We start from the raw sequence: 72,089 nt of genomic DNA, 5'->3' as shown, positions 1-72,089 counted from the left end.
TATGGGATACAAATGCTACCAATAATAATAATATTCAGCAGGGGATAAACACTATCCTCCACTGAATATCCGTGGTTAGCGGCTGGCGAATAACCAGCTATCCACCGATTTTTAAACCGGGTTTCATGGTCATATTTCGTTGCGTCAAACCCTGGTATATCTTTGGCCGGTTTAAAGATAACCAGCTATGTCTGAATATCAAAATTGATTTTGGGGGGGGGGATTTATTAACCGCCCTTTATGAAGACGCGTGTTTTGGGCATGTGCAGAATCATTTTTCAGTGCACCTGTAAAAACATTTTTGCTGAAAATGGGCGTGCGGAAAAATGAAAATTGCCATGCGTCTATTTTGGGTCTGAGACCTTACCGCCAACCATTGACCTAGCGGTAAAGTCTCAAGCGGTAACTGGGTGGGGCTTCACACCATATCCAGAATGCACTGGGTAGGGCTGGGCACCGCAATTTTGCAGGCAGCGCCGATGAAAGAGGGAGGCCACCTCCCTCCTCCAAATACAGGTAGGGGGGGAAGGGCCGCTAGGCTATCAGGTGGGGGGGATTTGCCAACTAGGCATCCAGGGACATCAGTGGGATGCTGGGGGGGGGGGGTTAGGAGAGCTGGAGACCCAATGGATCTCCAGCCCCCCTGAACCTGTGTCGGGGGGGGGGCTGAGGGGACCGGAGGTCCGCTGGACCTGCAGCCCCCTGTTGCTGAGGGGAGGGAGGTCAGGTCAGGTCGGAATCCTTACCTGTGGTCCACTGGGCCACTAGGGACATCGGAGGGATGCTGGGTCGGGGTTGGGGGGGCTGGATACCCACCGGCTCTCCAGCCCCCCTGAACCTGTGTCGAGGGGGGGGGGGGGGAATCGGTGGACCGGACCTCCAGCCCCCATTTCGCTTGACTTGGATGGGAGTAGTTGGGGTCAGGGGCGTATCTGCGTGGGGCCTCAGGGGCCTGGGCCCCCGCAGATTTCGCCCTGGACCCCCCTACCGCTGCCAACCCTCCCCCTCCGTTGCTCGCTTACCTTCGCTGGCGGGGGACCCCAACCCCCGCCAGCCGAGGTCCGCGTCCTCCTGCCGCTGCCGGCTGCCTTTGGTGCTTTCATTTGTCCATTGAAGCTGGCGCCGATGAAAGTTTCTTTTGAGTCTGACGTCGCTGCACGTTGTACGTGCAGGACGTCAGACTCAGAAACATTTTCTGAGTCTGACGTCCTGCACGTACAACATGCAGCGACGTCAGAGTCAAAAGAAACTTTAGTTGGCGCCAGCTTCAATGGACAAATGAAAGCACCAAAGGCAGCCGGCAGCGGCAGGAGGACGCGGACCTCGGCTGGCGGGGGTTGGGGTCCCCCGCCAGCGAAGGTAAGCGAGCAACGGAGGGGGAGGGTTGGCAATGGTAGCGGCTGGGGGGAGGGGGATCGGCAATGGCGGCGGCGGCGGCGGCGGCGGCGGGGGGGGGGGCTATAATGTGCCCCCTCACTCTGGCCCTGGCCCCCCCTACCGCCGCAGTTCAGATACGCCCCTGGTTGGGGTCTGGTGGACTCATGGACTTCCAGCCCCTATGTTTGACAGGTCTGGGCTATTGACAGCCCAGACCTGTCAAATAAGTACAGGAGGACTGCATGCAATTATCTCTGATAATAGGTCCGGTAAAGCCCAGCGCTGTCCCAGCATTATTTTTAGAGCGCTGTTGGAACAGCGCGGGGCTTTTGATCATCTGCCTACGAGTGCTCAGTTTGCAGTGATGTGTGTAAATGTTAGTAATTCTATAATTTTAGCATACAAATGGTGCTTACATTTAGGCATTTAAAAAATTATAAAATGAAGAGGTCTGGGTGTATAATTTTATTGATTCATTCATTTTTTACTCTCATTTTTTTTTAAACTTTACATTTTTATTGGTAATATTGGTGCTCTGAAACAAAACAGCTATTCGCCCTTTGACACAAATTGCCTTCAGCGGCCCGCAACGGAGTCATCGCTCACAACAGCTCGTTGCAGACCCTCATAACCCGATATTAATAACAACAGTAACAATACCCACAACCTGACCTCCCCCCATCAACACCTCCATGCTATTTCTAACATTCTTATCCCCTAATGCCAAACATCCCATTATCCCCCACCCACCTCCCCTCCACTCCCAAACCCCACACCAACCTCCAAACCCTCCCGCCCCCCCCCCCCTTCGCCCCCAAAAGTAGGTACCTATATTTTCTTTTTTTTTTTTTTTTTTTGATAATTATAACATTACATTTATGTATTAACATAAATCACACACATCAGGCAATAGTATTACAAAAGGAAGTCAGTATTTAAGGAAAAGAAATACAAATTTTAGTCCACAATTGTTGATCCAAGAACAGGAAATTTAAATGACCTCATACTTATCAGAGTAATTAACTTCTTACTTAAGCAGAAGGAACATGAAAATCGCTAACAGGTATAACGCTTACAATCCAAGATTAATGCAATATTATTCTTTTGTTGCAATAAATGCTTTTAACTTCTCTGGATCAAAATAAACATAATTTACTGAGTTCAAAGAAATATAACATTTACATGGGAACCTTAGCATAAAGGTCCCACCTATACGCAAAACTTTCTCTTTTAATAACAAAAATTGTTTCCTCTTCCTTTGAGTTTCTCGGGCAAAGTCTGGAAATACTTGAATTTTAGAGCCAAAGAATAATGAATTAGTGTGGCGGAAAAAGAGTTTAAAAATATTATTACGATCTAATTGCAGAGCAAAAGTAACCAATAATGTAGTTCTTTCTGTTATAGTCTCTAATGAGGATTCTAATAATTCTGTTATATTCAGATCATCTTGAGAGTTAACAGGTAATAATTTCCCTTGTGCTCCAGAAATATACATTACACGAGTAATCGGAGGGTACATCTCAGATGGTATACCTAATATTTCATTAAGGTATTTCTTTAGCATGTCAATTGCTGGAACCAATGGGCTTTTAGGAAAATTGAGGAAACGTAAGTTGTTAGCCCTCATTTGATTTTCTAAATATTCCGTTTTACGTTGTTGAAGATTACTATCCCTCATTAAAACATTTATAGAGGAATTAAACCTATATTTTCTTTAACCCTGCCTTTAAACAAACCCAGCCCCCTTTACATCTCAAAAACCCCACCCTTCTACACGCTGTTAAATATTCCATATGTATTAATTGTCCCAATTTATCCTCTCCTTTTACTCTCATTTATACGGTGTACATTACTTCTACTATTTAACATTTCTAAAGCGCTACCAGGGTTGCGCAGCGCTGTACAATTAACAAAGAAGGACAGTCCCTGCTCAAAGAAGTTTACAATCTAAAGGCCAAAAAGTGCAGTCAATCAAGATTGAGGCAGTCTAGATTTCTTGAATAGAGGTAGAGTGGTTAGGTGCCAAAGGCGACATTGAAGAGGTGGGCTTTGAGCAAGGATTTCAAGATGGGCAGGGAGGGGGCCTGGCGAATGGGCTCAGGGAGTTTATTCCAAGCATGGGGTGAGGCGAGGCAGAAAGGGCGGAGCCTGGAGTTGGCGGTGGTGGAGAAGGGTACTGAAAGGAGAGATTTGTCTTGAGAGCGGAGGCTACGGGTAGGAACGTAGGGGGAGATGAGGGTAGAGAGGTAGGGAGGGGCCGCAGATCGAGTGCGTTTGTAGGTTAGTAGGAGAAGCTTGAACTGTATGCAGTACTTGATCGGAAGCCAGTGAAGTGACTTGAGGAGAGGGGTGATATAGCATATCGGTCTAGGCGGAAGATAAGACGTGCAGCAGAGTTCTGAACAGATTGAAGGGGAGATAGATGGCTAAGTGGGAGGTCAATGAGGAGTAGGTTGCAGTAGTCAAGGCGAGAGGTAATGAGAGAGTGGACGAGAGTTCAGGTGGTGTGCTCAGAGAGGAAAGGGCGAATTTTGCTGATGTTATAGAGAAAGAAGCGACAGGTCTTGGCTGTCTGCTGGATATGGGCAGAGAAGGAGAGGGAGGAGTCCATACAGGACTGGCTCAAGGTACCTCCTAGACCACCGATTTACAGGTAAACAGTATACAATCATAACATAGCATTCCTCAAAACGACTTTTGCCTAAATATGTCATCAAAAACAGTTCCATTCTCGTAAGCTTCCATTCTTCCTCCCCCCCCACCCCCCCACACTTTCATTTAAAAGCTTTTGTAAACAGCCACACAGTTTCCTAAAAGGCAGGGAAGTCTAGGTGCTTTGCAGTTGTGCAATTTTGTAAAAAAAAGCCCTTTTCTGGGTGTAAAAAACCATTTTACAAGAAGAATTTTATAAAGATATCTCCCAGGTCTGTGTACATAGAGATTAGACTGACAACTCAGAAACTGGAATAGAGAAAAAAGACTTTTCACAAGTTTAAGGTTCCTTTAAGTATAGTTACAGATCTCAGCAGGGACAAGCCCCCAACAGACAAGGAAGGGTTTGAATGTGCCTTTCAAAAACAGCAGAAAAGACCCCGAGGCCACAGAACATTTGGGAAAACCGTTGTCTAGGACATGGCATTATTTGAAATGAGGCAACGTGGTGGGGAAGGCAACAATTTGGAAAGGTCCGGGTTTAATGAGTGCTCACCGCTTGCAGCCTAAAGTGAGCTTGAATACAGAATTCATAAGAAAAGACACCGAAGGGAAACGGGGAAAGTCTTAAAAGGACGTCGCAAAGTTGCCAAGAAATGAGAATATTAATGGGAAATGAACACACAATGGAGAGCCTAATCCCATGTGACTCAGCCAAGACTCCGAGGAAAAAAAAAAAAATCTCGATAACGCAACGCACTGAAAATAATGAAAGATGAAAAGAGTTTTGAGCTAGGCCTGAACAATACACAATGGGGGTTTCTGGCCCAAATGAGATATGTATAATCCAGGAGTGCGTAAAGAAAAGACTGGGCATATGTGAATGGCTAAGGTATTATGGATGGTGGATAGATTTTATTCTATTTTATTTATTGCATTTGTATCCCACATTATCCCACCTCTTTGAGAGCTCAATGTGGCTTACAATTCATCATGGATACTGGAAATAGAAGAGAATATACATTTGGTTTTACAAAGGGTTATTTGTTACATGGTAGTGAAATACATGATATTGATAAAGCAAAAGACATTATAAGACAGTTCTAGAAGTTTTAAAGATTATACAGTTACACATGTTGATCTTTGTGATATATCTAACATAGTAACATAGTAGATGACGGCAGAAAAAGACCTGCACGGTCCATTCAGTCCGCCCAACAAGACAACCCATATCTGCCACCCCCTGTGCACACCCCACCCTGACCTGCACCTGTGCTCCCCAGGGCACAGACCGCACAAGTCTGCCCAGCACCAGCCCCGCCCCCCAACCACCAGCCCCGCCTCCCAACCACCGGCTCTGGCACAGACCGTATAAATCTGCCCAGCACTATCCCTGCTTCCCAACCACCAGTCCCGCTTCCCACCACCAGCTCTGGCACAGACCGTATAAGTCTGCCCAGCACTATCCCCGCCTCCCAACCACCAGCCCCGCCTCCCGATCTTGACTAAGCTCCTGAGGATCCATTCCTTCTGCACAGGATTCCTTTATGCTTATCCCACGCATGTTTGAATTCCGTTACCGTTTTCATTTCCACCACCTCCCGTGGAAGGGCATTCCAAGCATCCACTACTCTCTCCATGAAAAAATACTTCCTGACATTTTTCTTGAGTCTGCCCCCCTTCAATCTCATTTCATGTCCTCTTGTTCTACCGCCTTCGTACCTCCGGAAAAGGTTTGTCTGCGGATTTATACTTTTCAAATATTTGAACGTCTGTATCATATCACCCCTGTTTCTCCTTTCTTCCAGAGTATACATGTTCAGGTCATCAAGTCTCTCCTCATACGTCTTGTAATGCAAATCCCATACCGTTCTCGTAGCTTTTCTTTGCACCGCTTCAATTCTTTTTACATCCTTAACAAGATACAGCCTCCATAACTGAACACAATACTCTAGGTGGGGCCTCACCAACGACTTATACAGGGGCATCAACACCCCCTTTCTTCTGCTGGTCACACCTCTCTCTATACAGCCTAACAACCTTCTAGCTATGGCCAACGCCTTGTCACACTGTTTCGTTGCCTTGTCGAAGAGATAGGTTTTCAGTTGTTTACGGAAATTGGTCAGTTCATAGACCGTTTTCAGGTTACGTGGCAACGCGTTCCAGAGTTGCGTGCTCGTGTAGGAAAAGGTAGATGCGTGCATTAATTTGTATTTCAGACCATTATACTTGGGAGGATGAAGATTAAGGAATGTGAGAGAAGATTGTTTTGCGTTCCTGGGAGGTAAATCTATTAGGTCTGACATGTAGGCTGGGGCGTTGCCATGGATGATTTTATGGACTAGGGTGCAAAGTTTGAACGTGATGCGTTCTTTTAGTGGGAGCCAGTGTAGTTTTTCTTGTAGGGGTTTCGCGCTTTCGTAAATGAAATTGAAATGAAATTTCGTAGATGAAATTCAAGTATCACCGTTTTTCAATTGAGTACTGGGGCTGCACTGCCATTACACTTAAAATTTCAGGAGTCAAATGAGGTAGAATGGAGACTTTTGGCGAGTGAAAGGTACGCCTAGGGAACGAAATAGGATAAAATGGGAATCTGAAACAGGCAAAGGCTAAACCCACAATTCACACAGCTTCACTCGTACCAATAAAGGAATAAACACAAACCCTTGCCAATATTCAAAATGGCGGAGAAAAAAAAAACTCAGCCCACTGCACTTGCTCCAGAACAAGCAGCGAGAGCTACAACACGGACCTGCTCGAGAAGACTACTACTACTATTTAACATTTCTAAAGCGCTACTAGGGTTACGCAGCGCTGTACAGTTTAACATAGAAGGACAGTCCCTGCTCAAACAGCTTACAATCTAAAGGACAAGTGTACAGTCAGTCAAATAGGGGCAGTCTAGATTTCCTGAAAGGTATAAAGATTAGGTGCCGAAGGCAACATTGAAGAGGTGGGCTTTGAGCAAGGATTTGAAGATGGGCAGGGAGGGGGCCTGGTGTAGGGGTTCAGGAAGTTTGTTCCAGGCATAGGGTGAGGCGAGGCAGAATGGGCGGAGCCTGGAGTTGGCGGTGGTGGAGAAGGGTACAGAGAGGAGAGATTTGTCCTGTGAGCGGAGGTTTCGGGTGGGAACGTAAGGGGAGATGAGGGTAGAGAGGTAGTGAGGGGCTGCAGACTGAGTGCATTTGTAGGTAAGAAGGAGAAGCTTGAATTGAATGCGGTATCTGATCGGAAGCCAGTGAAGTGACTTGAGGGGTGATATGAGTATATCGGTTCTGGTGGAATATGAGACGTGCAGCAGAGTTCTGAACAGATTGAAGGGGGGCTAGATGGTTAAGTGGGAGGCCAGTGAGGAGTAGGTTGCAGTAGTCAAGGCGAGAGGTAATGAGAGCATGGATGAGAGTACGGGTGGTGTGCTCAGAGAGGAAAGGGCGAATTTTGTTGATGTTAAAGACATATATTGAGCCACCATAAATGACCTAACATCAAAACTCTTTTAGAACCAGATAAAACCGTATTCTCTACACCTGATTGCATCAATTAATTTGTAACCAATGAACATTAACGCATTACCCCCTTATCTCTTATGCCTGTAATAAACTGTTTATCCAATCTACTTTGTAATTTGGTTTTGCGGGGGGAGCAATGAGGCGGTGAGGGGAAGCGGCAAGGAGGAGAGGGGGAGCGACTTGGAGGCGATGCTGTGGAGGGGCGAGGAGGCGAGGCATGGCGGTGGGGGGACGGCGGGGCAGCACTCAAAATGTGCCCCCAACCTTGGGCTCTGGCCCCCTCCCACTGCGAGGTCTGGCTACGCCCCTGGGATGGATCCCAGCCCCAGTTCAGCCTGTGTTGAAAATCCAAAGGAAAAGGAGGAAAAAGGAGTGGAGGAGTGGCCTAGTGGTTAGGGTGGTGGAATTTGGTCCTGAGGAACTGAGTTTGATTCCCACTTCAGGCACAGGCAGCTCCTTGTGACTCTGGGCAAGTCACTTAACCCTCCGTTGCCCATGTAAGCCGCATTGAGCCTGCCATGAGTGGGAAAGCGCAGGGTACAAATGTAACAAAAATAAAATAGATACTATTGGAGATTCTACATGGAATGTTGCTACTATTGGAGATTCTGTTGCTACTATTGGAGATTCTACATGGAATGTTGCTACTCTTTGAGATTCTACATGGAATGTTGCTATTCCACTAGCAACATTCCATGTAGAAGGCTGCGCAGGCTTCTGTTTCTGTGAGTCTGACGTCCTGCACGTACGTGCAGGACGTCAGACTCTCAGAAGCAGAAGCCTGCGCGGCCACATTGGTAATTGGTGAGGGCCTGCATGGGCTGACTTCTAGTGGAATAGCAACATTCCATGTAGAATTTCAAATAGTACAACAGTGGAGGAGTGGCCTAGTGGTTAGGGTGGTGGACTTTGGTCCTGGGGAACTGAGGAACTGAGTTTGATTCCCACTTCAGGCACAGGCAGCTCCTTGTGACTCTGGGCAAGTCACTTAACCCTCCGTTGCCCATGTAAGCCGCATTGAGCTTGCCATGAGTGGGAAAGTGCAGGGTACAAATGTAACAAAAATAAAATAGATACTATTGGAGATTCTACATGGAATGTTGCTACTCTTTGAGATTCTACATGGAATGTTGCTATTCCACTAGCAACATTCCATGTAGAAGCCTGCGCGGCCACATTGGTGATTGGTGAGGGCCTGCATGGGCCGACTTCTAGTGGAATAGCAACATTCCATGTAGAATCTCAAATAGTAGCAACAGTGGAGGAGTGGTCTAGTGGTTAGGGTGGTGGACTTTGGTCCTGGGGAACTGAGTTTGATTCCCACTTCAGGCACAGGCAGCTCCTTGTGACTCTGGGCAAGTCACTTAACCCTCCGTTGCCCATGTAAGCCGCATTGAGCTTGCCATGAGTGGGAAAGTGCAGGGTACAAATGTAACAAAAATAAAATAGATACTATTGGAGATTCTACATGGAATGTTGCTACTATTGGAGATTCTGTTGCTACTATTGGAGATTCTACATGGAATGTTGCTACTCTTTGAGATTCTACATGGAATGTTGCTATTCCACTAGCAACATTCCATGTAGAAGCCTGCGCGGCCACATTGGTGATTGGTGAGGGCCTGCATGGGCCGACTTCTAGTGGAATAGCAACATTCCATGTAGAATCTCAAATAGTACAACAGTGGAGGAGTGGCCTAGTGGTTAGGGTGGTGGACTTTGGTCCTGGGGAACTGAGGAACTGAGTTCTAATTCTCACTTCAGGCACAGGCAGCTCCTTGTGACTCTGGGCAAGTCACTTAACCCTCCATTGCCCCATGTAAGCCGCATTGAGCCTGCCATGAGTGGGAAAGCGCAGGGTACAAATGTAACAAATATAAAATAGATACTATTGGAGATTCTACATGGAATGTTGCTACTATTGGAGATTCTACATGGAATGTTGCTACTACTGGAGATTCTACATGGAATGTTGCTACTATTGGAGATTCTATATGGAATGTTGCTATTACACTAGCAACATTCCATGTAGAAGGCTGCGCAGGCTTCTGTTTCTGTGAGTCTGACGTCCTGCACGTACGTCAGACTCACAGAAGCAGAAGCCTGCACGGCCACATTGGTGATCTGCAAGGGCCGACTTCTACATGGAATAGCAACATTCCATGTAGAATCTCAAATAGTAGCAACAGTGGAGGAGTGGCCTAGTGGTTAGGGTGGTGGACTCTGGTCCTGGGGAACTGAGGAACTGAGTTCAATTCCCACTACAAGCACAGGCAGCTCCTTGAGACTCTGGGCAAGTCACTTAACCCTACATTGCCCCATGTAAGCCACATTGAGCCTGCCATGAGTGGGAAAGCGCAGGGTACAAATGTAACAAATATAAAATAGATACTATTGGAGATTCTACATGGAATGTTGCTACTATTGGAGATTCTATATGGAATGTTGCTATTACACTAGCAACATTCCATGTAGAAGGCTGCGCAGGCTTCTGTTTCTGTGAGTCTGACGTCCTGCACGTACGTGCAGGACGTCAGACTCACAGAAGCAGAAGCCTGCACGGCCACATTGGTGATCTGCAAGGGCCGACTTCTACATGGAATGTTGCTAGTGGAATAGCAACATTCCATGTAGAATCTCAAATAGTAGCAACAGTGGAGGAGTGGCCTAGTGGTTAGGGTGGTGGACTTTGGTCCTGGGGAACTGAGTTGGATTCCCACTTCAGGCACAGGCAGCTCCTTGTGACTCTGGGCAAGTCACTTAACCCTCCATTGCCCCATGTAAGCCGCATTGAGCCTGCCATGAGTGGGAAAGCGCAGGGTACAAATGTAACAAAAAATAAATAAAAGAAGAAAAAATAAAGAACTGTAAACTTCAGGGAAGCTGATGTAACAAAGGATGTGGGTCAGCTAATGAGATCCTCAATTGTTTAAACAGAAGCATCATCAGAAAAAGGAGACAACATCGTCCTGTGATCTCACCTTGAGTGGTAGGAGTGTGCATACGTCAGTCTGCATTCAGGGGCCTTTTTACTAAGGTGCGCAGATGCCTATGCGCGTCCAACATGCATCAACTTGGAACCACCGCCCAGCTACGGCGTGCCCCTGGCGGTAATTCCATTTTTTACGCATGTCCAATACGCACGGCAGAAAATATTTTTTAATTTTCCACCGCGTGACGCTAACCGGGCGGTAATCAGCAGTGTGCATGCACTGACGATTACCGCCCGGTTAACGCGTGAGACCTTACCGCTAAGTCAACGGGTGGTGGTAAGGTCTCAGCCCCAAAATGGATATGTGCCCATTTTTAGTTTGCTGCATGTCCATTTTTGGCCCTCCCCCAAAAAAAGGCCTTTTCTGCTGGCGCTGAAAAATGGATTTGCGCGCGTCCAAAACATGCGCATACACCAGTGCAGGCCATTTTTTGGCGTGCCTTAGTAAAAGGGCCTCTCAATTTGTATGGGTGCCTAAAAATTTAAAACCAGTGCCTATGCCTGTGTGTGTGCATACCTAAGAATTTTTGTGCATACAACTGATTTCGGCATATAAAAAAGCTCGAGTACAATCCAGCTTATTTTCAAAAGAGATCGCCGGCCATCTTCAGACAATCAGTATTATCAAAAGCCAATTTTGGCCGGCGCCAACTGCTTTCCGTTGCGGAGCCGGCTAAACTTCAAGGCAGGGTAGAGAAGGTGAGACAGGGGCGGGGCGGGGTGGGACGAGGGCGTGGTTATCACAGATAGGCTGCAGAGAATACCTTCTCCTGCTTTAGACTTAGCCTGGCCTCAGAATGACATCCTATAGTATATCTCCTATCACCTTCTCCCACTACTCCAACCAGAGTTACACCTAATCACACTGACCACCCTTCAACATCTTCTGTCCTTCTGTGACTGTTCTCTTGTGCTTGACTGCTTAAATATTTTAAATTTAAATGCTTTACTTTTTGTCTATTAGATTGTAAGCTCTTTGAGCAGGGACTGTCTTTCTTCTGTGTTTGTACAGCGCTGCGTACACTTTGTAGCGCTCTAGAAATGTTAAATAGTAGTAGTAGTAGTAGTAGTTATGAGATGGCCGGCTTAGCCCGATAATGGAAAAAAGATGGCCGGCTCTGACGAGCATTTCGCCGGCTGCATTTGGTCCATTTATTTTTAGGACCAAGTCTCAAAAAAGTGCCCCAATTGACCAGATGGCCACTGGAGGGAAACGGGGATCACCTCCCCTTACTCCCCCAGTGGTCATCAATCCCCTCCCACCCAAAATCAAAAAGTAAAAAACAATTTTTGGCCAGCCTGTATGCCAGCCTGAAATGTCATACCCAGCTCCCTGACAGCAGTATGCAGGTCCCTGGAGCAGTATTTAGTGGGTGCAGTGCACTTCAGGCAGGTGGACCCAGGCCCATCCCCCCCTTACCTGTTATACTTGTGGTGGTAAAGGTTGAGCACTCCAACCCCCCCCCCGCAAACACCCACTGTACTCACATGTAGGTGCCCCCCCTTCACCCATAAGGGCTATGGTAGTGGTGTAGAGTTGTGGGGAATGGGTTTTGGGGGGATTTGGGGGGCTCAGCACACAAGGTAAGGGAGGTATGTACCTGGGAGTAATTTTTGAAGTCCACTGCAGTGCCCCCTAGGGTTCCCGGTTGGTGTCCTGGCATGTCAGGGGGGCCAGTGCACTACAAATGCTGGCTCCTCCCACGACCAAAAGGCTTGCATTTCGCCGGGTTTGAGATGGCCGGACCCGGTTTCCATTATGGCCAAAAACCGAAGCTGGCCGTGTCTAAACCCGGCGATCTCAACATTTGACCTAAATGTTGAGATTTAGCCGGCCCCAACCGTATTATCGAAAGAAAAGATGGCCGGTAATCTTTTTCGAAAATACTGTTGGCCCCGCCCCTTTGCGGAGCCAGCCCCCGAAGATGGCCAGCGCCGTTCGATTATGCCCCTCCACGTGTACAAAAAAAACATACACATAGAAAACCCCCAAAGAATCACTAAAACTTTGTTTAAAATGATAACTAGCTGTTACATCCTTATTGAGTAGAGTGCTTAGTTCTGGAGGTTTTATCTTCATAAGGACATTGGGACAATTAAAGTGGTTGAGGAAAGAGCTATTAAGATGATCCAAAGATTGAAGAAGTATTCTACAAAGAGAAGGGTTTCAGACAATCAAAATGTACTTGCTGGGGGGAAAGAGGAAGGGGGATGTTTTATAGACAGGATTACATTTTTAAAAAAGGGCAAGAGGTTATGATCTGAAGCTGGAGGACTTGGAAGAAATATGAGAAAATATTTCTTAACTGAGAAGGTGGATGTGCTACAAAATACTGAGCAGAATAGAACAGGTAAATGTAAATTGATTTTTTACTGTTTCAAAGGGCTAGGGGACACTCAAAGAAGTTATATGATGATACTTTTAAAGCAACATAAGAAGTGGCAATTGTTTATTGTCCTAAAAATATGGAACAATTAAACATATAACACTAACTAAACATTTGTTTACTTTCTAAAAATTACCTGGGAAGATCAGGACATATTATTGTTCACTGAGCCTCAGGAAAGAGATCCTGCTTTCTTTTCTTCCTGGCTAAGACTGGAAAAAAAGCAAATAAAGTCCAAATGAAAATGAGCTCCTGGGCCAATCAGAGAACAGAGCAACAAGTTTAAAAGTACTCTGCAGACTGCCTTTCCAAAAGAGTTAAACAAAGATAACAGCCAAAAAAATATATAAACCTGCACCACCTGCTGGTCAAACTAGAGAAATTCAAGAATTAATTAAGGCAGTTTTACAGGCTTAAAACACACTGTTCTGTCACACACTCATAATCAACTATTTAACTATAGGGATTATTTTCGAAACCAGAGTCAGTTTTAACACATGGCTACTTAAGACTCCAGAACATATGAAAAACCTTTTTTTTTATTGACAATAAATGTCAATCATCCATACATAACAACATACAATACAATTTTACCTCACTCAGACATTCGCATGCTCCAGCCATCCATCAATATTCGTAATAATAGTGCACAGCTATATACAACTCTCACAAGATGTTACAGCTCATTATCAATAAATACAATATAAATATAACAATTTAGAACTTGTCAGTTTGATCAAAAAGTTCACCATTGACGCTGGTTCTATAAACTGGAACCTGTGTATGTTCTATATCAATTGTCCTGTATTTGACTAGAACAAACTTAATACAATGTTGCACCATATACGCGTATTATAAGGATATTCTTCAGGCCACAATAGTGTTCCCAATCGATGACAAATATCACTGAGAATATCCAAACCCCAAAATTGGGTTGGCTGGGGACATGCATCCGTGCTTGGAAACTTCAAATCGCCGGTTCCCCGATGCTGATCGGCATTTCGTCTCCTTCCTCAGGAGGAACCAACGCTGTAACAATATTATTGCATATCACCCACTACATACTCATGTTAAATTTAAACTAATTTTATAAATCAACATTTTAAAGTGTACTTACTAATAATTCTATATCAGGCTGCACGCCTACGTGGTGATCGGCCAGGCTTCCGCCCAAGAATCGCACCACCGGAAACTGTTGTACGTCAGCCCCATGATCGCGTGAATTAAATACCCAGGAGCCCTTTGCGTAAAAGCACGCACCAATAGTTACGTCACACCCACTCAACCTCCAAATTGAGGCCGTGCGGTGTTACTGTGCCCCATGTGTAAATGTATCGCTGCTCAAGTAGGAGTAAACGAGCGCTGATGTCCCCACTTCTGTTGGTAGGTAAAATCTGGGACAATACAACACATTGGAGCTGATCAATAGTATGGTTGTATCGCTGCCAGTGGGACACCAGCGGATTCTCCCTTTTACCTAATCGTAAATTGCTAACATGCTCTGCCAGCCGATTCTTTAACTGTCTCTTTGTGTGGCCTATGTAGTATAGTGCACATGGGCACCAAATGCAATAAACAACACACTCACTAATACATGTAGTGTTCTGTCTTAAAAAGAATTGTCTGTCACTATGTGGGATGTCAATCGCGCTAGTGTCCACAGAATAGCGGCAATACACACATTTACCGCATGGGGAATGTCTACCCATACTATTATGTTGTTTAGGGCGTTTGAGCAGCTCCCCTATGTTGGCCTGCCGAGCATACGCCACCTTTGGTCGTTCCCTGAACTTTGAATGAACAGACAGAACGTGCCAGTATCTATGGATGATTGAAGAGATGCCCACTGCTCTATGTGAGAAGGGAATAACACATGCCACTGTGTTACTGGAGGAGACCTGACCTGAATGGAACAACCAAGGGCGATAGGCATATAACGCCCTCTTATATGCGCTCCGTATAACCTGCTTCGGATATCCACGCTCTACAAATCTATCCCTCATCTCCCGGGCCTGAGCCTTGAATTCAATAACTGAAGAACATAATACCAAACTTCCTGGTTTTCAGATATTCATCTGAAGCATTATAACACTGTGGTATCCTAGAAGCTTATTTATAACGTCATGAACAATAAATTCCATAAATAGTGCATTTGCAAAACCCTCCAGTTCATATCACAGCTATGTACGTGCAGATGAACCAGGACTTCTGCATCAGTATTCTTTCTTTCTCAGAATTAATTATGCTTTTCAGTATTTAATCAGCAATTAAACAAACCACTTCCATTGTGACCCTCTTCCTTCCCTTTCACCGAGCTGATAAGCTTCATTGGAATCCCGTAATTAACATGCAGCTTTGACACCCTCAGTGTTCACCTGTACTCTTCCAGTTATGAACTGAAATCATACTGCCTGGGAGCAAAGACAATATGAGTTAATCCGTTCACCATTTCAATCTCGGCTCCTGTGTTGCCACTTAATGAGATTTTGATTCATTTAAATGGCATTTTTCTTTTTTGTTCTCAACATCCGGTCTGTAAATGAACGCATTGGGCTTATGAGACCGGTTTTGCCAGACTATTTTTCCTCTTAATCAGCCGTCCGTACACCCTCTTTTCTTGCTGGTGTGATGCACGTCCCATGCTCGACTACTGGAAGCTTCCCTATTTGATAAAATTAGTGTACCGATGAAGGAAGTCACCAATTCTGGTTTTAATACAGGCATTTACTCATGAGTGTAATTTACTGGCTCATACTATTGTTTCGCTATAAAAGCTGTTTCAAGGCGTATATGACATCAGTAGTTTAAATGCAATCTGTCTTCGGTTCATAGGATCTCCCCTTGAAACAGCTTGTAGAGCGAAACTCTGGCCACCGTCGGTGTGACTAACTTCTCCTGCAAGATTGTCTTCACAAGCGGTTTAGAACTTTAAGCGAAGTCTTTTTCATAAGAAGTTAAAGTTTTTTTCATTCCAGTTCTTTTGGATCCGGTAGTCCTGTGAAGTTTTTAGCAAGATAAGAATCAAGTAAAGGGTTTTATTATGCCGATGAAGAAAGTTGACCCATGTTGTTTCCTCCATACCCTACTAAAAATACATATTGGGTGGAGGCTTGGGCACAGAGGCTTTTTCTCCTTTCTCGTTAATTATGGTCTTGCACCTCACAGGAATTTATTAGTACAGAAAGTACTTTGTAGTTCTTATCAAGAGAGATTAATTTTGTCATACTATTGTTATATACATTGCGTCTAAACCAGGGATCCATATCAGTAGTATGTAGACCTTTATCATAATCCCCCCCCCCCCCCCTCAGCCATATTTTCTCCAAGTTGAAGACCCCTAGGGGCGCTTTTACTAAGGCACGCCGAAAAATGGCCTGCACTGGTGTAGGCGCGTGTATTGGACGTACGCAGGTCCGTTTTTTCAGTATGCCTGCAAAAAAGGCCTATCTCTTTTTTTTGCCGAAAATAGAAATGCGGGCACAATAAAAATCAGCGCGCGTCCATTTGGGGCCGGAGACCTTACCGCCACCCATTGACCTAGCGGTAAGGTCTCAAGGATTAGCCGGGCAGTAATCGTCAGCGCACATACACTGCCGATTACCGCCCGGTTAGTGCCAACGTGGTAGAAAATAGACATTTTCTGCTGCATGTTTTGGACGCGCGTCAAATTTAGAATTACTGCCCGGGGCATGCGGAAGCCAGGCGGTAGTTCTCATTTCTTACACGTAGGCACCTACATATCTTAGTAAAAGAGTCCCCTAATATGTTAAGCTTTTCCTACTACAAGAGGAGTTCCATCCCCTGAGTATTTTGGTCACGTTATCATCCTCTTTTTATGTTCATTTTCGCAAAGTGAGAGCACCTTTTTTTTTTAAATTAAATTTTACAACTATACAAAACAAACAAAACACTTACATAAATGCATTATACCGCAACTAAAACTGAGTCCTGTATACAACCAACACCAGTGGCATAGCTATGTGGGGCCACGGGGGCCTGGGCCCCCGTAGATTTGGCCCTGGACCCCCCCCTGCCGACGACCCTCTCGACCCCACTCCCATCGCCTAACCTCCCTCGCTGCTGCCGCCGTCAGCTACCTTTGTGACGGGGGACCCCGACCCCCACCAGCCAAGGTCCTCTTCCGGCGTAAGGCTTCGTTCTGTTTCTGTGAGTCTGACGTCCTGCACGTACAATGTCCAGGACGTCAGACTCACAGAAACAGAGCGAAGCCTTGCGCCGGAAGACGGGGGTCCCCCACCAGCAAAGGTAGCCGACGGCGGGGGATCCTTGGCGGCGGGAGGGGGGGTTGAGAGGGTCATCAGCGGGGGGGGGGGGGTCAAAGTTGATGGTGGTGGTGGGGGTCAAAAATGGCAGGGGGGTCAGTGGCGCCGGGGGGGGGGGCTAAAATGTGCCCCCTTACATCGGGATCTGGACCCCCCTCCCGCCAAAGTCTGGCTATGCCCCTGACCAACACTATATAACTAAGCAGTACAAGATAAATAAAAAATCCAGAGTTTTCCACTTCTTAAGACCAGCAAAATGTCCCACTGAAGAATAAGAAACAGATTGTTCATATTTCTTGTACAATAAAATCCAGTACCACCAAAGATATACAGTCACTTGAGAGTTGTCTTTCCAAGGTGCCCTTGACCTGGATTGGCCGCTGTCGAGGACAGGATGCTGGGTTCGATGGACCTTTGGTCTTTTCCCAGTATGGCATTACTTATGTACGTAATTTGTTTTGTTTGTTTGTTTTTTGTTACATTTGTACCCCGCGCTTTCCCACTCATGGCAGGCTCAATGCGGCTTACATGGGGCAATGGAGGGTTAAGTGACTTGCCCCGAGTCACAAGGAGCTGCCTGTGCCTGAAGTGGGAATCAAACTCAGTTCCTCAGGACCAAAGTCCACCACCCTAACCACTAGGCCACTCCTCCACTGTTGCTACTATTTGAGATTCTACATGGAATATTGCTATTCCACTAGCAACATTCCATGTAGAAGTCGGCCCTTGCAGATCACCAATGTGGCCGCACAGGCTTCTGCTTCTGTGAGTCTGACGTCCTGCACATACGTGCAGGACGTCAGACTCACAGAAACAGAAGCCTGCGCAGCCTTCTACATGGAATGTTGCTAGTGGAATAGCAACATTCCATGTAGAATCTCCAATAGTATCTATTTTATTTTAATTACATTTGTACCCTGCGCTTTCCCACTCATGGCAGGCTCACCACTCCTCCACTGTTGCTACTATTTGAGATTCTACATGGAATGTTGCTATTCCTCTAGCAACATTCCATGTAGAAGTCGGCCCTTGCAGATCACCAATGTGGCCGCGCAGGCTTCTGCTTCTGTGAGTCTGATGTCCTGCACGTACGTACGTGCAGGACGTCAGACTCACAGAAACAGAAGACTGCGCAGCCTTCTACATGGAATGTTGCTAGTGGAATAGCAACATTCCATGTAGAATCTCCAATAGTAGCAACATTCCATGCAGAATCTCCAACAGTAGCAACATTCCATGTAGAATCTCCAATAGTATCTATTTTATTTTTGTTACATTTGTACCCTGCGCTTTCCCACTCATGGCAGGCTCAATGCGGCTTACATGGGGCAATGGAGGGTTAAGTGACTTGCCCAGAGTCACAAGGAGCTGCCTGTGCCTGAAGTGGGAATCCAACTCAGTTCCTCAGTTCCCCAGGACCAGAGTCCACCACCCTAACCACTAGGCCACTCCTTCACTCTCCTCCATTTCTTGTCCTTGCTTTTCTTTTACTTCCCTTTTCTTCTCCACTCCTTCTCCTTGCCCCTTTCTTGCCTTCCTTTCCTCGCCTCTTTTCTTCCCTTCCCTTCCCCATCCCCTTCCTTTACCTCCTCCCCTTTCCCCATTTCCCTTCTTTGTCCCCATTCCCCTTTCCTTTTTTCTTTCCTCCTCTATTCCCTTCCCTCCCTTCTGTTTTCCGTCTCACACCCCCTTTTTTTCTCACCTTCCATCTCTTTTCTGTTTCTGATGTGCCTTGTCTGCTTTATTCATTTTTATGAGTATCGGTCTTCGTTTTTTCAATCAACGTAGTCAAAAGTGGCTAGCTGACTGAGGATTTTAAACTACTGCTCACTCTCACAATAAGGGGCTCTTTTATCACAGCTTAGTAAAAGGATCCCATGAACTTAAAAAAAAAAAATGTCATGAGTAACTCTGTGTGGATGAAAAAGCTGAAAAGGTAGTACAGTGTTATACCTGCGGCTCTGTAAACCATCCACGGTTCCAAAGAGAAGCAACGCCAACACTAGAGATTACCTAAAAGAGCAAATGGTACCGAAACAGATGATGGATCACGTATGCAAGAATATTAAGTAGTTAAGTACGTAAGTATTGCTACACTGGGACAGACCAAAGGTTCATCAAGCCCAGCATCCTGTTTCCAACAGTGGCCAATCCAGGTCACAAGTACTACTACTACTACTACTACTATTTAGCATTTCTATAGCACTACAAGGCGTACGCAGCGCTGCACAAACATAGAAGAAAGACAGTCCCTGCTCAAAGAGCTATGTAATAAAAGTGAGCCAAGTATAGGACAATCAAGCCATTGTGACATCACTGATGAGGTTGGCTCTTATTGGTGGACTGAGGCATTATGACATCACAATATTAGCTCTGGTTACAAGAGACTACTACTACTACTACTTATCACTTCAATAGCGCTACAAGGCATACGCAGCGCTGCACAAACATAGAAGAAAGACAGTCCCTGCTCAAAGAGCTTACAATCTAATAGACAAAAAATAAATAAAGTAAGCAAATCAAATCAATTAATGTGAACGGGAAGGAAGAGAGGAGGGTAGGTGGAGGCGAGTGGTTACAAGTGGTTACGAGTCAAAAGCAATGTTAAAGAGGTGGGCTTTCAGTCTAGATTTAAAGGTGGCCAAGGATGGGGCAAGACGTAGGGGCTCAGGAAGTTTATTCCAGGCGTAGGGTGCAGCGAGACAGAAGGCGCGAAGTCTGGAGTTGGCAGTAGTGGAGAAGGGAACAGATAAGAAGGATTTATCTAGGGAACGGAGTGCACGGGAAGGGGTGTAGGGAAGGACGAGTGTGGAGAGATACTGGGGAGCAGCAGAGTGAGTACATTTATAGGTTACTACTACTATTTAGCATTTCTATAGCGCTACAAGGCTTTCGCAGCGCTGCACAAACATAGAAGAAAGACAGTCCCTGCTCAAAGAGCTTACAATCTAATAGACAAAAAATAAATAAAGTAAGCAAATCAAATCAATGTGAACGGGAAGGAGGAGAGGAGGGTAGGTGGAGGCGAGTGGTTACAAGTGGTTACGAGTCAAAAGCAATGTTAAAGAGGTGGGTTTTCAGTCTAGATTTAAAGGTGGCCAAGGATGGGGCAAGACGTAGGGGCTCAGGAAGTTTATTCCAGGCGTAGGGTGCAGCGAGACAGAAGGCGCGAAGTCTGGAGTTGGCAGTAGTGGAGAAGGGAACAGATAAGAAGGATTTATCTATGGAGCGGAGTGCACGGGAAGGGGTGTAGGGAAGGACGAGTGTGGAGAGATACTGGGGAGCAGCAGAGTGAGTACATTTATAGGTTAGTAGAAGAAGTTTGAACAGGATGCGAAAACGGATAGGGAGCCAGTGAAGGGTCTTGAGGAGAGAGGTAGTATGAGTAAAGCGACCCTGGCGGAAGATGAGACGGGCAGCAGAGTTTTGAACCGACTGGAGAGGGGAGAGGTGACTAAGTACCTGGCAAGATCCCAGAAAAGCTCAATACATTTTATGCTGCTTATCCCAGAAATAAGCAGTGGATTTTCCCAAGTCAATTTAATAATGGTCTATGGACTTTTCCTTTATGAAGCCGTCCAGACCCTTTTTAAACCCTGCTAAGCTAAGTGCCTTTTTCACGTTCTCTGGCAACATGTCCCTTAAGGTTATTCATAAGAAAATACCACTTCAAACACTACGTTTCTGCAAGCAAGAAAGCAGCACCGCAAGTGTTTATTCCTCTAAATGTAAACGAGTATCATTCGTTCCATTTACATCAAAGGTTTATAAAAAGCAAAACAGAAAATGCTGTTGGTGTCAAAGAAGCTTGACAGAATCAACAGAGTGAGATGAAGTTGTGAAAATTGCACAAACAATGGGGTGGGGGCGGGGTGGGGGGGTTGATGCCAATGCAAAATAATGGCCCCAAAACAAGATCCTTCTGGGCTAAAAAAAATAAAAAAGCTGCCAAAAGTATTAATGTAAAAAAATGAAAACTTACAAAAATAAAAAGAATCATCATAATTAGCAAGATAACACATTTACCTGCTTATAATCGAAATAGAAAAACGCCTATATTGTGACCCAAATCGGGAGATAGACGTTTATCTCACAAAAACGAATAAAGCGGTATAATCGAAAGCCGAATTTGGACGTTTTCAACTGCACTCCATCGCGGATGCAGACAAAGTTGATGGGGGCGTGCCGAAGGCGTGGTGAAGGCGGAACTGGGGCGTGGTTATCGGGCGATCAGAGATGGGCGCCTTTCGCCGATAATGGAAAAAAAATATGCGTTTGTAGCGAGAATTTAGGGCACTTTTCCTGGACCCTGTTTTTCCACGAATAAGGCCCCAATAAGTGCCCTAAATGACCAAATGACCACTGGAGGGAATCGGGGATGACCTCCCCTGACTCCCCCAGTGGTCACAAACCCCCTCCCACCACAAAATATGCCGTTTCACAACTTTTTATTTTCACCCTCAAATGTCATACCCACCTCCCTGGCAGCAGTATACAGGTCACTGGAGCAGTTATTAGGGGGTGCAGTGGACTTCAGGCAGGTGGACCCAAGCCTATCCCCCCCCCCCCCACCTGTTACACTTGTGCTGGTAAATGGGAGCCCTCCAAACCGCCCCCCCAAACCCACTGTACCCACATGTAGGTGCCCCCCTTCACCCCTTAGGGCTATAGTAATGGTGTAGACTTGTGGGCAGTGGGTTTTGAGGGGGATTTGGGGGGCTCAACACACAAGGGAAGGGTGCTATGCACCTGGGAGCTCTTTTACCTTTTTTTTTGTTTTTGTAGAAGTGCCCCCTAGGGTGCCCGGTTGGTGTCCTGGCATGTGAGGGGGACCAGTGCACTACGAATCCTGGCCCCTCCCACGAATAAATGTCTTGGAGTTATTCGTTTTTGAGCTGGTCGCTTTCATTTTCCGTTATCGCTGAAAAACAAAAACGCCCACCTCACAAATTGTCGAATAAAACATGGACGTCTATTTTTTTCGAAAATACAGTTCGGTCCGCCCCTTCACGGACCCGTTCTCGGAGATAAACGCCCATGGAGATAGACGTTTCCGTTCGATTATGCTCCTTTAAGTCTCACTGACAGGCAGATGGGGGAGAAGGGGGGAAGGAGGGAGGGGGAGTAGGGGAGGGGGAGGAAGAAAGAAAAAGAAAAATTAGAAAATGAAGAGGGGGAAGGAAGAAACGGAGGGAAGGAGGCGGATAGGGGGAAAAGGGAAAGGATGGTAAATGGGGGAAGGAGAAAAATGACGAGGAGGGGGAATAATGAAAACGAAATGGGAAAGGTGAAAGGAGGAAAAAAAACCTAAAATGTCGAAAGAAAAGAGAAGAAATTTAAAAGATACAAGACTAAAAAAAAAAAAAAAAGAAAAATGAGAAAGAACTGAAATGGAATAAGAGAAAAGAAGGTGATGAAGGAAGAAAGTGTGATGGCACTAGTCACTAAAAGCAAAAAATATATATAATTATTAAAATTATTAAACTAAATAAGAGGAATTATTTTTTCACTCAATGAATATTTAAGCTCTGGAACTCTTTGTCAGAGGATGTTGTAACAGTGGTTTAAAAAAGGTTTGGTCAAGTTCCAGGAGGAAAAGTCCATAGTCTGCTATTGAGACAGACATGGGATGCAACTGCTTGCCCTGGGATTTGTAATATGGAATGTTGTTACTCTTTGAGTTTTTGCATGGAATCTTGTCACTCTTTAGGATTCCTGAATCTTGCTATTTTTGGGGGTTCTGCGTAGAATCTTGTCACTCTTTAGGATTCCAGAATCTTGCTATTTTTGGGGGTTCTGCGTAGAATCTTGTCACTCTTTAGGATTCCAGAATCATGCTATTCTTTGGGGTTCTACGTGGAATCTTGTCACTCTTTAGGATTCCATAATCATGCTATTCTTTGGGGTTCTACGTAGAATCTTGTTACTTTTTAGGATTCCAGAATCATGCTATTCTTTGGGGTTCTACGTGGAATCTTGTCACTCTTTAGGATTCCATAATCATGCTATTCTTTGGGGTTCTACGTAGAATCTTGTTACTTTTTAGGATTCCAGAATCTTGCTATTCTTTGGGGTTCTACTTAGAATCTTGTCACTCTTTAGGATTCCAGAATCTTGCTATTCTTTAGGGTTCTACATGGAATGTTGCCACTATCTGGGTTTCTGCTAGGTACTTGTGACCTGGATTGGCCATTGTTGGAAGCCGGATACTGGGCTAGATGGACCATTGTTCTGACCCAGTATGGCTACTCTTATGTTCTTATGTTCCGATTTGTCAAAGGATGTAAGTAACCAATAAAAAGGAGAAGTCACATGAAATAGATATTCATTAAAAAAAAAACCACTGATATTCAATCTCAGAGTTAAGGCCAAAAGGCTGAATTGAATTAAATTAAAAAAAAATAAAACATTGTTTACTCTGCAGTAATATCTGGTTAATGTCTCTTCCTCTCCATCTTGCAGCGACATCCTTCAGAACAAAAAAAAACCTTAGATCCATCATTGCACCATTAGCGTTTATGCGGAGTTTTCGCCTGTATCATTCTTTTTCTCCTCTGGATGGTTTCAGAACAGTGTAAGCATATTTGCAGGACCCCCCCCCCCCCCCCCCACACTTTTCTGGTTTAGCCTGAAACTTAAATGTGAGCCACAAGGTCTTTATTCAATAAAGATTGTTATTCTCCATAGGCACGGAACGGGGAAAAGTCCTGGCCCAGGGTGTGCTGCTCAATATTACACTGCATCTCTGTGGGTCGAAATATGTTGAGGCATTCCAAAGAATGTTTTCATTTGACATCTGCATTTACATGTAAAATTCAATTGAAAAATGTTTATCAAAGCCTCCTCTATTTATATAAATGACACAACAGAGAGAGAGAACCCATTTCTGCATCCTTCTCGATTTACTAGAACTATTACTTAGGGGTATACAGAGAGCAGAGTTCATTCCAGTGGCGTTCCTGGGGGGGGGGGGGGGTGCGGTCCGTCCTGGGTGCACGCCGCTAGGGGGGTGCCACACGCCTGTCGGCTCCGCTCGTTCCGTGCTCCCTCTGCCCCGGAACAGGTTACTTCCTGTTCCGGGGCAGAGGGAGCATGGAACGAGCGAAGCCGACAGGCGCGTGGCACCCCCCCCCCCCCCCCCAGCAGGTAAAAATGCACCCGGGGGGGTGTCATTTCGCCAGGGGGAGGTGTTGTTTTGCTGGGGGGGAGGGCGCATCGGCGATCCGCCCCGGGTGTCAGCCACCCTAGGAACGCCACTGGTTCATTCTATCTAATGTTAGAACAATTGTGAGCTGTTAATTGCTAAATGGTTCACAATTGAAGGGGGGCAGACTCAAGAAGAATGTCAGGAAGTATTTTTTCACGGAGCGGGTGGTGGATGCTTGGAATGCCCTCCCGCGGGAGGTGGTGGAGATGAAAACGGTAATGGAATTCAAACATGCGTGGGATAAACATAAAGGAATCCTGTGCAGAAGGAATGGATCCTCAGGAGCTTAGCCTAGAATGGGTGGCAGAGCTGGTGGTTGGGAGGCGGGACTAGTGCTGGGCAGACTTATATGGTCTGTGCCGGGGCTGGTGGTTGGGCGGCGGGGATAGTGCTGGGCAGACTTATACGGTCTGTGCCAGAGCTGGTGGTGGGAGGCGGGGCTGGTGGTTGGGAGGCGGGGATAGTGCTGGGCAGACTTATACGGTCTGTGCCAGAGCCGGTGGTGGGAGGCAGGGATAGTGCTGGGCAGACTTATACGGTCTGTGCCACAGCTGGTGGTTGGGAGGCGGGGATGGGGCTGGCCAGACTTGTACGGTCTGTGCACTGAAGAGGACAGTACAAGTAAAAAAAAGTAGCACATATGAATTTATCTTGTTGGGCAGACTGGATGGACCGTGCAGGTCTTTTTCTGCCGTCATCTACTATGTTACTATGTTAATTTCTTTGATCATTCTTTATTTAAATCGTATGGCAGTGTGGCTAGTGGCTGGCTGCAGGGCCTCACACAAATGTGGCAGACTCACACACAGGTTGCAGGTAAAAGTCAAACGTTCTTTATTTAGGTACACAAAAGGGCTTGTAGTCAGCTCTGTTACTTCACAGGCCGAGTCTCTCTTTATCTCAGTAGAGTCCCAGCCAATACTCTTCATGGGGTTGACTCCTAGCTAGGCCCAAACACTCTGTCAACTGATGCCACCTCACTTCCCTTCTGAGCACACATCAAATTTACATACCTTAGGAATAATCTGCAAGGGGTCTCTTCCACCTTGGCAGACTTCTGTCCGTGTATCATTAACTCCTGGACAGGGTTGCCAAGGGGGGGGGGAGGGGTCAAGATTCGCACAGGCTTGGCCTTCAAGGGGGGCCCGGCCTCCAAAGGTGGCCCGGTGCCAGGGTCTGTCTCTCGCCTGCTTCTGACGGGACCCGGGTGATTGCGTCCTGACAGTGCCGCCCCCCCCCCCCCATAGAGGCTGGGGAGGAACAGACACAGGGCTTTGAGGCCTCTGGTTTGGCTGGTGGGGGTCCCCAAGCCCTGCCAACAGAAGGCTTCCCCCAGTACTGTTCTCCATCGCATTGCTTGCCATGCAGCTGCTTTTCCCATCACGTCTCTCATGCTTGGTTTTGATGAAATTGAGCGTTGCAGTGGAGGGCAGGGAGGTGGGGCAAAATGTACCCCCCCCCCACACACACACATTTTGGGCTGTGCCCCCCCCCCCCAATTTTTCAAGTCTGGCTATGCGGTTGTCCTGGGGGGTTGGCAGCAGTGGTCCTGGGTGGGGGGGGGGGGGGGGGCAGCCCTGCCCTGCCCTGCCCTGGGCCCAGATCAATATCTTGGGGGCTCTGCTCCTGGAGGCCAACTTGAGTGCTTACAGTTTCCCACCCCAGGGAAACACTTAGCTCTGACCAGTAGCGTACCTAGGTTGGCTACCACCCAGGGCTGGTCGCAGCTACGCCCCCTCCCCTCAGCGCATCAACCACTCTCCCTTCTCGGTGCATCGCCCCCCTTCCCCCAAAGTGCATCACTCACCTCCCCCTCCTCCGAAGTACATCATCCTCAGCACCTCCGAGTGCACACCACATGGAGCAGTTGTGCGGCTGTCGGCTCCGCTGGTCCCCTGCCTCAACCCCACCTCTTCAACTCAGGCCAATAGCGCCACCTACTGTAAGGTAGTTTCCTTGGTGAGGGAGTGATCCTATGGCCAACCAGACATGTACCACCCACTTCCTCACAATCGGCAATTCCCTACTTTAGATATCTGTACCAAGACCGAAGTGAATGTGGGTGTTCACTACAGAAATATATATCTAAAAGCTTTAAGAAGAATATACAGTTGAATCGTGTGGTCTATATAAAATCTCATCAGCTATGAGACCTGAATTTTCAAGAGTGGCTCTTACCAGCAAAGCCTTTGAAATGGTCCCCCACAGAAGACTCGTGAATAAGCTGAAAGGGCTGAACTTAGGACCGAAAATGTTGAACTGGATAGAAAACTGGTTGACCGACAGGTGACAGAGGGTGGTGATAAATGGAATCCGCTCGGAGGAAAGGATGGTGAGCAGAAGAAAGGATGTGTTGATGCCCCTCTACAAGTCGTTGGTGAGGCCCCACTTGGGAGTATTGTGTTCAGTTTTGGGGGCCGTATCTTGCTAAAGATGTAAAAAGACTGGAAGCGGTGCAAAGAAAAGCTACAAAATGGTATAGGATTTGCATTGCAAACCGTACGAGGAAAGACTTGCCGACCTGAACATGTATACCTTGGAGGAAACGAGGAACAGGGGTGATATGATACAGGTGTTCAAATATTTGAAAGGTATTAATCCGCAAACGAACCTTTTCCAGAGACGGGAAGGCGGTAGAACTAGAGGACATGAATTGAGGTTGAAGGGGGGGCAGACTCAGGAATAATGTAAGAAGTATTTTTTCACGGAGAGGGTGGTGGATACGTGGAATGCCCTCCCATGGGAGGTGGTGGAAATGAAAAGAGTAATGGAATTCAAACGTGCGTGGGATAAACACAAAGGAATACTGTTTAGAAGGAATGGATCTACGGAATCTTAGCAGAGATTGGGTGACGACACCAGTATTTGGAGAGTAAACTTGGTGCAGGGTGGACTTCTACGGTCTGCGCCCTGATCGTGACTGAATACATATGGATGGCCTGGAGTGTAAATTTTAAGACGCTTCGACGTTAGCTTCAGTACAAGAACAGTACTGGGCAGACTTCTACGGTCTGTGCCCTGAGAAAGGCAAGGACAAATCAAATTCGGGTATACATATAAAGTACCACTTACCATGTAAAATGAGTTTATCTTGTTGGGCAGACTGGAAAACTCTTTTTATTGGAAAAAACTAAAAACAAATAACATACAAATCAAAAACAAGCCCCTAGCTATACACGGTCCTCCTATCTATGTACACCCCCTCCCCCTCCTCAATAGTACAGTGGAAACTGTTTATTAGAAAGACCAAAGAAAAAAACCGGACATGCAAATCAAACCCCAGGCTCCTAGCTAGACATGGTCTGCCTATCTATGTACACCCCCTCCTCAATAATACAATGGATCAACCCCCCCCCCCCCCGACCCCCCACAACCCCTTCAGACAACTGGCACACAATCCCCTGGGAAGCATGTCCCCTCATGGCGGCTTAAGCCTCACGTGTCTCCACCACCTCGAAGCCACCCCCACCCCTTTTTCCACCCTTTCCCACTTCGCCGCTTCCTGCACCGCCCTTACCACATCCCAGCTGACTACCTCCGCCGGCCGGACCTCCTGGTACAGGGACACCCTGCAGCGCGCCATCCAGAGGCAGTACCGCAATATCACCGAAATCAGAAAGCGTGTTACCGGATCCCCGCGTCCCTCTCCACCCTCTGGGCCATACACCCAGTCCGCATAGCTGTAGTTGTGGAAACTGGGGATCTGCAGCAACGAGGAAACCCGGTCAGAGACCTGGACTGTAAATGGGCACCTCACCAGGAAATGCTCCATCGTCTCTTCAGTTCCAGCACATTCCTCCCGTGGGCACCCTCTATCCCGCACATTGCGATATTTCAAATTTCCTCGGACGTACAGTCTACCGTGAAAGGACAGCCACGCCAGGTCTTTATACTTCACCGGGATGCGGTTCGAAGCAATCAACCGTAACCCCTGCTGCATCCGTGGGGCCGGCGCGTCCCTCAGCGCCAGAGGAGCTGAGAACACCTGCGCCCGTACTCTGTCCATCCAGACCCCCCGTTGTCCTGCCTTCACCTCCCCCACCGTCAGCCCCCACACCCTCACCAATTTCACTAGGGTCTTGCAATAACTCACCCCCCCCGGAGCCCCCCTTCGCAGTGCCACTACCCTCCCCCCCTCCCGCCATAGGTCCCAATATCTCGGCCACCACTGCAGGACACTCCTAGCCCACCCCGGTGGCTCCCGCCCTACCGCCCTCCCCAGATTGAACTGCAGGAACAAAGCGCTGAAAAACAGGACTGGGTTTATCATGCCCACCCCCCCCCCTCCCTCCTAGGCAGATAGGTAACATTCCATTTTACCGGATTCGTCCTGTTGCCCCAGAGCAGCCGGAAGAACACCCCATACAAGGCCGTGTACCGGCTCTCCGGCAGCAGGCAGATGTAACTGACGAACAGAAACAAAGGAACTAAGTGTGCCTTGATGAGCTGTACCCGCTCCCCCATGGTCATTTTCCACCCCTTCCATCTATCCACCCTCCCCTTCACTTCTTGGAGACACCTATCCCAGTTGTAGAGCCTATAATCCCCCTTCTCGAAGTATATTCCCAAGACCCGTATACGTTCCACAGCTGTAGGAAACCTACCTCCCAACTCAAATTGCAGCCCCTGATCCCCAACCCACAGGCTATTGGACTTTTGAAAATTGACCTGCGACGCTGTTGCCTGCGAGTATTCCTGGATCAGGTTCTGCAATCTACCTCCCTCCCTCTGGTCCGCTACCCACACTGTAACGTCATCTGCATACGCCACGACCCTTAACTGGTTATTGTCCCCCACCTCCACCCCTTCCAGCCCCTCCGCCCCCCCCTTCTCCAGCCGTCTTATAAAAGGGTCGATGGCGTATGCATACAACAGCGGGCTGAGTGGGCACCCCTGTCGGACCCCTGCCCCTACCTCAAACCCCTGCCCTCTCCACCCGTTAACCAGGGGAAAACACCCCGCATGCCGATAGAGTAGCTGTAATTGCTCTATCCAACCCTTCGGAAACCCATAGCGCTCCAGAATGCTCCATAGGACACCCCACTGCACTCTATCAAACGCTTTTTCCTGGTCGAGTGTTACCAACAGCCTACCATGCCCTCCCACTCTACTGCGTTCTACCCCCTCCCGCACCCACGCTGCAGCTTCCAAGACCCCTCTCCCTTTAACCCCACATGCTTGCGAGGCTGCTAGCAAATCCCCAGACACCTGCCTCATTCTCTGGAATAGCATTCGCGCAAAGATTTTTCGATCCGTATTAAGCAGTGCTATAGGCCGCCAGTTGGCCAGCATTGCCGGGTCCTTCCCCTTACTTAGTAGGATAAGAGCCGCCTCTGTCAAGGAACTAGGCAAGGAACCCTCCAACTGGGCTGCCCCCCATACCCTCACCAGGATCGGCACCAGCTGCTCCTTAAAGGCCTGGTAGAACTCAGTTGTTAGCCCATCCGGCCCCGGCGAAGTCTTCCTGTGGAGCGCCCCGATGGCTTCCTCCACCTCCTGTTCTGTCCACGGGTTCAAGAGGGCCTGAAGCTGGGGTCCCCCGTGACCTATCCCCGGGGTTCCTTCCACATAACACTCCATCTGCTCCATATCAATCTGCTGGGCTGAAAGGAACGCCGCAAAGTGGTCCCTCACTGCCCCCAGAATCCCCTCCTTGGTGTCCTGCAGGACCCCCTGTGCATCCCGCACCCCCTCCATCACCCTGCGCGCCCTCCGCTCCCGGCAGCATGCGAAGGGGTCCGGGCTACACATTTTCCCGAAGTCCCGCTCATACACCAAGGAGGTGTAGCGGTTGTACTGTACCTGCTCCAGGAGTGCTTGGAGATCATGTATTTCTTCCTCCCTCCCCCCTTGTGAAATCAATGTGTCCCTCTTTTTCTTTATTGCCATGCCCAACTTTGTCCTTTCCCTCCCCTCCCTTCTCGCCTGTCTGAGAAAGAATCCCCGCGTTCGTCTTTTCACTGTATCCCACCACTCCCCCAATGACTGAAATGCCCCCTGCACTGACACCTGATCTTCCAAAAACCGGCGGTACTCCTCCCGCACCTGCTCGCTACCTAACCACTTTAAATTTAGTCGCCATAACCCCCTCCCTGGCCTCTGCGCTGCCGCCCCCCCCACCTGAAGGAGGACCATGTGGTGGTCTGAAAAGTCCACGTCCACGGTTCGTGGACCCCCCAGACAAACCCCCTTCTTTACCAGGAATCTATCGATTCTACTTTTACACTGCCCTCGAAAGAACGTGAACCCCTCCTGTTCCTCACAGAAGGCCACATGCGCGTCTACCAGCTCCGCCTCCCGCATGATCCCTGCCAGCCTCACCCCGTCATAGCCCACCTGTACCGATCGTCCCCCACTATCCTTTTTCCGCAATATGGTGTTAAAATCTCCCCCCCAGACTACTTGGCGCGAAGTGTATAGGTAGGGCTTGATCTTCCCAAAGAGGAGCACCCTTTCCTTCTTGCTTTGGGGCCCGTACACATTCACCACCCTCAGTGCTCTATCCTCCCAAATCGCATCCACAACAAGACATCTCCCCACCCCCAGCTCCACCACTCGCTGAATATTCACCCGGTGGGACTTAAATAAGATACCCACCCCACCATACCTCTCCCCCGCCAACCCCCACACCGAGGGACCCCACTTCCAGGCCCGCCTTGCCCGCCTGATCACCTCAATGGACCGCAGCCGAGTCTCCTGGAGCAGGAAGCAATCTGCTTGGACCCTCGCGAACCAGTCATACGCTAAACCCTGCTTCTTCGGAGAGGCGATGCTGGCCACATTCAGCGTGGCAAATGTCAACACTAAGCCTGCCATCCTCATTGCGAGTCACGGGTCTGCTCACTCCCAACTTCTTTCCTTATCTCCTGGGATACCCCCTTCTTACCCTGAAGCAGGTCCTCTGCTATGCGGTCTACATCATCCCCTGCCAGATCCCCCTCCCCCCCCCCGCAGCCGTCCTGTCTGCACCTTACCCCCCCCCCCCCCCTTTCTTCCTTCCTTTCTTCTTTGCTCTATCCGGACCCACCCCCTGATCCCTCCCTCTCCCCTCTTCACCCCCGCCCCCTACCTCCTCCTCCGAGTCCTCCACCTCCCCCAAGTCCTCCAAGTCCTCCAGATCCTCCTCTAGCTCCACTCTGTCCCCCCAAGCCTGCACTTGGGCCTTCACCACCTGCCCGGCCCCCTCAGCTTTCCTCTTACTCCCCTTTCCCCTCCCTCCCTCCCTTCCCTCTTCCTCCTCCCTCACCCCTCCCCCTCCCCCCAGAGCCTTCCCGCCCTTCTTCCTACCACCAGTACCCTCCTCCAGTGCTTCCTCATATTTCCGTTTGCCCTCCCCAATCCCCCCTGCCGCCCCCTCTTCCTCCATTAACTCCACCTCTTCTCCTTCCCCCTGTTCTTCCTCCTCCCTCCCAACCTCCCTATCCTCCTCCTCCAACACCTGAAATCTGTTCCCCCCCCTCTTCCCCTGCAGCGACCCCTCCCTGCCCACCCCTACTTTCCCCCCCCTCCGAAACTTCCCTTTCCTCTGTGGCACTTGTACCCACTCCCCCTCTCCCCCCTGCTCCACTCCTGACCCAGCCCCCTGCCGCCCCCCCTCCTGCATCCCCTCCTTCTCCCCCCCTTGCCCCTCCCTGCCTATCACCCCCTGCCCTATCCCCTCCTCCATTACCCCCCCTCCCCGTCCCTTCCCCCACATATCCCACTCGTTATGGGCCGCCCTAGGGCAGTTCCGAAATGCATGGCCTAACCCGCCGCAGAGGTTGCACCTGATCGCGGTGCAGTCCTCTGTGGCATGCTGATCCCCGCATCTTCCACACTTTACCACTGGGCATGACATGCTGAAGTGCCTAAACGAACCACATCTGAAGCACTGCCGCGGCTGCCCCTTGTAAAAGCACAGTATCCTGTCACGACCGATAAAGGCAGCCGAAGGAATGTGCTGGACCACATGGCTCTCCTGTCTCAATTTGACCAGGGCTCCCCAACCTCCTGCCCAAACCCTGCTTGGATCCGGTAACTTTGTAAGTGGGGATCTCAGCTCCGCGTACCTCTGTAGCCAGTAGGCTAAATCTGCCCCAGAGATAGACTCATTTCTCACGAGCAGGGTGATCTGCACCAGGTCCGGCTTGCTGACTGGAATGGCCCTGAGGTCCCGCCACTCCCCCTTTCCCCTCACCCCCTCGTACCTTTCCCAGAATATTTCCATCCCCCTCTGGGTCATGAAGCTCAAGTCATATTCTGGGATGTTGATGGGGTGTATACACGCGTAAAAGTCCTCGGGTATAAACCCCATCCCCATCACCAGCCTCAAGACCCGATCCCTGGAGGGCATTGCCCCCTCCCCTATCCATTTCAGCTGTACCACATTTCGCCGCTTAGGCAGCTGTCCACCCCCTGTCCCCGCTCCCCCCCAACCCCTCCCTGGGCCCTCAAAACCACCCGATCTCCCCCCCTCCCTCCTTCCCCCTCCCTGGACTGCTGCCGCAAAGGACTTGGACCCCAGCCCCCACCGCCCCCCCTCCACACTTGTTCCAGCCCTTCCCTCTGCCTCCCCCCCCTTCTGTCCCTCTGCCCCTCCCCTCATCCCTCTCCCTTCCTCAATATCCACCGGCCCCCTCCCCCTCCCGTTGTCCCCCGTCCCCTTCCCTCTCAGACAAACATCCAGCAACGTCCATAGTCAGTTCTGCGGCTTGGGCTGCCTCCAACTGATTGTCCTGCCCATCACCACTTCCTGGAACGTCCCTGCTCGTCCCTGCCACTGCAGGCTCCAGCCTCTGGGCTAATCGCCTCCTCTCCTCTGTCTCCTGGCGATACTCTGGCACCTGCCCAGTCAGGTCTGCAGCTGGCGATACCAGACTCCCTGCTCGCTCTGCCCCCGAACTCCCTCCAACCTCCGGCACCAGGGGCGAAGCCTCCGGAACTCCGCCGCTCCCCTTGGCTCCTCGCTCCCAGCCGTCCTGCTGGCAGGTCTGCTCCACCACCCGCTGCACATCTGTTAGACTTGCCATGTCCACTTCTGTAGTCAACGAAAGTCTCTCAACAATCGGGTTACTTCCCCCTTGCTTCTGGTGCAGTCCCTCCTGCGTTCTCCCAATGGCTGGCGCTTCCCGGGGGCATGGCTTGTCTGTTCCTGATTCCGCCACAGGCTGGCTGTTAGCACCCCCCGATTTCACCTCTTGTAATGGACAGCTGGTCAAATGAGCTCCCAGCTGCTGCCCGCTCCTATTCCTCTCTCTCCGACCCCTCTCCTGTAAACCGCCAGCTACTCCATGCTCAGGGAAGACCTCCCCTGCTCCCGGACTTCGTGGGCGGGGCTTCTCCAGATGCCATGCTGCTTCGGTTTCCACTTCAGTCATTGCAGACCCGGCCAAAAATACCGGAGTCTGCCTCTGCTGACCCTTTTCCAACAGGGCCTCCTTCACGGCAACTGTCTCTGCTGTTTGCACAACTGCAGGTAAGCCCTCTGAGACTTCGACCACCACCTCTGTAGAAAACAGGCTGCTACCTGCGTCTCCCTCTGCTGCCTCCATTATCTGGAGTTTTGAAAAGTTACTGAGTTCTGTCCTCCCCTCCACAGGTAGGATCTCTACTCCAGCCCCCACCTCAGAGCCATGTCCTGCCGCTGCCTCCTTATCCTCTGGCTGCTGGGTAAGTGCTCTAGACTGTGTTGCCAACTGTCTCATGTATTTTAAAGTGGGGTCACCTCTGAACCCAGACAACTCTTTTGAGTCTAATGCTGCTGAAGACACTGAAGCTTGCTGCAACTGTAGTGTTCCTGAACCCCCAGACTGAGGTATTGAAGCCATCCTTTCTCGGTTAACATAGAGCTCCCTCAAAGGATTCACAGAGCCCTTTTTTAAACAGTTCAACAAGTGTTCTTTTTTCCCCAACAACTTTGATATCCGGGCTTCCTCTTTAACATACATTTGTCTGTGCTCCGCTGGGGCAAATTTACACATAGTTCTTGCCATTTTCAGACGTTTTCCTAGCTCCACTACTTCTTTTTCCACCAGCTTAATTCGTCTTACAATATTTACCACACTACTTGCTGGATCATCAGGGTCATAGCTCACTTCAAGGAACTCCTCATCTGACGATCCATTCTCCTCACTCTCAGCTGCCTCCAGCAAAGGCTTCTGGCAAACTTCCATCGCCTCTTCCTTCTCCCTTCCTTGGAAGCGCCCTTCTGGGGCCTGTACTATCTTCCTCCCCCCTCCACTGTCTTCTCGCTTACCTTCCGCAAGCTGGGCCATGGAGGGGGAAATGCTCTGGTGGCCTCCACTGGGCTGCTTCTCCCTTCGGTCCACTGGACTCCTTTCCCTTCTCCCGGTAGTCAAACCAGGGAGAGAGCCACTCCTTTCGGCCTTCTGGTCCCGGGCCCCAGGAGGCCCCATAGCCTGGGACTTTCCTGAGGCCTTCTCCCCAGGGACCCTCCTCATCTTTGGGGAGGGAGCTAGGTCTCACTCCCTTTCCACTGGAAGTCAGCAGAGCTCTCTAAAACACCTCCTTCCTCCTCAGCAGACTGGATGGACCGTTCAGGTCTTTATCTGCCGTCATTTACTTCTACTCGTTCTACATCACTCAGGATTTTGTAGACCTCAATCATATCTCCCCTCATCCGTCTCTTTTCCGAGCGGAAGAGCCCTAACCTCTTTAGCCTTTCCTCATACGAGAGGAGCTCCACCCCCTTTATCATTTTGGTCACTCTTCTTTGAACCTTTTCTAATTCTGGTGTGGACACACCATGGAGCGATACAAAGTCATTATAATATTTTTGGTCTTATTCACCATCCCTTTCCTAATAATTCCTAGCATCCTGTTTGCTTTTTTTTTTGTGGCGCCGGAACTTAACCGGCGGTAATTGCTGGTTAGTGTGGGAGCCCTTACCGCCATCTCAGTGGGTGCTGGTAAACTCTCCCCCCCCCCCTCAAACTGGCCACGCGGTAAGTGTTTCACTTATTGCAGGGCCGTTTCTTTTCCTCAGAAAAATACAGCCTTTTACCCACTGAAGTAAAAAGGCACCTCCGTGTGCATCAAAAATACACTCTGAATCTAACACAGGCCTCCTTTTACCACAGCTTAGTAAGAGGACCCCTAAATTTATAGCATTCCACTGACCATGCGCCGGTACCCCACCCGCACAGCTTGCACCCAACTGTGGTTGGCCGGTTATAGAATGAGTGGGATAATATTCAAAAAATGTCTAGCAGTATTAGGGGCCCTTTTACTAAGATGTGTGGGTGCCTACGCCAGGGGCATAGCTATGTGGGGCCACAGGGGCCTCGTCCCCCCCTCCCGCCGTCATCCCAACGTCGCCTACCTTTGCTGGTGGGGGACCCTAACCCCCGCCAGGCGAGGTCCTCTTCTTCCTTCGTTCTGTTTCTGTGTCTGACATCCTGCACGTTGTACGTGCAAGATGTCAGACTCACAGAAACAGAACGAAGCCTTGCAGATCAGCCAGCGAGGTCCTCTCCTTCCGGCGCAAGGCTTCGTTCTGTTTCTGTGAGTCTGACGTCCTGCACGTACAGAAACAGAATGAAGCCTTGCAGATCAGCCAGCGAGGTCCTCTCCTTCCGGCGCAAGGCTTTGTTCTGTTTCTGTGAGTCTGACGTCCTGCACGTACAGAAACAGAATGAAGCCTTGCAGATCAGCCAGCGAGGTCCTCTCCTTCCGGCGCAAGGCTTTGTTCTGTTTCTGTGAGTCTGACGTCCTGCACGTACAGAAACAGAATGAAGCCTTGCAGATCAGCCAGCGAGGTCCTCTCCTTTCAGCGCAAGGCTTCGTTCTGGTTCTGTAAGTCTGACGTCCTGCACGTACAGAAACAGAATGAAGCCTTGCAGATCAGCCAGCGAGGTCCTCTCCTTCCGGCGCACGGCTTCGTTCTGTTTCTGTGAGTCTGACGTCAGACTCACAGAAACAGAACGAAGCCTTGCAGATCAGCCAGAGAGGTCCTCTTCTTCCGGCGCACGGCTTCGTTCTGTTTCTGTGAGTCTGACATCAGACTCACAGAAACAGAATGAAGCCTTGCAGATCAGCCAGCGAGGTCCTCTCCTTCCGGCGCACGGCTTCATTCTGTTTCTGTGAGTCTGACGTCAGACTCACAGAAACAGAACGAAGCCTTGCAGATCAGCCAGCGAGGTCCTCTCCTTCCGGCGCAAGGCTTCGTTCTGGTTCTGTAAGTCTGACGTCCTGCACGTACAGAAACAGAACGAAGGAAGAAGAGGACCTCGGCTGGCGGGGGTTGGGGTCCCCTGCCAGCAAAGGTAGGCGAAAGCGATGGAGGGATGGCAGCGGGAGGGGGGTCGAGAGGGTCATCGGCGGGGGGGGGTCAAAGTTGGTGGCGGGGGGATGTCGGCAATGGCAGGGGGGGTCGGCGGCGCTGGATCCCCCTTCTGCCGAAGTCTGGCTGCACCCCTGGCCTATGCGCGTACAACACGCATCAAATTAGAACTACCGCCCGGCTACCACATACCCTGGGCAGTAATTCTAATTTTGACACGTGTCCAAAAACATGTGGCAGAAAGTAATTTCTATTTTCTACCGCGTGGCGCTAACCGGGTGGTAATCGGCAGTGTACGCATGCTGACAATTACTGCCCGGTTAACCCGTGAGATATTACCACTAAGTGACCGGGTGGCGGTAAGGTCTCAGGCCCAAAATGGATGCGCGCTGATTTTTATTTTGCTGCACATCCATTTTCGGCAAAAAAAAAAAAGGTCTTTTTTGCAGGCACGGTGAAAAATGGACCTGCGTGCGTCCAATACACATTTTCGGCGCACCTTTGTAAAAGGACCCTTTCGATTTTTTTTGCACACCTTCCCTAAAAAGGGAACGAAATGACCGGATCATTTGCGAATGGCAAGCGTTTCATTTCTGAGTCATTTTGATCACTGTGCATAAGGTCTGCAACATGCTGAAATCTCACAGAAATAATTCAGTTTAGCTGGGTAAATCAAAACCCTCAAAAAATGGTTTTGACTTTCTAAACTGGTTTTGCTAATTATAAGTTCGAAACCAACATGAAAGGAATTAATAGAGACATGGGTTTACTCGGTCGTGATCCCGTCTCCCTGGCAATCTTCTTGCCAGTACAACACATTTGCCCTCCTACTTTCTTCACAGCATGCATTCCGGGTAGGGATCCAGAAAACATATTAAGAGATGCATTTAGTCTTTTCCAGAAAGTTATAACACTTTGCACATATGAAGCCAGATTGAAATTGTCACTATTTCTTTTTTTTTTTTGTCATTTTAATATATTTCTTTTTTTTTGTTTGTTACATTGGTGATCTGCAAGGGCTGACTGCTAGCGGAATAGCAACATTCCATGTAGAATCTCCAACAGTAGCAACATTCCATGTAGAATCTTGGCAGAAAAAGACCTGCATGGTCCATCCAGTCTGCCCAACAAGACAAACATATGTGTAAACCTTACCTTGATTTGTACCTGACTTTTTCAGGGCACAGACCGTACAAGTCTGCCCAGCAGTATTTCCCGCCTCCCATCACTGGCTCCGGCACAGACCGTATAAGTCTGCCCTCCACTATCCTCGCCTCCCAACCACCAACCCCTCTTCCCCCACCTGCTCCGCCATCCAATTTAGGCTAAGCTTCTGAGGATCCATTCCTACTGCACAGGATTCCTTTATGCATATCCCACGCATGTTTGAATTCCGTTACCGTTTTCATCTCCACCACCTGCCGCGGGAGGGCATTCCAAGCATCCACCACCCTCTCCATGAAAAAATACTTCCTGACATCTTTTTTGAGTCTGCCCCCCTTCAATCTCATTTCATGTCCTCTCGTTCTACCGCCTTCCCATCTCCGGAAAAGATTTTTTTGCGGATTAATACCTTTCAAGTATTTGAACGTCTGTATCATATCACCCCTGTTCCTCCTTTCCTCCAGGGTATACATGTTCAGGTCAGCAAGTCTCTCCTCATACGTCTTGTAACGCAAATCCCATACCATTCTCGTAGCTTTTCTTTGCACCACTTCCATTTTTTTAACATCCTTCGCAAGGTACGGCCTCCAAAACTGAACACAATACTCCAGGTGGGGCCTCACCAACGACTTGTACAGGGGCATCAACACTTCCTTTCTTCTGCTGATCACACCTCTCTCTATACAGCCTAGTAACCTTCTCGCTACAGCCACCGCCTTGTCACACTGTTTCGTCACCTTCAGATCCTCGGATACTATCACCCCAAGATCCCTCTCCCCCTCAGTATCTATCAGACTCTCACCGCCTAACACATAAGTCTCTCGTGGGTTTCTGCTCCCTAAATGCATCACTTTGCATTTCTTCACATTGAATTTTAATTGCCAAATCTTAGACCATTCTTCTAGCTTCCTCAGATCCTTTTTCATGCTTTCCACTCCCTCCCGGGTGTCCACTCTGTTGCAAATCTTAGTATCATCCGCAAATAGGCAAACTTTACCTTCTAACCCTTCGGCAATGTCACTCACAAATATATTGAACAGAATCGGCCCCAGCACCGATCCATGAGGCACTCCACTGCTCACCTTTCCCTCCTCCGAGCAAACTCCATTTACCACCACCCTCTGTCGTCTGTCCGTCAACCAGTTCAACATTCCATGTAGAATCTCCAATAGTAGCAACATTCTATGTAGAATCTCCAATAGTATCTATTTTATTTTTGTTACATTTGTACCCTGTGCTTTCCCACTCATGGCAGGCTCAATGCGGCTTACATGGGGCAATGGAGGGTTAAGTGACTTGCCCAGAGTCACAAGGAGCTGCCTGTGCCTGAAGTGGGAATCGAACTCAGTTCCTCAGTTCCCCAGGACCAAAGTCCACCACCCTAACCACTAGGCCACTCCTCCACTCTTAGTTGCTTTATACAGGTATCTTAAAGAGATATACAAAAATTAAATCATCCAATTACAGTAAATACATAAAAACAAACACAGGGGTGGAGCTACCATTGCTCAAGGCCAGTAAAAGGCCCAGGGTCACCCCACTGATGCAGTCTGTTGCTACTAGATCAAAAAACTCAGTGAATCTCACATGCACACTGGCAACCCTGCATATCTGCACTTATGCTTTTAATGAGAGGAAAAACCTCATACTGCCGTGGCCTCACTTGGTTACCTTGAACTGAAAAATAACAGTTGGCTCACAATAAAAAAGTAATCATGGGTGAGAAAACCTCTCATTGTCTCATCAATCAATTCGTTATAATAATCCCAAACCACTTATCTTAGTATGCTTTGTATTGTGTCAGTGCTTCGTTGCTCCATCGATGCTCTGTAAGAGTGAGGTCCCGACGGACCCGTTTCGCTGCCGCTTTTTCAAGGGTCCTCACCTTCTGACCGTGGCAGCCTGGGAGCTGCGAGTACAAATCGGAGAAAAGTTTTCTTCACCCAACGCGTAATTAAACTCTGGAATTCGTTGCCGGAGAAAGTGGTGAAGGCGGTTAGCTTAGCAGAGTTTAAAAAGGGGGTTAGACGGTTTCCTAAAGGAGAAGTCCATAAACCGCTACTAAATGGACTTGGGAAAAATCCACAATTCCAGGAATAACATGTATAGAATGTTTGTACGTTTGGGAAGCTCGCCAGGTGCCCTTGGCCTGGATTGGCCATTGTTGTGGACAGGATGCTGGGCTCGATGGACCCTTGGTCTTTCCCAGTATGGCATTACTTATGTACTTATGTAAACACGAAGCAGATCTAATTTTGAAATGCTACTAGATCTAAGACAGAGATACTGTCTCCCTTCTTGACATTCAGGAGTGTTCCCCCCCCCCCCCCCCCCAATGGTCCCCAAACCAAAAACTATGCCCAAGCTATAAACTCACATGAACTAAATAAATGTAATGTTTTGTGATCGGGAGAAATATTCAGTCAATAGAACCGACCCACTGGTTCCTGCAGTTATGAATAAGCCAGTATTTGCATATCAGTGGCACTCATAAGGGCTCTCTCATCTTATAGAACTTCTCCCTAGTGCTGAAGTACTTCTTATCTATTAGAATGTGCCGGAATAACAACACGCATGCAAAATTGTCATGGAGCAATTATGAACTAAAATATCCGTCCCACTTTCTCATTATAAAATTCTGGCCGCTGCATCTCAAAAAAGATGTAGTGGAATTAGAAAAGGTGCAGAGAAGGACGACGAAAATGATAAAGGGGATGGGATGATTTCCCTGTGAGGAAAGGCTAAAGCGGCTAGGGCTCTTCAGCTTGGAGAAAAGGCGGCTGAGGGGAGATATGATAAAGGTCTATTAAATAATGAGTGGAGTGGAAAGGGTAGACGTCAATCGCTTGTTTACTCTTTCCAAAAATGCTAGGACTAGGGGGCATTCATTGAAGCTACAATGTCTTATATGTTTAAGCATAATAAGGATTTTTCTGTTCCAGGAAAAAAAGTTAATAGAGTTACAGTGGGATCTGAACCTGCATCCCTTGGTTTACAGTGTCCTACACTAAGTGGTGGGATAATCCTCTGCCCTGTTGCTGCTTTGCTCAGAATGGCCATAGGACCTGCTTTTCCTTGGAGTGGTGGAGTAGCCTAGTGGTTAGTGCAGTAGACTTTAATCTTGGGGAATTGAGTTCAGTTCCCACTGCAGCTCCTTGTGACTCTGGGCAAGTCACTTAACCCTCCATTGCCCCTGGTACAAAATAAGTACCTGAATATATGTAAACAAACCGCTTTGAATGTAATTGCAAAAACCTCAGAAAGATTTAGATTGTAAGCTCTTTAGAGCAGGGACTGTCTTTCTTCATGTTCAATTGTAAAGCGCTGCTTACGACTGGTAGCGCTATATAAGTGATTTGTAGTGGTATATCAAGTCCCATTTCCCTTTCCCTATTTTAAATTCTACATGGAATGTTGCTACTATTGGAGATTCTACATGGAATGTTGCTATTCCACTAGCAACATTCCATGTAGAAGCCGCAGAGATCAGCAATATGGCCGCACAGGCTTCTGTTTCTGTGAGTCTGATGTCCTGCACATACATGCAGGATGTCAGACTCACAGAAGCCTGCGCAGCCGCATTGGTGATCTGCAAGGGCAGGCTTCTATGTGGAATGTTGCTAGTGGAGGAGTAGCCCAGTGCTCAATGTAGCAGACTCTGATTCCGGGTAACTGGGTTCGATTTCCACTGCAGCTCCTTGTGACTCTGGGCAAGTCATTTAACTGTCCATTGTCCCATGTACAAAATAAGTACCTGAATATATGTAAACCGCTTTGAATGTAGTTGCAAAAACCTCAGAAAGGCGGTATATCAAGTCCCATTTCCCCTTATGACATCTCAATATCAGAAGTGAGCCAAGTATCGGGCAATCAAGCCATTGTGACATCACTGATGAGGTTGGCTCTTATTGGTGGAATGAGTGGAGGAGTAGCCTAGTGGTTAGTGCAGCAGACTTTGATCCTGGGGAACTGAGTTTGATTCCCACTGCAGCTCCTTGTGACTCTGGGCAAGTCACTTAACCCTCCATTGCCCCTGGTACAAAATAAGGACCTGAATATATGTAAACCACTTTGAATGTAGCTGCAGAAACCTCAGAAAGGCAGTATATCAAGTCCCATTTCCCTTTGCCCCCCCCCCCCTTTCCCTTATGACATCACAATATCAGAAGTGAGCCAAGTATCAGGCAATCAAGCCATTGTGTGACATCACTGATGAGGTTGGCTCTTATTGGTGGAATGAGTGGAAGAGTAGCCTAGTGGTTAGTGCAGCGGACTTTGATCCTGGGGAACCAAGTTCGATTCCCACTGCAGCTCCTTGTGACTCTGGGCAAGTCACTTAACCCTCCATTGCCCCAGGTACAAAATAAGTACCTGAATATATGTAAACGGCTTTGAATGTAGCTGCAGAAACCTCAGAAAGGCAGTATATCAAGTCCCATTTCCCTTTCCAGGTTCACTTTCAGGGGGGAGGGAGGGAAGACAGCAACCACTGGGGGATTAAGGAAGGGTGATGATGCCTTAATGCCTCCAGTGGTCAGCTGCTCAATCAGAGCACCTGTTTGTAACTTGGATGTGACTGAAACAGGTCTAGATTAAAAAAGTCCTTCTTTATAGACAGGGCCCTTTCTTCCTGTTTGAAAATCACTGTTGGACATCCGACTTTTGGGCCCTCCCTAGTCCCGCCCAAAACACGCCCCCTTGTTACCTGGATGAACTGCAGTGTGAAACATCCAAATCCTGATGTTCCATCATCGGAATCTGGATGTTTTTATTAGCTGGGTGTCTTTTAAGGCATTTTGAGGCGTCCATCTGCTTTGAAAATGAGCTCCACAGACACTTAGGTGTCTTAATAAAATAGTGTCCACTTGCCTCCTTAAAGCAGGTGCTTTATTACAAAATTACTCTCATGGGGGGTGTATACACAGGAAAGCAGGCGTCTACTTTGCTTTATCGAATACTAGTGGAAGAGGTGATATGCATGCCTATAGTTTAGACGCAAGCATTTCCGCCAGTCATAGAGCTGGTAAAAGATCTAGCCTAAGTAGGGTTGGACAATGGCGATGGGCCTCCCCAAGTATCGGCAACCAGAGGGTGCGCAGAGCAGGTGTGCCTTGATGGCTCTGCCGGTCCCCTGGCCCGGCACAGGAAGTTGACATTTGAGGGGGTAGGGGACTGGCAGAGCCAACAGCGCATGCCTGGTCTGCACAGCACCTTGCTTGGAGGAGGGGGTTCCTAAGAGGTTCGGCGCAGTCCATTACAGAATACACTTAGCGAGTTGTGCGCGTAAATTCTAAATTATTGCCAATTAGTGCTCATTATTGCTTGCTAAGTGCTGTTAAAAACACTGATTAGCTTGTTAAGCCAGTTAAGTTATGCGAGTTGCTATAGAATACGCCTGGATTTCGGCACGAATCTCTAGGCGCGCTATATAGAATCCGGCAGTAAACGCATAGCCAGAATATTGACATTTACAAGCATATGCAAAAATAGAGCATAATGGAATTCTTGTTTTCACGCTCATTCTCAGCACCTAAAAATATGCAAAGTGTCCTAGAATTACCCTCCACACGTCTTTCCCTAAACAGTTAAGCAGTGGGATCGTTGCGTTATTTGGCGCGCATAATCATAAACAGCCTACCTGAACTGCTGCGTTCAATCAACTATCAGAAAAATCACTCGAAACCAATCAAGATGACTCATTTTCCCCTACTCACTTCATAATACGAGCAAGAGCAGCCATAAGCTTCTGGTTGAATCATCTAAACAATGCCGTCTTACGAAGTTGACTAGATACAGTAATGCATTCTGCGAAACCTCAAATGTCAAGTCCAAGACGGGCTGCATCGTTACAAAGCGTGGGCTAAGAACTTAAAGATAAATATTGTTCATTTCTTTTTTCTGTTCGTTTTACAGGCATTGTGGGGAGTAGCACGGCTGATCTCTTTGTTTTACAAAAAATGGCTGACAACCAAATTGCAAATCTAAATAGAGAGGTCAAGCTCATCAGCTTTGATGTTCCTGTGTAATTTATACAGTGCACTATGAAGTAATCTGTTTAAGTTTTCTTCTTTGTGCTCTACAATGTGCTCTAAATTAGAAAACTATTCTTTTTTTTTTTTTTTTGTCGTCTGATATGTTCACACCCTTGCAAAGTTGGCAAATTCAGGACAGAAAAAGGCCACATCCTGTAATTCAAAGATACCAACCTTGGTGAAATCAGGATGCACCACAAGGATGAAGTGGTCAGATAGGTGGACGTAGATAGAAAGGAGAAAGACAAAACTAAACTGAAAGGATTAAGGAAAAGCATTACGAAAGTAGATAGTAGAATTGGAAAAGGTGCAGCAAAGGGCGACCAAAATGATAGCAGGCATGGGACGACTTCCCTATGAAGAAAGACTAAGGAGGCTACGGCTTTTCAGTTTGGAGAAGAGACGGCTGAGGGGAGACATGATAGAGGTATATAAAATAATGAGTGGAGTGGAACAGGTGGATGTGAAGCGTCTGTTCGCGCTTTCCAAAAATACTAGGACTAGGGGGCATGCGATGAAACTACAGTTTAGTAAATTTAAAACAAATCAGAGAAAAGTTTTCTTCACCCAACGCATAATTAAACTCTGGAATTCTTTGCTAGAGAATGTGGTGAAGGCGGTTAGCTTGACAGAGTTTAAAAAGGGGTTAGACGGTTTCCTAAAAGACAAGTCCATAAACCACTACTAAATGGACTTGGGAAAAATCCACGATTCCAGGAATAACATGTATAGAATGTTTGTACATTTGGGAAGCTTGCCAGGTGCCCTTGGCCTGGATTGGCCGCTGTCGTGGATAGGATGCTGGACTCGATGGACCCTTGGTCTTTTCCCAGTGTGGCATTACTTATGTACTTATGTACTAAACAAAAGTAAGGAGAAAAAAGATCTAAACAGTTTTCAAAAAAGGAAGGGAACAAAAATTATCACTCAGAACAAACAAGGCATCTCAGAAAGAAAAGAACAGGGATGAATATCTGGGAAAGCTGACAGAGGCAGAGAAAGCAGCCAGGATGGCAAACATATGTGAGGAATAAAAAGTGTATGTAGTATAAATGCAATAAAGATTGGAAACAATACATTTTAGCTCCTCACTTTATCTTCTTAGACACCTTTTCTTCCACTAATATGTTTGCCATCCTGGCTGCTTTCTCTGCCTCTGTCAGCTTTCCCAGATATTCATCCCTGTTCTTTTCTTTCTGAGATGCCTTGTTTGTTCTGAGTGATAATTTTTGTTCCCTTCCTTTTTTGAAAACTGTTTAGATCTTTTTTTCTCCTTACTTTTGTTTAGTACATAAGTACATAAGTAATGCCACACTGGGAAAAGACCAAGGGTCCATCGAACCCAGCATCCTATCCACGACAGCGGCCAATCCAGGCCAAGGGCACCTGGCAAGCTTCCCAAACGTACAAACATTCTATACATGTTATTCCTGGAATCGTGGATTTTTCCCAAGTCCATTTAGTAGCGGTTTATGGACTTGTCCTTTAGGAAACCGTCTAACCCCTTTTTAAACTCTGTCAAGCTAACCGCCTTCACCATGTTCTCTAGCAAAGAATTCCAGAGTTTAATTATGCGTTGGGCCAAACCCATATTTTCGAAAAAGATGGCCAGCCATCTTTTGTTTCGATAATACGGTTCCGGCCAGCCAAATGCCTTGAATTTGGCCGGGGTTTCAGATGGCCGGCTTCGTTTTTTAGCGATAATGGAAAGTTATGTCGGCCATCTCAAACCCCGACCAAATTCAAGGCATTTGGCCGTGGGAGGAGCCAGCATTTTTAGTGCACTGGGCCCCCTGACATGCCAGGACAGCAACCGGGCTCCCTAGGGGTCACTGCGGTGGACTTCAGAAAAGCTCCCATGTGCTTAGCTCCCTTACTTTGGTAGCTCGGCCCCCCAAACTCACTACCCACAAATGTACTGCACCCACTAAAATTGCTCCAGGGACCTGCATACAGCCTCTAGGACTTATTGCTGCTGTATAACTTTGGCACACCAGTTCACACCTGAAGACTAATCTCTCTGAAAAAGTCCTTTCTTGAAATAACCACGTTTACTCACAGTTAACTGCAGATCAGAGGTTGTGGCCCACTGGCAAAGAGTCCCCTGGTACTAAGATTAGCAGTAGGTCAGAGCTGGCACAATGGTGTACAATGCCCTCTTTCAGCACCATGCAAGGTAAGAACTACGTTCTCTAACGTGGGTAACACAGGAAAGGGAACTAAAACTGGCTTACAAAAATGTCCACTACTGCATGGACTACAACAGGAAACAAAACAGGGCACACTCTGACCCAGTTAGCAGGGGGGAAAAGCACCATGGGAGTAGAGCCCAGTACCCTACACCCACCACAATGCATTGCTACTGTGACTCTGCAGGGCACCTAACAGAAAAGGTGTCACACTCACCCGAGAGCCACATCGCAACCAGGAAAAGGCTGTCGGAGGATACAACACATTCTGCTGTCATGGAGGTGGGTACGGCATTTGAGGCTGGCATACAGGCTGGCAAAAAAGGTTTTTAGTTTTATTTTTTTAGTGTGGGAAGGGGTTGGTGACCACTGGGGGAGTATGGGGAGGTCATCCCCCATTCCCTCCGGTGGTCATCTGGTCAGTTAGGGCACCTTTTTGAGGCTTGGTCGTGAAAATAAAAGGACCAAGTAAACCCAGCAAAGTACTGCTTATCGCCAGGTTTTATTTTTCCATTATTGGCGAAAGCCGGCTATCTGGTAGCCACGCCCACGCCCGCCCATGTCCCGCCTTCGCTTAGGCGGCGACACACCCCTTTGAACTTTCGCCGGCGAGGCAACAGGAAAGCGGCGATGCTGTCAAAAAACGCAGCTTTCGATTATACCGATTTCGTCGCTTTTCCGAGATCGCCGGCCATCTCCAGATTTATGTCGGGAAATGGCTGGCGATCACTTTCGATTATAAGCTGGATAGTAACATAGTAGATGATGACAAATAAAGAAAGACCCATATGGTCCATCCAATTTGCCCAATGAGATAAATTCATAGTATAAGGTATGATACGTCTACTTGATCTTTGATTTGTCTTTGCCATTTTCATGGCACAGACCATAGAAGTCTGCCCGGCACTGGCTTCACTTCTCAATTACTGCAATTTTGCCATCTAATCACCGTTAAGCTTGTTCGGATCCACACCTTGTATACAGGATTCCTTTGTGTTTATCCCATGCATTTTTCAATTCCTTTACCGTTTTCATCTCCACCACCTCCTGCGGGAGGGCATTCCAGGTATCCACCATCTTCTCCTTGAAAAAGTACTTCCTGACATTATTCCTGAGTCCTCCTCCCCCCCCCCCCACCTCAATTTATGTCCTCTACCACCATCTCTGGAAAAGGTTTGTTTGTAAATTAACAACTTTCAAATATTTGAACATCTGTGTCATATCACCCCTGTCTCTCCTTTCCTCCAGAGTATACATGTTCAGGTCCTCAAATCTCTCCTCTGAACCTCTTCAAGTCTTTGTATATCCTTAGCAAGATATGGAGGGGCATAATCGAACGCGAATGCCTATCTCCATGGGCGTCTATGTCCGAAAACGGGTACATGAAAAGGCGGGACAGACCGTATTTTCGAAAAAATGGACGTTTTTCAGCTGGGCGTTTGTTTTTTTTTTAGCGATAATGGAAACTAAAAACGTCCTAATCCGAGCCATTTGGTCATGGGAGGGGCCAGGATTCGTAGTACACTGGCCCCCCTGATATGCCAGGACACCAACTGGGCACCCTAGAGGTCAGTGCAGTGGACTTCAGAAAAAGCTCCCACATGCATAGCTGCCTTACCATGGGTGCTGAGCACCCAACTCCCCTCCCCCAAAACCCACTACCCACAAATGTACAACAGTACCATAGCTCTTAGGGGTGAAGGGGGCACCTACATGTGGGTACAGTGGGTTTTGGAGGCCTCCCATTTACCAGCACAAGTGTTACAGGTGGGGGGGGGGATGGACCTGGGGCCACCTGGCTGAAGTGCACTGCGGTACCCACTAAAAGTGCTCCAGGGACCTGCATACACGCAGGCCTCTAGGACTTGTTATTGCTGTATAACATTGGCACACCAGTTTACACCTGAAGACTAATCTCTCCGAAAACGTCCTTTATTGGAATAAGCACGTTTACTCACAGTTAACTGCAGATCACAGGTTGTGCCCCACTGGCAACGAGTCTCCCGGTACTGAGATTAGCAGTAGGTCAGAGCTGGCAGAATGCTGTACAATGCCCTCTTTCAGCCACATTCAAGGTAAGAACTAAGTTCTCTAACGTGGCTAACACATGAAAGGGATCTAAAACTGGCTTACAAAAATGGTCACTACCTCATGGACTACCGGAAACAAAATTGGACACACTCTGACCCAGTAGGCAGGGGGAAAAGCACCATGGGAGAAGAGCCTACCAACTACCAACATCGTGAGACTGTAACACAATCTAATGAAATCATGGAGCCCAATACCCTATACCCACCACAATGCAATGCTGATGTGACCCTGTAGTGCACCCGAGAGCCACATCTGACCCAGGGAAAGGCTGTGACAGGATAGAACACATTCTGCTGTCATAGAGGTGGGTACGGCATTTGAGGCTGGCATAGAGGCTGGAAAAAAAGTTTTTAAAGTGGGGGTTTTTTTGGTGGGAGGGGGTTAGTGACCACTGGCGGAGTCCGGGGAGGTCATCCCCAATTCCCTCCAGTGGTCATCTGGGCAGTTGGGGCACTTTTTTGGGACTTGTTCGTGAAAAAAAAGGGTAAAAAAAAAAGTGACCCAAAATCACGGTAAAAATGCCTTTTTTTTCGATTATCAGCTAAAGACGCCCATCTCTCCTCGGCTGATAACCACGCCCCAGTCCCACCTCCACCACGCCTCTGACACGCCCCCGTCAACTTTATTCATTTCCACGATGGAGTGCAGTTGGAAACGCCCAAAATCAACTTTCGATTATACCGATTTGGGTGCCTTTGCGAGAAAAACGCCCATCTCCCGATTTGGGTCGAAATATAGGCGTTTTTCTCTTTCGATTATAAGCTGGATGGTCTCCAAAACTGAACACAATACTCCAAGTGGGTCCTCATCAATGACTTGTATGGGGCATCAACACCTCCTTTCTTAGGGAACAATGGAAGTAAGGAAGGGGGAGGCGTAACCAAAGGGGGGGGGGGCAGAAAAAGCAAGCGGGCAGGGCCAAGAGTGCGTGTATGTATGGGGGGGGAGGGAGTTCGGAATCTCAGGCAATCAGAAAATTGCAATATTTGGAGGTCTGGATTCTCAGGTGGTCTGGATTTCCGGCATCTGGATTTTTGGACTTTCACTGTATCAGGACCTATTGCCTGCCCTGCCCACTTAAACACAATAGGATGTACAGAGATCAACACCAGTCACCAACTAATCACAAAAAAGGATCTCTATATAATGCAAGCAAACCTCAATAACATTTATAACAAAATAGAAGAAATGGATTTCAGAAATCCACATAAGCGCTCAGTACAAATATATGTGTTAAAGGGTCTGCTTGTCTTTCATTGACCCTAAAACACCTCCAATAACTTAAACTCAATCAGAAAATATGATTCAAAATTATTACTTAGAAAAAAATGATCAAATAATTAAAGCTATTTATGAAACTCTGCAAAACATTCACAACTAGCAGACAAAATGTTGACACAACTAAAGCCAGCACTTAGCTTCTCCACACCTGACGGGACCCGTTTCGACGGCAAACCCAGCTTCTTCAGGGGTCATTAATACGGGCTAAATCCTGGCTTCCCACAATTTTGGGGTCCTTTTACTAAGGTGTGCTGAAAAATGGCTTGCGGTACTGTAGGGGTGGGTTTTCTGCATGCGCAAATCCATTTTTCAGCGCGCCTGTAAAAAAAGGCCATTTTTAAAATTTTTTGCCAAAAATGGACATGTGGCAATATCAAAATTGCCGCGTGTTCATTTTGGGTCTGCGACCTTACCGCCCAGCCATTGACCTGGCGGTAAGGTCTCACACCACAACCTGCCGATAATTTATTTTATTTTATTTATTTGTGGCATTTATACCCCACTCTTTCCCACTTGATAGCAGGTTCAGTGCGGCTTACAGAGTGTGGTACAAAGTATCACAGAGATAATACAAAGTATAATACAAAGTATGGTACAATGTAGCACAGAGATAACACAGTTAAGTAGAGTGGGACATTAGTAAGAGATGTGGGGAAAGGGTTGGAGTGTGGGTAGAGTTGGTGGGGTGGGTTAGGTTCGAGACTTAAGTTGGGTCGTTTGGGTAGGCTTGTTTGAAGAGGTAAGTCTTCAGCAGCTTTCGGAAGGTTGGTGTTCATTGGTTTTTCGGATATGTCTAGGTAAGGTGTTCCAGAGTTGGCTGCCTATAACAGAGAAGTTGGATGCATAGTAGGTTTTGTATTTGAGGCCTTTGCAGATGGGAAGATGTAGATTGAGATATGTTAGAGAGGATTTGGACCAGTTCCTGGCTAGAAGATCAATCAAGTTGGACATGTAGCTTGGAGATTCTCCATTGAGGATCTTGTGGATCATTGTGTGGACTTTGAAGTTAATTCATTCGTTGATAGGGAGCCAGTGAAGTTTTTCACGAAGTGGTGTTGCGCTTTCGAATTCTGATTTGCCAAAAATGAGTCTGGCTGCTGTGTTTTGGGCTGTTTTGAGTTTTTTCATGATTTGGACTTTGCATCCGATGAAGATGCTGTTGCAGTAGTCGGCGTGGGTAAGTACTGTGGATTGTACTAGATTGCGGAAAGCTAGATTGCGGAAAGTTTTCTGTGGGAGGAATGGTTTTATTCATTTCAGTACCCACATCATGTTGAACATCTTCTTCGTCGTGGCTTTTGCATGAGTTTCTAAAATTAGGTGTTTGTCTAATGTTACTCCTAGTATTTTTAGATTGTCAGATATTGGGATTGTAACGTCGGGGATGTTCAGGATGTTTAGGAGCAGAGTGGAGTGTTGTGATGAAAGGATTGGGCATTGAGTTTTTTCTTTGTTGATTTTCATCTTGAAAGCGTTGGCCCAGGATGATAGGATGTTCATGGCACTGATTATTTTCTCTGAGATTTCTGTAAGGTTGGATTGGAAGGGGATGAATATTGTGATGTCATCAGCGTAGATGAAGGGATTTAGGCCAGATTTGGATAGGGATTTGGCCAGAGGGATCATCATAAGGTTGAAGAGGATCGGGGATAGGGGTGATCCTTGGGGGACTCCACATTTTGATGTACACGCACCAAAAATGATATTTCCGCAAGAGCCATGCGGTAGCCGTGCAGTAACTCCATTTTGGTGCACGTTGGGCACATGTAGACACTTACGCATCTTAGTAAAAGGGCATCTTAGTAACAACTGGATACAGCTTGCACTTGCAGCAGCTTGGAGAGAAACAGTGCCATGTTGAGTTTGAATTACTGAAGGGTTTTTTTAGGATCAATGAAAGACAACTTGACCCTTTAGCATATATATTTGCACTGACTGCTTGTGTGAGTTTCTGAGATCCTTTTCCTCCAGCCCTAACTACACAAAGACTCTGTCAGTGACTTTCGTGTCCTGCTATCCATGAAGAACACCTGCAATAGGTAGGTAACTTGGTTTATCTACAGTATCTATAGATATAGAGCTATAGATTGATATACATAGATCAGTACAAAGAGAGTGAAAAAGATGTAGGTTATATCTATCTTCATCTATATATATGTATATATGCAAAATTGTACACATACATAGGCAAATACTCAAGAAGTGAGAACAAAACCATTGTTCTGTAGATGAACTCATCAACCATCTATTTGATCATAACGGGATTAAGAAAACTAATATCAGAAACTTGGCTGGAGTTCCAAATAGCAAAGCTATGTTATTACACTTTTTCTCTTATGTCCTGACTCAAATTCTGTCTTCTGGTTTAATCCTTTTGTTATCATTACATCTGACAGAGTATGCCAGAAAGCCATTCATTTCTTCACTGATACCGTGCCAAACCTTCAGGTTGCATGGTGACTACTTTCTATGGAATGCACTCTTTTTTATTTTATTTTTTATTTATTTTATTTTATTTTTGGATTTGATTCACATTGCTTACAGGGCTGGACGAACTCTTCACTTGAACCAGACTGAGACCGACTTCCTTAGCTCCAAGCTGGCATGTACATAAGTATTGCCATATAGGGAAAGACCAAAGGTCCATCAAGCCCAGCATCCTGTTTCCAACAGTGGCCAATCCAGGTCACAAATACCTGGCAAGATCCCAAAAAAGTACAAAACATTTTATACTGCTTATCCCAGAAATAGTGGATTTTCAGCATGTCCATTTAATAATGGTCTATGGACTTTTCCTTTAGGAAGCCATCCAAACTTTTTTTGAACTCTACTAAGCTAACTGCCTTTACCACATTCTCTGGCAACAAATTCCAGAGTTTAATTACACATTGAGTGAAGAAACATTTTCTCCGATTCGTTTTAAATTTACTACATTGTAGCTTCATCGCATGCCCCCTAGTCCTAGTATTTTTGGAAAGCCAGACGCTTCACATCTACCCGTTCAACTCCACTCATTATTTTATAGACCTCTATCATATCTCCCCTCAGCCGTCTTTTCTCCAAGCTGAAGAGCCCTAGCCGCTTTAGCCTTTCCTCATAGGGAAGTCGTCCCATCCCCTTTATCATTTTCGTCGCCCTTCTCTGCACCTTTTCTAATTCCACTATATCTTTTTTGAGATGCAGCAACCAGAATTGAACACAATATTTGAGGTGCGGTCGCACCATGGAGCGATACAAAGGCATTATAACATCCTCATTTTTGTTTTCCATTCCTTTACTAATAATACCTAAAATTCTATTTGCTTTCTTAGCTGCAGCAGCACACTGAGCAGAAGGTTTCAACGTATCATCGACGACGATACCTAGATCCCTTCTTGGTCCGTGACTCCTCCTCCTACTACTACTACTATAAATCACTTCTATAGCGCTACCAGTTGTACGCAGTGCTTTACAATTGAACATGAAGAAAGACAGTCCCTGCTCAAAAGAGATTACAATCTAAATCAGGACAAACAGACAGGATCAATAAGGATAAGGGAAGGACAGACAGAAGGACAAAAGGATAAGATAAAAGTGACGTCAGGAGTTGAAAGCAGCATCAAACAGGTAGGCCTTTAGCCCAGATTTGAAGGCAGCCAGGGATGGAGCTAGACGTAATGGCTCAGGAAGCCTATTCCAGGCATAAGGTGCGGCGAGATAGAAAGAGCGGACTCCTAACGTGGAGCCTTGCATGACATAGCTATAATTTGGGTTCCTCTTTCCCACATGCATCACTTTGCACTTCCTCACATTAAACGTCATCTGCCATTTAGATGCCCACTCTCCCAGTCTCGTAAGGTCCTCTTGTAATTTTTCACAATCCTCCCACGATTTAACAACTTTGAATAACTTTGTGTCATCAGCAAATTTAATTACCTCACTAATTACTCCCATCTCTAAGCCATTTATTAATATGTTAAAAAGCAACAGTCCCATCACAGATCCTTGGGGAACCCCACTAACTACCCTTCTCCATTGAGAATACTGACCATTTAACCCTACTCTCTGTTTTCTATCTTTTAACCAGTTTTTAATCCACAATAGAACACTACCTCCTATCCCATGACTGTCCAATTTCCTCTGGAGTCTTTCATGAGGTACTTTGTCAAATGCCTTCTGAAAATCCAGATACACAATATCAACCAGCTCACCTTTATCCACATGTTTGTTCACCCCTTCAAAGAAATGTAGTAGATTGGTGAGGCAAGATTTTCCTTCACTAAATCCATGTTGACTTTGTCTCATTAATCCATTAATTAATTATTATTAATTAATCATTAATCCATGCTTCTGAATATGCTCTGTAATTTTGTTCTTAATAATAGTCTCTACCATTTTGCCTGGCACCAACGTCAGACTCACTGGCCTACAATTTCCTGGATCTCCTCTGGAACCTTTTTAAAAAATCAGCGTTACATTGGACACCCTCCAATCTTCTGGTACCATGTTCGATTTTAAGGATAAATTACATATTACTAATAATAGCTCCGCAAGCTCATTTTTCAGTTCTATCAGTACTCTGCGATGAATACCATCCAGTCCAGGAGATTTGCTACTCTTCAGTTTGTAGAACTGCCCCATTACATCTTCCAGGTTTACAGAGAATTCATTAAGTTTCTCTGAGTCGTCAGCTTCGAATACCATTTCTGGCAACGGTATCCCACCCAAATCTTCCTTGGTGAAGACCGAAGCAAAGAATTCATTTAATCTCTCCACTACGGCTTTGTCCAGCAACACCCTCAGTGCTGGTAATCAAGGAGAAAGGGAAGCATTCACAGATACAAGTCAAGCCGTAGTGCACCACACACAAAGAAAGTGAGGGACTGTAATTTAAGATACTGTAGGCAGAGACCCTCAGCAAACAGGGAAGGGAAAAGTCCGCAAAATGGAGTGCGGAGCCTAACACACACACCAGCACAGAAAGGGAAAGTGCTCTGTAATACAGGAGGTAGTATAGCAAAGAAAGGACTGAAACAGTCACAAAGGGAAGAATGCAGTAAACAGATAACTGCCAGAAGCAGAGAAGCTCAGCAGACAAAGGGTTAAACCAAGTTCAGCACACAGACAGCAACCAGAGGCAGGGAACACTGCAGACAATGGGTTAATCGGGAGTACAATGAAAAACAAACAACCCCCACAGAGAGAAACAAAGGGCAGGACCTGCCAAGCAGAAAACAAACACAGCACTAAGGGAACTCTGAAGGAAGGGAAGCAAAACAAACGAACTGGAACAAAAGGAGGAGGAACTCACCACACAGCACCAGAGCAAACAGAGAAACCCAGGTGTAGTGAGAGAGGTAATTAGACACACGCAGGCAGCAGCCGGCAGACAGAGACAGAGCAATAGAAAACTGCAAGCCAGGAAAGGAGTAACAACTCCACACAAGTACAGAGCTAATAGCTCAGACAGAGCAAAGGTAAGGCTTCAGAAGAATTGGAGAAAATGCCAAAGCAGGGGTAGACGGGAGGGGTGAGCTTAAGTAGATCAGACTGACATCAGGTCAACTCCTGATGGACCAATCAGGAGTGGTTCCAAGCATTCCCCTATCTGACTAGCAGAATTCTAACAGAATCATAACAACAGTGTCCCATTGGTTTTCCTCCTTCCACCAGGTCTCAGAGATGCCTATTATATCTAATTTTTCATTTAGTGCAATATATTCTAACTCTCCCATCTTATTTCTTAGGCTTCTGGCATTCGCATGTAGACATTTAAAACTATGTTTGTTGTTCCTATTTACATCATGCTCAGTACTTGACAGTATTAATTTGCAATCTTTTGTCTGACTTTTATTCTTATTTAAGGACACTGTGATCTACTACAGTCTCTTTTGCAACCTCACTGTCAGGATACCCTATCTTCCCTGTTTTAGTGATATCTTTGAAAGATACCTTATCCCGAACCATGTGCTTTTGAGCGACTGTCGGCCTTTCCCCTGTTTCTAGTTTAAAAGCTGGTCTATCTCCTTTTAAAATGCCGATGCCAGCAGCCCGGTCCCACCCTGGTTAAGGTGGAGCCCATCCTTTCGGAATAGGCTCCCCCTTCCCCAGAATGTTGCCCAGTTCCTAACAAATCTAAAACCCTCCTCCCTGCACCATCGTCTCATCCACGCATTGAGACTCCGGAGCTCTGCCTGTCTCTTGGGCCCCGCGCGTGGAACAGGTAGCATTTCAGAAAATGCTACCCTAGAGGATCTGGATTTGATCTTTCTGCTTAAGAGCCTAAATTTGGCTTCCAGAACCTCTCTCCCACATTTTCCTATGTCATTGGCACCCACATGTACCAAGACAGCCGGCTCCTCCCCAGCACTATCTAAAATCCTATCTAGATGACACATGAGGTCTGCCACCTTCGCACCAGGCAGGCAAGTAACCAGGCGATCCTCACGTCCACCAGACACCCAGCTATCTATATGCCTAATTGAAGGGGATGGGCATAAAAGGCCACGAAGCCATAATTAACCCCAAGGAAGGTAAGACATCTAATAGAAGGGAATAAAAAGAGTAAAATCTGGAGAGCCTTGTATACCAATGCCGGTAGTATGGGAAACAAACTTCTAGAACTTGAGGCTACAATGATGGAATTGGACTTGGATTTAGTGGCGGTCATGGAGACGTGGTTCACGGAGAACCATGACTGGGATGTTGCTATACCTGGCTATAATCTATTCAGGAAGGACAGAGTAGGAAAAAAGGGCGGAGGTGTGGCATTATACGCTAAGAATGATATCCAAGTGACGGAACTGCAGGACATGTGGGGTAGGGAAGAAGCGCTGTGGGTTAAACTGGAAAGAGGGAAAGAAAATGTATCTATATTGGAGTGATATACAGACCACCCTCACAGTCGGAGGAAATGGACAGGGACTTCATTGAAGACATCCGCAAGATAGCTAGGAAAGGGGAAGTACTACTGATAGGTGACTTCAATATGCCGGATGTTGATTGGGGTGTCCCGGCTGCGGGGTCATCTAGAAGCAAAAAGATCTTAGATTCCCTACAGGAAGAATTGTTCTGGCAGTGGGTATCGGAACCGACGCGGGATGTTCTGGACCTGGTGCTTACGAATGGAGAGTACGTTTCTGACGTCAAGGTGGCAGACCATTTGGCATCCAGTGATCATCATATGCTATGGTTCAATATTAAAACAGAAGAGAGGGCTCACTCGAGATTGAAGGTCCTGGACTTCAAAGGAACTAACTTTGCCGAGATGGAATTTCTCAAGGAACAGTTAGCGGGATGGGAACAGCTGAAGGATGTAGAACAGCAATGGACAAGACTGAAAGGAGCTATATTAAAGGCGACTAACCTTTATGTTAGAAAAGTACTTAAAAGAGGAAAAGAAGGCCTCTCTGGTACTCGAATGTAGTAGCTGAAAAGATAAGTGAAAGGAGGCTACGACTCAGAAAGATGAGGACAGGAGAGAATACCTAAATAAGTGAAGAGAAGCTGGAAAAGCTATCAGGAAAGCGAAGCAGCAAATGGAGGAAAAGATAGCTAATACGGTAAAATTGGGGGACAAGACCTTTTTCAGATATGTAAGTGACAAGAGGAAGTGCTATAATAGCATTGTGAGGCTCAAAGCTGAGGGAGAGAAATATGTGGAAGATGATAAGGAAAAAGCTGAACTGATTAAGGAACTCAGAGAAGTTCTGATGGCTCCGCTGACGGACCTCTTCAATGCTTCCTTAGAAACTGGAGTGGTCCCAGTGGACTGGAGAAGGGCGGATGTGGTTCCTTTGCACAAGAGCGGAAGTAAGGAAGAGGTTGGGAATTACAGACCTGTCAGTCTGACCTCGGTGGTGAGTAAGCTAATGGAAACGCTTCTAAAGAGAAGGATTGTGACATTACTTGAACAACATGGAATGCAAGACCCGAGGCAGCATGGCTTCACTAGTGGCAGGTCGTGTCAGACGAATCTGACTGTCTTCTTCGACTGGGTGACCAAACAGTTGGATGTGGGAGGGGCACTTGATGTGGTATACTTGGATTTCAGCAAGGCCTTTGACACGGTTCTGCACAGGCCAGGGGTGTAGCCAGACAACAGATTTTGGGTGGGCCTAGGCAAGAATTGGGTGGGCACCAAGTGTTCTCCCCCCCTCCAAAAAAAAAAAAATCTCAGCTGGTGGGAAAACGCTTCTATCCATCTTGGCAGCAGAAATGCACTAAAAACTGAGCATGCGCAGGTGCCGGTAGCGTTTTTGTTACCATCAGGGGGAAATCTTCAGCTGGCGGAGCCTGGGATTTCCACAAGTTACCACTAAACATGTGTTACTGTTGGGTGGGCCTGAGCCATAAATGGGTGGGCCCTGGCCCACCCAAGCCCACCTGTGGCTACGCCACTGGCACAGGCAACTGACAAATAAATTGAGTGCCCTCGGTGCGGGACCTAGAGTAACTGATTGGGTAAAAAATTGGTTGAATGGTAGGAGACAGAGGGTGGTGGTAAATGGAGCTTGCTCTGAGGAAAACGATGTCGTCAGTGGAGTACCGCAGGAATCGGTCCTAGGGCCGGCTCTTTTTAACGTCTTTGTGAGCGATATTGCGGAAGGGCTGTCTGGTAAGATTTGTCTCTTTGCGGATGATACTAAACTCTGCAACAGGGTGGACACCCTGGAGGGTGTGAATGACATGAGGAAGGACCTAGCGAAGCTAGAGGAATGGACTGATATTTGGCAACTAAGGTTTAATCCCCAAAAATGCAGGGACATGCACTTGGGTCGCAAAAGTTTGAGGGAACGGTACAGTATAGGGGGTGTAGTTCTTCAGTGTGTGAAGGAAGAGCGGGACTTGGGGGTGGTTGTGTCTGACAACCTTAAAGCTTTCAAACAGGTAGAAAAAGCGACGGCCAAAGCCAGAAGGATGCTTGGGTGCATAAAGAGAGGCCTGACCAGCAGGAAAAAGGAGGTGATAGTGCCGATGTATAAGTCTCTGGTGAGGCCTCATTTGGAGTACTGCGTGCAGTTCTGGAGACCCACCTACGGAAAGATATAAACAGGATGGAGTCGGTCCAGAAGGCGGCACGAAATTTGTAAGCGGTCTTGAATGCAAAAATTATAGGGACAGGCTTATGAACCTCAACATGTATACGCTGGAAGAGAGGAGGGAGAGAGGAGACATGATAGAAATGTTTAAATATCTCAAGGGCATTTATGTACAGGAAGAGAGCCCTTTTCAAATGAAGGAGAGCTCTGGAATGAGGAGGCATACGACAAAGTTAAGAGGGAATAGGCTTAGCAGTAACCTAAGGAAGTATTATTTCACAGAAAGGGTGGTGGAGGCGTGGAATGGCCTGCCGGTGGAGGTGGTGGAGTCGAGGACTGTGTCATGGGATAAGCATGTGGGATCGCTTAGGAACAGGAAGAATTAGGGGTTACTGAGGATGGGCAGACTGGATAGGTCATATGGCCTTTATCTGCCGTCATGTTTCTATGTTTTTATGTTTCTAATGATCGAATCACCAACTGCAACAGCTGTCCTAACCTTTCCTTCCCGGGCAGCACTTGGAGACATATCCTCGGTGGAAGAGGATAGTACATCCCCTGGTGGGCAGGTCCTGGCTACAGGAGTACTTCCTACTTCACCAGGGTGATGCTCTCCTTCTAGGAGACCTCCCTCCTCCAATGTAGTAGAAAGGCTACCAGACTGGAGGTGGGACTTCTCTACAACATCCCTGTAGGTCTCCTCTATGTACCTCTCTGTCTCCCTCAGCTCCACCAAGTCTGCTACTCTAGCCTCAAGAGAACGGACACGTTCTGTGAGAACTAGGATCTCTTTGCAACGGGCACACACATATGACATCTCACCAACTGGGAGATAATCATACATGTGACACTCAATGCAAAAGACTGGATAGCATCCGTCTCGCTGCTGGACTGCTGACTCCATCTTAGTGTTTTTGAGTTTTTCAATAATTTAAAAAGTGCTACAGTATTAAGGATATTAACCTAATATAAAAATGTATTTTAGTTTATATAGTATATGGTATGATTTATTTAGTGTTTCCTTCTTAAATGGTAATGAAATGTATTTAAAACTCTGTAAGAGCACTCCTTGCTTGTTACCCTAATAACTGACTATAAATGGAGAGTTGTCCTAGGGGTGGGCAGGTGTTGGGGAGGGTGGTTGGGAAGAGTAAACTAGATCCTGCAGTGCCTGCTAGATTCTATCTGTTAATGCTGTGGTACAAAGATTTTAGAACTAAGTGGTAAAGACTATGGAGATTAGTTGATAAAATTTGCTTTTTATATTTTTATTTTGCCTATCACTAACCTACAATTCCTCCTTTGAACCCCAAGCTTTAAGTTCCCAAAGCACAAAGCAAAATAGTGTTCACTTACCAGAGAAATGTCCTCTTCTCTCGGACCTTCTCAGACTGCATGGGCAGCCATACTAGTGATAACTAGAATCGGTCTTGTTTCTTCTCAGTTCCACTCTACCAGTCTCTGTTGGAAACATTCACAAAATATAATAATGTTGAAGGCACATCAAAAGAGCAAAACAGAAACAACTGCTTGATTTATTTGTTTGTTTGTTTGTTGATTTTTTTGTTCTTTAAAATCAAACCCAACAAATACAGTCTATGTGATAGCAAAATAACTTCAGAAAATTTTACAGAACAGGACAAAATTCAGCATGGGAAAAAAACCATAGGCGCCCGGTATAAGAGGCTTGGAGAGGCTAAGCCTCCCCCCTGCTGTAGCAGAATGGATCAGCTGTGGAGTCCAGCTGCTCTGAGGGGATTAAATTGTTGATATACCTCCATCCTCACATCCTCCATCCTGCTGGGAAAGCAGGGGGGGTTGGCTGGAGGTATCCTGGGTTGCCAGGGAGATATTTAACGAGGATGACTTCCTGACCTGCACTGAGGACAGATAGCAGCAGAATGGATACTGGACCAGCATGATCAGAAAAAGTCACCAGACAACAAAGGTAGAAAAGATCATTTTATTTTCATTATAGTGTTTGGAATATGTCCACTTTGAGAATCAGGTGCTCAACATTAAAAGTTTATATTTATTTACTTATTTATGGCATTTTATCCCACATTAAACATGAATTAGGGTGTTTTGTGGCTCTACATGAGAATTGTGATGATATGATCCCTTGTTTCATATTGTTGACAGTCTGCATTTTCCGTATGGGTGGTATATTGGTGTATTAGGGCTGCCCAGTGTAATATTTATGGTACAGTAATGTTCTGAGTGTGTTTTTGCACAAAGTTGTGCATAGTGTTTTGCAGTTGAGCGATTGTGGTTAGAATATGCTTTGAGCAACCACTTTATTCTTTGACATATGATACATATCTAATATCTAAATTTAATAAAAGGTATTAATTGTGACTTTATTTATTTATTTTTTCTGCGTGTTATCAGACAATTATGGATTTAAGCTCCACCCCTGGCCCCACCCCTAACCCCGCCCCTTTAGCCTCCTCAAACAGTTGGGCCACTGACCGCCTATGGAAAAAACAGTGAACATATTGAGACTGTACTTGAGGTTGCAGAGAAATAAGCCCTCCCCTTCCCCCCGCCCCCAAAAAACAAAAACAAATGACAAAAATCATTTCTATAGGAGAAGCAACTTTGTTTCTACACTGATACACTGAAATATAGCAGTTAGGAAATTGAGTTTGCATTTATGAGGGGGGTGTGTGTATGTTTTCTGTCCATGTTTTACTTTATGTTATTTGAATATGCTAACTTTGTATTTTTTTTTATTTATTTGTTGCATTTGTATCCCGCATTTCCCCCCGTATTTGTAGGCTCAATGTGGCTTACATTGTTCTGTCATGGCGATCGCCATTTCCGGAGTGAGAGATACAAGTGGTATTACATTAGTATTTAATCTCCTGTATATTAAAGTGACACTCCCTGATTGATTGCGGTCTAAGAAAGTCGAAACATTTGCATTTATGTTACTATTGTTCCTGTTTTGTTCTTCCTTATTATTGTTTCTTACTGAGAGTTTCTAAATAACAAGAGTTTTGTCTGGTGAAAATGTTGTAAATTTATTAAAATGAAAAAAAAATTTAAATCAACAATGAACATGATATTATATACTTGATCGTGGTCTTTCTTTGGTGTTTCTGGGACATAGACCATAGAAGTCTGCCCGGCTCTGTCCTTATGTTACAACTACTGGAGTTGCCGTCAAAGCCCATTCCAGCCTATCCAAATCTGTCTTGTCATTTGAGGGACAAAGACCGTAAAAGACTGCCCGGCACTGTCCTCACTTTCCAAATTACTGGAGTTTCCCTCGAAGTTGTCTCCAGCCCATCCTAAACCGGATTGCTATATGCGGGACTCAGACCGTACAAACCAGCCCAGCACCGGCCTTAGTTGATGCAACCAGAGTCGCCATCTAAGCATCACTTGACATGCGAACATATATGCGACCCTCTAAGTTTTGTTTTTTATACCATTCATTTTCTAATTAGAGATCCTCTGTGTTCATCCCACACCTTTTTGAATTCCGCCACAATTTTATTCCACCACCTCCCTCAGGAGGTCATTCCAGGCATCAACCACCCTCTCTGTGAAAAACAATTTTCTGACATTACTCCTAAGTCTACCGCCTCGCAACCTCAATTCATGTCAAAAAAGATATAAAGGAATTAGAGAAGGTGCAGAGAAGGGTGACGAAAATGATAAAGGGAATGGAACGACTTCCCTATGAGGAAAGGCTGAGAAGGTTAGGGCTCTTCAGCTTGGAGAAAAGGCGGCTGAGGGGTGATATGATAGAAGTCTACAAGATAATGAGCGGAGTAGAGCGGACAGATGTGAAGCGATTGTTTACACTTTCAAACAACAACAAAACCAGGGGACACACGATGAAGCTAGAATATGGTAGATTAAAACAAATAGGAGAAAGTTTTTCTTTACTCAGCGTGTAGTTAGACTCTGGAACTCGTTGACGGAGAATGTAGTGACAGCAGCTGGCCTTACGGAATTTAAAGGGGGTTTGGCCAGATTCCTGAGGGAAAAGTCCATTGAACATTATTAATTTTTTTTTTTTTTTTTTTTGGGGGGGGGGGGGTGGTTTGCCGGGTTCTCGAAGCCTGGATTGGCCACTGTTGCAGACAGGATGCTGGGCTTGGTGGACCCTTGGTCTTTTCCCAGTATGGCAGTACTTATGTACTTATGTCCTCTAGTTTTACCGTTTTCCGTTCTCTAGAAAAGATTTGTTTCTGTATTAGTACCTTTCAAGTATTTAAATGTCTGTATCATATCTCTCATGTCCCTCCTCTCCTCTAGGGTATACATATTCAGGTCTTCCAGCCTCTTCTCATATGTCCTTTGGCGCAAGCCCCATGTCATTCTTGTCACCTTCCTCTGGACTACTTCAAGTCTTCTTATATCTTTAGAAAGATACAATCTCCAAAACTGATCACAATATTCCAATAATGAGCAAAATGTGTCAAACGATTAATCACTGTGACGTTCTGTTGATTACTGTGCTCAGAGTGAACTGTCTTATCCATAATTCAGTCAGTTCCTCAGCCCGCTTGCTCCCTAAAGACGTGTCCTGAAGGCACTCAGAGGAATGACATTGTACATTGTTTATCTAAATGTAAACCTGAACATAATTTTTCTCCAGTATTTTTCAGCACTTCTAATTCTTTTCAGGATTTCCCACTTGAGTGCTCAGCAGGCCGGTCTGGGACCCACGATAGGACGTCAACCGATCGTACCCTACCAAATCCCAGGTTAGGACTCTGTTCTAGGAGAGCACACATGCAGCAGTTAAGTAGTTTTAAGACAGAAGGGCTTTCAGATTACAGGACTCAAAAATACTGTAAAAAAAAAAAAAACATGAGAAAATGAAAGACACTTCTGCTGGACTGGAAGCGAGTCAGTTCTCATCGCCTTTCACCATCAGCTCATGTGGTTTGTATTATTTTGCAATCTTTGAAAATATGCATGAAAATACATTATTTATAATCCTGGAATTTGTCAGCTCATTGTTGGTTAGATCCAGAGGAATTCTCAGAATATTAAATGGGACAAATCTTTAAAAAAAAATTAAAAAAAAGTAAAACTTTGCTTTAGGTCTCTGATCCAGCAGTAATCCCCGCTCTTGTCAGCAGTAGGATTTCACTCTCAGTACAGGAAGCAGAATCCAGTTTACCTTACAGAGGCCCCCATTCTCTGCCACAGCGGAGATGGTTAAAAGCAGAGTTTCAGGTGGGGGTTAGCTTTTAAGATTCTGAAGCGCATTTGAGCACACTTTCTCACTGGAGTACATTACTCAAAATCAGGGCTTTTTTTTGAGGGGGTACTTGGGGGGTACTGAGTACCGGCACCTTTCCCGTTGTCTGCTAAAATTGACCCATGGACCCCACATTTTATTGAAAGAGCTCAGGCTCTACACACCAGTTCTGCCTTGTCATAGGTTCTGTGATTGGTTGCAGGGGGCCTGGCTATTGTGGGGTGGGTCCCTCAATGATCACCCCACCCCTGAAGGGTGGCCGAGCATTTGAGTGCTGGAACCATTTTTTGCTAGAAAAAATGCACTGCTTAAAATTCAAAAATTCCTAAGCAATTTATAAACGTGTTGGTTAGATTTAGAGGTAGGTAGATAAGGGCTGAGGGCTGCGAGGAGACAGGTTAATAAAATACAATTTGTGAACAGAGGGGTCGATATTCAGGATGTGACAGTAAGTGCTTCCAGTCATGGGCTGACTTAACCCCGGGTATTCAGTGCCGGCTCATGCACGTCTCCTGGCATTGAATATCTGGGTATCTCTGCCGATCCAGATGTTAACCGGGCATCAGCCGATATTCACACCACTGCCCTGGTAACTCGGTGTATAAACTTAGTACGGCTTCTGTTTTGCTTTCTAACTTTATGCAATTACTTAGCCTGGTTAGTGGATTGAACAACACCACTAACCAGCTAAGTTGACTCTCTGCCCCAGTGGCGTTCCTAGGGGCGCTGACACCCGGGGCGGATCGCCGATGCGCCTCGCCCTCCCCGGGTGCAGCGCCCCCCCCCCCCCCGTGCAGCACGACCCTCCCCCGGCGAAAGGACACCCTCCACCCCGGTGAAAGAACCCCCCCGGGTGCACGCCGCTGGGGGGGGGTGCTGCGCGCCGGTCAGCGTCGTTCGTTTCCATGCTCCCTCTGCCCCAGAACAGGAAGTAACCTGTTCCAGGGCAGAGGGAGCATGGAAACGAACGACGCTGACCGGCGCGCGGCACCCCCCCCCCCAGCGGCATGCACCCGGGGCGGACCGCCCCCACCGCCCCCCCTTGGTACGCCACTGCTCTGCCCTAACTCCACCCCCAGCCCAGCCCTATCTTAGGGGTTCTTTAACTAAGGTGCGCTGAAAAATGATTTGCGGTAGTGTAGGCGTGGGTTTTGGGCGCACGCCGATCCATTTTTCAGCGTGCTGAAAATGGACGTGTGGAAAAATCAAAATTGCAGCGTGGATCCTCAGAAGCTTAGCCAAAATTGGGTGGCGGAGCAGGTGGGGGAAGAGAGGTTGATGGTTGGGAGGCGAGGATAGTGGAGGGCAGACTTATACGGTCTGTGCCAGAGCCAGTGATGGGAGGCGGGACTGGTGGTTGGGAGGCGGGAAATACTGCTGGGCAGGCTTGTACGGTCTGTGCCCTGAAAAAGGCAGGTACAAATCAAGGTAAGGTATACACATATGAGTTTATCTTGTTGGGCAGTCTGGATGGACCATGCCGGTCTTTTTCTGCCATCATCTACTATGTTACTATGTCCATTCTGGGACTGAGATCTTACCGCCAGCCATTGACCTAGCGATAAAGTCTCATACGGTAACAGAGCGGTAATAACCTACACATGCCAAATGGCACTTGGCATGCATCTGAAACGCACGTCCGGAAATAAAAATTATTTTTGGCAATGCTTATCGGACGCACGCCAAAATTGAAATTACCGCAAGAGTCACGCGGTAGCCGGGTGGTAACTCCATTTTGGCGTGCTTTAGGCGCACGTAGAGGCTTACACAGCTTAGTAAAAGGGTCCCTTAGTTTATGTTTCAACTGTCAAGCTCCATCTCTGGCCATCTTCAAATCTAAGCTAAAAGCCCCCCTTTTTGATGCTGCTTTTAACTCCTAACCCTTATTCACTTGTTCAGAACCCTTATTTTATCATCCTCACTTTAATATTCCCTTATCTCTTGTTTGTCCTGTTTGTCTGTCCTAAATAGATTGTAAGCTCTGTCGAGCAGGGACTGTCTCTTCATGTTCAAGTGTACAGTGCTGCGTACGTCTAGTAGCGCTTTAGAAATGATAAGTAGTAGAAGTAGTAGAAATCCCAGACAATATAAAATACAGATCTACAACGTACTTATATAAACAGAACTGTTAAATGCCTCCGATCAAAAAATACATTCTTTTCAACCCTCTCCTCCTCTTTTTAACTTTCCCCACCTCCCCCCTTTTTTCACCCTCCAAAGTCTTAAAGATTTAAGGATCTGCTGTGTGTTGCTGGCTGTCATTGTGTTCCATAATGGAGCCCAGACTCTCTGAAACTCCAAACCAGTTGGCAATGTAACATTTTGTACTCCACATCTCTCCATGCATAACAATCCTAACATGTGTCCTCACAACTGCTGTAAGGTGAGGGCTCCTTGGCGATAACCAAGCTTGTAAAATGGACTTTTTGGCTACGATTGATCATGCGCAAGACAAATCCTTTCACTCCCACTGGTACTGGTAGGGTGAGAACAGGACGATCAAAAAGCAAAAGTGGATCCAAGTGCCAACTGGTGGACCAAGGACACGAAATTGAGTCCAATAAGGTTTCATATCTACTATTTACTACTATTTATCATTTCTATAGCGCTACAAGGCATACACAGCACTGTACACCAAACACAAAAGACAGTCCCTGCTCAAAGAGCTTACAATCTAGATAAGACAGGTAAACAGACAGAACAATTAAGGGTAAGGGAATAATAGGTGAGGTTAAAGACAGGGCAATTGAGAAGTGGTTAGGAGTCAAAAGCAGTGGTAAAGAGGTGGGCTTTAAGTTTGGACTTGAAAACGGCCAAAGACGGGGCCTGACGCACAGGCTCGGGAAGTCTATTCCAGGCGTGAGGTGCAGCAGGACAAAAGGAACGGAATCTTGAATTAGCAGTAGAGGAGAAAGGGACAGATAAGAGAGATTTATCCACAGAATGGAGTTACCCGAGGGAGGGGCGTAGGGAGAGACAAGAGTGGAGAGCAGTAGCGTTCCTAGCGTGGATGGCACCCGGGGCGGATTGCCAATGCACCCCCCCGGGTGCAGCGCGCCCCCCCTCGCCTGCGAAATTACACCTCCCCCCCCCCGATGAAATGACACCCCCCCCCCGGGTGCACACCGCTGGGGGGGGGTGCCGCGGCGCGCGCCTGTGAGCTCCGACTTCGCGAACTTCGCTCGTTCGCTGCAGCTCCCTCTGCCCCGGGACAGGAAGTAACCTGTTCTGGGGCAGAGGGAGCTGCAGCAAACGAGCGAAGTTCGCGAAGTTGGAGCCCACAAGCGTGCGCCGCGGCACCACCCAGCGGCATGCACCCGGGGCGGACCGCCCCCCCCCCCCCCCCCCCCCCCCCTTGGTACGCCACTGGTGGAGAGGTACTGGGGAGCAGCAGAATGAATACACTTATAGGTCAATAAGAGAAGCTTGAACTGAATACGGAAACGAATAGGGAGCCAGTGAAGCGACTTAAGGAGGGGGCTAACGTGAGCATAGCAACTATCTAATAAATTGCTTTGAATTCATACATTAACATGTACCTTTAGTGGAGGCGTTAGTCTCCCTCTTAATGCTACCGGTTTACTGAAAGGCATTAATCCTTTGATAAGTCAAACCAGATTTTAATGCAGATGCACAACGACCTGGTGTTTTGCCATCACTCCCAAGTTTATTTATTTATTTACTAGTAAAAAAAGGCCTGTTTCCGAAACAAATGAAACGGGCGCTAGCATGTAGTTTTTTTTTTCTCCTGTAGTTTTTTCTTTGAAGAGAAAAGCACTGTATGAAGCGGCGCTGTCTTTTCCCGGGGTGATTGAGGCGGGGAATCCTTGAGGTGGGTTAGGGGTTGCCTTATGCCGGGGATGTTTTTTGTTGGTTGGCGGGAGAGCAGCACTGTCTGGGGCCATTGGTTTTAACGGTATTTTTGGTCCTTGTGGTAAGCAGCGACGTCTTGTTTTGGGTGGTGTGGTTTGCGGAAGGGAGAGTACGCCACTCTTTCGGTTCGTTATAGGGCAGCAGCGTAGGAACGATGCAGGAGGAATGCAGGACGAATTAGCAGCGGGAAGCAGCGCGGTGTGTGCATCCTCGAGGTGGGTGACGGGTATTTTGAGGCGGGGGATGGTTTTGCACGTCCTGGGTTGCTTGGTTCGTGAGAAGGTGAAGGGGGGGGGGAGGTGTTCCAGTTATGTGCACGTGCGTGATAATGTTTTTTTTTTTCTTTGTTGCCTCCGGTTTTGTATATTGAAGGAGTTAGCGGTTTTGTATATTCAAGCAGTTTGCCAGCCAGTCTCTACCGAATCCTAGGCTCCGCGTGTTTCCCTACTCCTCCCCCCGCCTGGGTCAGTCTGTGATGCAGGCTAGGTCGGGTTTAATTTTTGCTGGTGGCGGCGCACGTTGCAGATGGCGAGGGGCACGCTGTACTCCTGTTTCCCCGGGTCCAACAATATTTGTGTACATACCCAGTGCTGGGATATTCTCTGTTTCCAGCGGCGTTCGTCTGCTCTCTGTGCTGCTCAGACAATGAGGCATTCTACAGCTGAATGCTCCTCCCTTCTTCTGTTTGTTTCTTCTGATAGGTGAGTTCTATGTCGCATTCCGTTGCCTGGTAACAGTTCTGTGCTCTCCGTGCTGCACAGATAATGAGCCATTCTGCTGGGGAATGCTCCTCCCTTATTGTCACGTAGTTTCCTCTGATTGGTCCGTCTTACGTTGCCTAGTGTTGCCTGGGAACGGTGTTGTGATGGTCCTTTGTGTTTCAGAATGTTGAGTGTGTTTTTTCTGATTGGTCCGTCATGCGAGGGCGGGGCAGAGAGACATGGTCAGTGTTCTGGCTTCACCACCATGAATCCATGAACCCTTCAGTGAGTGACTGAGTGACTTCAGAACGTTGTCTTCAGAATGTTGAGGGTGAGTTTTATTATAGTAGATTTGTAGCATTTATTTAACCTGACATACCATAATGACTCATAATAGGAACTGTAATGCACCATCTCTTACTTAATATTTGGAATATTTTCTCCCTATACTGGATTGTCTAATTTTATTATGTCATCCATGTTCTCTATATAATACCAATTGTATCTGTACTCTGGAATGGCGTAAGCTATGACGGAAAATTGTAAGCCACATTGAGCCTGCAAATAGGTGGGAAAATGTGGGATACAAATGCAACAAACAAACAAACTTATACCCCCCTCTTTCCCGCTTGATAGCAGGTTCAGTGCGGCTTACAAAAGTGCGGTACAAAGTATCATAGAGATAGTACAACCTATGGTGCAATATATCATAGAGATAACACAGTTAAATAAAGTTAGCACATCCCTCCTCCCCACCAAGCTAAAAAGCAACCCCACCCTCCTAAGTCATCCATTGGCTTTCCCAGACCAAGCAGGCCACATCCTGCTTGGTCAGGGAAAGCCAAATGTTTGAAAGGTTTTAATCCGCAAATGAACCTTTTCCGGAGACGGGAAGGCGGTAGAACTAGAGGACATGAATTGGGGTTGAAGGGGGGCAGACTCAGGAGTAATGTCAGGAAGTATTTTTTTCACGGAGAGAGTGGTGGATATGTGGAATGCCCTCCCGCGGGAGGTGGTGGAGATGAAAACGGTAATGGAATTCAAACATACGTGGGGATAAACACAAAGGAATCCTGTTTAGAAGGAATGGTTCCGTGGAATCTTACGGAGATTGGGTGGCGACACCGGTAATTGGGAAACAAAATGGGAGCTGGACAGACTTCTATGGTCTACGCCCTGATAGTGACTGAATAGATAGGGATGGGCTGGAATGTAAATTTTAAGGAGCTTCAACGTTAGGTTCAGAACCTAGTACAAGAACAGTACTGGCAGACTTCTATGGTCTGTGCCCTGAGAATGACAAGGATAAATCAAACTTGGGTATACAAATAAAGTATTACATACCTTGTAAATGAGTTTATCTTATTGGGCAGACTGGATGGACCGCACAGGCCTTTGTCTGCCGTCATTTACTATATTACTATCCTTCACTTCATCTTGACAGTAAGAGTGTCCCCTGCAGCCAGGCTTGATTCCCCCTCTTCTGCCTTTCATCCCCTACATGCTGGGGGAAGAATGGTACATGCTTCATCCTTCTCTGCTGTCAAAGATTGTGGTCACTTGTCACGCAGGGCAAATGAGCACACAGGGGTCATTGGACACCAAGGAGATTTAATGACAGGAGACGGCATGATGTCAAAAAGCTGAAGCTGTCTCCTCGGGCTGCCGCCATATTGGTCTACCTTAAACAAATTATTAGCTAACAGTTACTGAGAAGAAAAATACCACTACCTAACTCCACACACATGAAGAATAGGTAGGAAAAAAAAAAAAGAGAAAACATTTTAACTTCTTAGATGAGACGCTGCTTTTGTTTACTGCCACCTAAGCACTTTTCCACCTGCTTCTTCTCACCTCCAATTTGGTTCATGGCACCTCGACTGATTCAAAGATCGTCTCTCTCAGGCACTTGGCTTATAGCTGAAATGCCAGCAATATCTTTTATGCTGTTTAGTGATTTTAAATGTTATTTCATGATACATATGTATGGGAAGCTTTCAAGTAAATTAAAAAAAAAAAACCACTTAGGCAATCATAAGCATTCACTATTGCTTTTATATAGAAACTAGTAAAAAAGCCCCGTTTCTGATGCAAATGAAACGGGGGCTAGCAATGTTTTCTTCTGTGTGCATGTGGGAGTGTGTGTGTCCCTGCCTTCTGCCCTCTCTCCCTTCCCCTGTGCTGTCTGTCCCCTCCCCCCTCTGAGTCCTTCAGTAAAAAAGCCCTGTTTCTGATGCAAATGAAACGGGGGCTAGCAATGTTTTCTTTTGTGTGCATGTGGGAGTGTGTGTGTCCCTGCCTTCTGCCCTCTCTCCCTTCCCCTGTGCTGTCTGTCCCCTCCCCCCTCTGAGTCCTTCAGTAAAAAAGCCCTGTTTCTGATGCAAATGAAACGGGGGGCTAGCAATGTTTTCTTCTGTGTGCATGTGGGAGTGTGTGTGTCCCTGCCCTCTGGCCTCTCTCCCCTCCCCCCTCTGAGTCCTTCACTGTTACAGAGCGAGCGATTTGATTTCGTGCTCTAAAAAGCCCCGTTTCTGATGCAAATGAAATGGGGGCTAGCAATGTTTTCTTCTGTGTGCATGTGGGAGTGTGTGTGTCCCTGCCCTCTGGCCTCTCTCCCCTTCCCCCTCTGAGTCCTTCACTGTTACAGAGCGAGCGATTTGATTTCGTGCTCTAAAAAGCCCCGTTTCTGATGCAAATGAAACGGGGGCTAGCAATGTTTTCTTTTGTGTGCATGTGGGAGTGTGTGTGTCCCTGCCCTCTGGCCTCTCTCCCCTCCCCCCTCTGAGTCCTTCACTGTTACAGAGCCAGCGATTTGATTTCGTGCTCTAAAAAGCCCCGTTTCTGATGCAAATGAAACGGGGGCTAGCAATGTTTTCTTCTGTGTGCATGTGGGAGTGTGTGTGTCCCTGCCCTCTGGCCTCTCTCCCCTCCCCCCTCTGAGTCCTTCACTGTTACAGAGCCAGCGATTTGATTTCGTGCTCTGCTGTTTTCCTTCACTGACTGTGTTACAGAGAGGGCGGGGCAGACACTCATAGGGAAACCGGATATCTCGCCCCTTCACACTTCCGGCTGGAGGCTTCATAGAACGTTGGTGTTGCTTTTTATATAGAGAGATATGTTTATTGTCATCATAAGCAGCACAGCACTGAAATCTACAATACAGCACTGCAAATAACAAAGCAAGCGCTGGAGCACTGACAAAAGCATTTGGAAAATAACACTCCCCCATTCACCAGGGGCGTAGCCCGCGTAAGTTTGGGTTTAAGCCCACCCAGCAGCGGTGTACCCTTGCCAATGCCAGAGCAAGCTGGGCTCCAGCATCCGCCTTTCCCTCTGCAGATGTTCCCATTCAAAGAGTCGACTGCAGCATGTAAGAATCACTGCCGCTGCTGCTGGCTGACCCGGAAGCCTTCCCTCTGTCTGCCTCATCTCCCCCCCCCCCCCCCCCCTCCAACTATGACATAATTTCCTGGGAAGAATGCGACAGAAGGAAGGGCAAAGCTTCTGAATCAGCCAGCAGCAGTGCAGCGATTCTTACACGTTGTCGGTGACCCTTTGAAAGGTGCTGTCATGCTTCCCGATGCTGCATGGGGTGGGGGGTAGAGGTTGGAGAGAGGGAACATTGTTGGGCATGGGAGTGGAGGGGAGGGAGAGAAGGAGAGATGCTACATAGGGGTGGAGGTTGGAGAGAGGGAAAATTGTTGGGCATGGGAGTGGAGGGGAGGGAGAGAAGGAGAGATGCTACATGGGGGGTGGAGGTTGGAGAGAGGGAAAATTGTTGGGCATGGGAGTGGAGGGGAGGGAGAGAAGGAGAGATGCTA

The sequence above is a fragment of the Microcaecilia unicolor genome, chromosome 2, assembly GCF_901765095.1.
Source record: "Microcaecilia unicolor chromosome 2, aMicUni1.1, whole genome shotgun sequence".
NCBI lineage: Eukaryota > Metazoa > Chordata > Amphibia > Gymnophiona > Siphonopidae > Microcaecilia > Microcaecilia unicolor.
This window is presented reverse-complemented; position numbering follows the sequence as displayed.